Source organism: Momordica charantia (genome assembly GCF_013281855.1).
Source record: "Momordica charantia cultivar OHB3-1 chromosome 10 unlocalized genomic scaffold, Mcharantia_2.0 BLBB01000010.1, whole genome shotgun sequence".
In the NCBI taxonomy this organism is placed as follows: domain Eukaryota; kingdom Viridiplantae; phylum Streptophyta; class Magnoliopsida; order Cucurbitales; family Cucurbitaceae; genus Momordica; species Momordica charantia.
The window spans coordinates 21,898,074-21,950,189 of record NW_028275158.1 but is presented as its reverse complement, the minus strand read 5'-3'; the positions used below and the strand labels follow the sequence as shown (position 1 = coordinate 21,950,189).

At 31.2% G+C, this 52,116-nt stretch overlaps 3 protein-coding genes across 6 annotated transcripts; all 3 read right to left on the bottom strand.

Moving 5' to 3' along the window:
• Window positions 1–1,507: 1,507 nt before the first annotated feature.
• Window positions 1,508–7,215, bottom strand: SKL2 (shikimate kinase like 2). Its single transcript, XM_022289576.2, is given in 9 exon segments — window positions 1,508–1,782; window positions 2,043–2,219; window positions 2,601–2,719; window positions 2,809–2,875; window positions 5,346–5,407; window positions 5,837–6,031; window positions 6,114–6,304; window positions 6,966–7,151; window positions 7,153–7,215. Coding segments are annotated over 9 exon segments (1,143 nt in total). The 5' UTR covers window positions 7,201–7,215; the 3' UTR covers window positions 1,508–1,684.
• A 12,404-nt stretch (window positions 7,216–19,619) lies between these two features.
• Window positions 19,620–23,815, bottom strand: LOC111014755 (putative transcription factor KAN2). Of its 2 annotated transcripts, none has more exons than XM_022289566.2 (6): window positions 22,919–23,815; window positions 22,088–22,164; window positions 21,045–21,096; window positions 20,619–20,853; window positions 20,317–20,380; window positions 19,620–19,825 (listed from the first exon to the last, which is right to left on the bottom strand). In XM_022289566.2, exons 1-6 carry the CDS (start codon window positions 23,487–23,489, stop codon window positions 19,700–19,702), a joined length of 1,125 nt encoding a protein of 374 aa, XP_022145258.1. In that variant the 5' UTR covers window positions 23,490–23,815; the 3' UTR covers window positions 19,620–19,699. The 2 variants fall into 2 exon arrangements, with proteins under 2 accessions (XP_022145258.1, XP_022145257.1); XM_022289565.2 differs by having other exon boundaries at window positions 20,317–20,383; window positions 22,919–23,814.
• Window positions 23,816–34,564: 10,749 nt separating this feature from the next.
• LOC111014821 (lysine-specific demethylase JMJ13) lies at window positions 34,565–44,941 on the bottom strand. Of its 3 annotated transcripts, none has more exons than XR_002601948.2 (12): window positions 44,456–44,941; window positions 42,843–43,230; window positions 41,091–41,247; window positions 40,798–41,017; window positions 40,281–40,334; window positions 40,119–40,198; window positions 39,660–39,937; window positions 39,178–39,561; window positions 38,267–38,655; window positions 37,917–38,174; window positions 36,136–36,847; window positions 34,565–35,803 (listed from the first exon to the last, which is right to left on the bottom strand). XR_002601948.2 is itself a non-coding variant. In XM_022289648.2 (11 exons), the coding sequence occupies exons 1-11, from the start codon at window positions 44,456–44,458 to the stop codon at window positions 36,491–36,493; spliced, it is 2,568 nt and encodes an 855-aa protein (XP_022145340.1). In that variant the 5' UTR covers window positions 44,459–44,941; the 3' UTR covers window positions 35,910–36,490. The 3 variants fall into 3 exon arrangements, 1 of the variants encoding a protein (XP_022145340.1); XR_002601947.2 differs by lacking the exon at window positions 34,565–35,803 and adding an exon at window positions 35,910–35,977; XM_022289648.2 differs by lacking the exon at window positions 34,565–35,803 and having other exon boundaries at window positions 35,910–36,847.
• Window positions 44,942–52,116: the final 7,175 nt, after the last annotated feature.

Below are 52,116 nucleotides of genomic sequence, written 5' to 3'. Positions count from 1 at the left end.
AAGTTTAACTCAGTGATAATTGATATCTGTCTCTAATCAAAAGGTCATAAATTCAAATTTCTCGACCGCACTAACTAAGAAGAAATAAAGAAAAAAATTTAGTTGCTCAATATAAATGAAAGTCAGCAATGTAAAACAAATGGTCTCCAAATCTTCCAAAATTTTGTTCCATTTTAATTCTAACTCTAAAAATGTGGTTCTAGTCCATAAACTTTCAAATTTATTTTATCTTGTTTGTAAACTTCTATATATTCTCTAAAAAAAATCATAGTTATATTCGTTATTATTCTCCAACTTAAAATCTACTCACTCAATACCTATCACAACCGTATGTTAAATAATTAATGGTAAAATCATGACAAGAACAAAAATAGTTATCTTAAAAAATAAAATCAAAATACATTTGGAAAGGACTCAATAGATATAAAGGCTTATAAAAAAAAAGTTTAAATCTCATTTTTATTTATGAAATTTCATGATTTATTATAGTTTCTAAAATTTCAAAAGCTCATTTGATCTAAGTTGAGATTTGTTTAATTTTCACCATTAAACTTTCAGAAAAACTATTTTAATCCCTAAATTAAAAATTAAAAAAATCATTTGTCTTTATCTTTATTTTTTTTCCAATAATTTGTAAACAATATTTCTACTATTTGTATTAACGTCTTAATACGAGCGTGTATTGAAACTACTCTATTAACGTCTTAATACGAGCATGTATTGAAACTACTCTAGTTGAAGATGAGCATTAGGTAAGCAAATATCAAGTGGCAAAATAATAAAACAACAATTAAAATAATTATTTTTGAAATTTAAATTATTAAAATAGAACTTGCATGAGTCTCGTGATGTCGCATAGAGGGGAGTTGAGTTGGGATTGCTATCGTCGTGTGAGTCTCGTGATGTCGTTGCAAATCTGGTGTCGTCGATTGTTTCGTTACAAGTATGTTGTTGGAGATAGAAATTGCGTGCTGTTGGGTGGATCGCGGGATCTATGAGTTTGGTTCACGTCTAACTCATGCCAAGAACAAAGTACACATACCGACCTAACTCATGTCGACCTATGAGACTCGAGAGGAACATAAGAATCTTGTCTAGAGCACCTGACCGACCTATTGCAATGGTCCGCAACCATAACCACCTGTCAGAACAACCATAACCATCTTGTCTATCACGTCCCCCAATAAAAGGGAACGGAATATACTCTTATTGTTTGTTATTTTCTTGAATATTGTTCTTGTAAATTTTCGTTCTTATACACTAGGCTGTTTTATCAGTCCTTGTATTTCAGTCTCACTTTGCATCTCTCAAACGGGCAACCCTTATGCATGAATTTTTTTTTTTTTAATTATGAATTTTAAGGTCCTTTTGATACCAGCTCAATTTTTAAAAACCAAAAGTAAATTAGTTAAAATTGTTATCAAAAGGGGCTTAAGATTCATAATTTTTTTTCTTTTTGAGGAATAAAATTCATAACTTGATTCTCCCTAAAGAATAATAAAATATATATACAGAATACAAGATGGGATTTGATTACCTCCAATCTGTCAGCTAAATTACAGGTTGAACATAACCGTTAAATTTTTTTAGCAAGGTAGGATTGAGAGTGGAAATAAAATTTCTTTTCCTAGGAGTGTAACAAATGTGAGATAAGAGATTGAACCTTCAGTAGTAAAAAAAGTACTCAGGCAGTAGCGTCATCAGCTGCAGGATCCCAACCAGGAGGTTTGATGTTTGGCCAATCACCGCGACATCCCAATCGGATGTAAAGACTTTTCTTCTCTACAACAACATGGTACACCAAATTTCTAAATCCAAATCTAATACACAAATCACAAAATGCAATGTATATAAAATTCAAGAATAACCCACAAATAGCTCTGAGATAAAAACTTTTTGTAGTAAATTCGAATATCTGGTTAAAAGCATGAAATAAATTGCAAATCTTAAAGACGAGCAGCAGCCCCAAGAACGAGAAGCATGATGATCAATTATTCTTAGACCGTATCAGCAAAATGCTATTGCGTGTAAACAAAGTATACCTGGAAGGTTTTTGTCTGACAGAGTAAGTTGTTTAAGGGCACTTAACGCTGCCTGAGCCACTGCTTTGGAATGAGCATCGTCCCAACCCTGAAGTTTAACAACAACTTCGGCGTTTGAGTACGCTACTTTACTGTCTTGCATATGTCTCCTAGCTTCTTCCTTAGCTGCACTTTCATCTGCATTTAAAACCACCATGGAAATTTCCAAGTGAATATTCATTGAAATTTGCATCTTCTTCATCCTCCATCTAGGGAATAAAGGCCGTTTTTCTGTGGGGGCGGGCTTTTTAGCTATATTTGTGAGGGTTGTGGATTGAGAGGAACAACAAGGACCATTATTATAAGAGGGGTTGAGAGGTACGTTCCTGGGAGGTGGCTTAGGATCTTGTTAGATATCATGTTTCTCTTTGAGCCTCAGTGTCCAAAGTTTAAGTTTGCACGGTCAAAAATTTCAAATGGGATTTTCATTAACTTGGAAAAGAAACGCTAAAATCTAAATAGGTACGATCGTTTTGGAATTAAATGGAAGTGGAACAGCAACTATGTAAGAATGTTTACCCTTAGCCTCAGTTTGTGAAAGCCAAACAGTGAATCCTGCATAAAGATGTCTCCAAGCATCGGTTCTACCTGCAGCTCCCTGCTCACCTCCTAGTGTTGCAACAACAGCACGGACATGGCTGCATAATCAGCAGGAAAAAGAATATTCTTCCTCCATTTTTTAATAATCAACCAAATTCATGAAGATTAAGGCGAGTTTTAGACATACCTACTTAAACTTTCTAATACAGCGGTTTCTGCTTGGGCTACAGCATTAGAGCCTTCAGCAAGCATCCCTGGAATTGATTACAGTCGTTAACAAACTGCAAAATCGGGAATAAAAGTCATTTCAAGTATGTATCGCAATTTTGCTTCTCAAGTCTGAGTTAGAACTATCAAATCTGAAGGTGAAGTTGTAAATCATAGGAACTTAGATGTTAGCATAGGGGAAATGCTGGCAATTAAATTGTAATACTGTAGTAATTATAATTAACTGCTGATGGAACCTACTCTCTGAAGTACAATCTGTTGATTTTTAGTATGGTAGAAGGAAAAGATTCCCGGAAATGATAGGAAGATTACAACTTGAGATTTGTTACTATTTATGAGTCTGCCCCATATTACTAAAGTGTATCAACGTAAGCGAGTGAGAAAGAGGGAGACGGTTTGAACGGGTGCATTACGCACCTTTGGGTGGGCCTGAGAGAATATTTGTTAGTTATGCATATAGGTATATCTAAGGGAAAGAGTAGTGAGGGAGGGTATTAATTCTCTGCGGAGAACTTGGGAGAGGCAGGGAGCTCTCTAAACTCCCTTGATTGTTGATAAATAAAATTGAGGCTTAGGCCTATCAAAATTCTCAAGTTAAAATAGATGGTGAGGCCCTAAAATATTCAGATTAAGAATGAAGTTTCATTTTAAAGATAAACTTCGAGAAGGCTTACGTCCACATGAGTTAGGAATTTTGTGGAAAAAATGGTTTCAAATGGAGAATGGATGTGGGAAATCGTTTACGATCAACTACTTTATCGACTTTAATTAATGGCAAACCAAGGGAAAATCCTTTTGCAACTAGCGGAGACGGATCCTTTTTCTCCCTTTTCATTCATAAATGTGGCTGATGTTCTAAGTCAGTTCCTAACAAGGGGATGGAGACAGGGGGCTTCGAGGGCTTTAAGATTGACCAGGATAACATTCGTCTCTCTCCCTGTAAAGTTTGCTAGTGACATTATCTTCTTTTGTGCAAGGAATGAAGGGTCTTTCCGAAATCTAATTAACATGCAAGTTCTAGTTAATGTTGTCTATGAGTTAATAGAGAGAAGTGCTATGTTTTTTCAGGATCATTTGTGACGAAGATTAACTAATCTAGGATTCCCAATCCCATGATCCTATAGTCAACTCTTTCTGGACCCAATGATTGATAGAGAACATTCAATAGAGACTTTCATCTTGGAGGAAAGCTTTCGTCTCAAAAAGGGAAACACTCACCTTAGTTAAGTGTGCTTAGAAGTATCTTTTTGTATTTCCTTCCTCTTCAAAATTCTTGGATTAGTTAAGGACGGGTTAAAAATGGACATGAGAGATTTCTTATGCGAAGATTCATAGGGAAGGAGTGGATCACACTTAGGGAATTGGAACACTGTGTTGAAAACTTGTGAGGCTGAGGTTAGGAATGAAAATTTTAAGCAACAAGAATCTAGTCATTCTCTCAAAATGGTTGTGGAGGTTCCCTTCAAAACCTTAGGCTTTGTTGCATTAGATAATTGCAAGCAAAGTTTCATCCTCACAGCTAAGGTGCTGGTAGTTTCCAAGGGCACTCTCAGGTCCTTGGAAGGTGATTTCCCTCTCTCCCAAGTTTCCTCCCTTTCATTAACTTTTCTTTAGAGGATGGTAGAAGAATCCAGTTTTCGCAGGATTGTTGGATCCGTATTAGTTCCCATTAGTTGCAGTACCCTTTGATTTACACAATAGCCATCTCCAAAAATCTTCTAGTCTCGTCTATCATTTATAGGGCACTTTGGGATTGTCAGATCGAGGAGGTAGTCTCCCTTTTACCGTCAATTGATAGTTTCCACCAAAAAATATAGTGACCATTGTCTTTAGTCTCTCAAATTGTCAGGATCCTTAATCTCAAACAAGTTGCGGCTCTTTGCAGAATCAATAACATATACATTTTGCAGAGAGCCTTCTCTTTTGTCCTTGATCCAAACTGATGCTTTTGTGTAGGAGCATGGTACTAAATTGAATCATATTTTATGGGCCCTTTCACGTCTAGAGAGTAGGATCACTTTTGGCAGAGTTTTGGTTTCTTCTTCAACAATAGTGGTTTAAATAGTGGGAAAGGAGAACGAAAACATCTTTGGGGGTACTTAGTTTGATGGAAGCTATATGGGGAATCCGGGACTGATGCACTTCAACGCTTACCTCTGGACTCTTGAATCAAATTTACTTTGTGACTACCATTCATGTTTTATTACCAAAAGTTGGAGATCTAGTGTGTACATTTTTTTGCTTCCCTCTTGGCTTGGCGGCTCACATTCTTTTGTGAGGGTCTTCCATTTTTCTTTTTCAATCGATATAAAAGTAAAAGGTATATGGCACGTCTGATCTCAGAATCAACATAGGCCATATTATTGAATTGTTAGTAGACAAAGGAATCAGCCGTCTATCTCTAAAAATCCTAAATACTGAAAGGGGAAAAAGTATATAAGCCTGACAGGCGCTCATGGCATAAACCATGTTTGTTGTAAATAGTATAGTACTTACATGAATCAATGGTCTGCTTGGAAAATGTTTCCAGCAATTCTTTTGTACTCAATGGAGTATACCTGAGAATCACACAAATCAAAGTTATCAGATGAAAGTTTTACAAAATTAGCAGGAAGAATTCTAGAAAGGGCATAGATTCATCAGCTTCGATGTTAATAATTAAAAAGTGGAAATTAATTTTTGGCTTGCTTAAGATAACTGATAAAGTAGGTCCTATATTGAGATAAAATAATTGCCTTGTTAAAGTAGATACGAAAGCGGGGGAGGAAACATAACATTAGATGCAAGTGCATGCAAATGTAATTTCAAAAGAGCATTAGTCAAAGGAAGGCCACAATTCAGTTAATATCATGTATGGTACGAAGGCCACAATTCAGTTAATATACACTACCTGAAAACCATAAAATCAGTCGTTTTAAATAAACTGGAAACTGACGACAACCAATATTGTAAAATGGAAATGACCCCAAGACATAGAAACACCATACCCAAGTCCAACTGCTAGTTCATGCGCAACTTTTTGGTTAATGTCTGTTGAATCCCCTATCAAATATATGGATGTTCCTTTTAGAAGCTGTGTAGATCCTGCTGTTAGGGATTCCCAAGACTCCACAATGTCAGGCCATTTCAAGTCTGAATCATGCTTCTTTAAATTTATAACTAGTTGATCTTCATCTATATACCTGTTCAACATAAGAAATGTTATGTTTAGACATGAAAATTCATACCGGTTGTAGCAGGTTATCTACCATGACAAAGACAAACCATATTGTTTCTGAAGGTTTTATCTTCTCAAATAGTTGCTTCGTTTCCAAAAGAGTGATGATAGACCCCGTGCGTTGTACTCTAATTGTCAAAGAGGTTTCATTTGCATCCACAAAAATATCTTTTGAACTACGAATTTCTTGAGTCCCAAGTTGTAACCTCAGTTCCACTTCAGAAGAACCATCGGTGAACTGCATGAAAATTAATCCAGTAAGTTGGAAGGTGAAAGACTGGTGAGCAAAGAAAATACAACTCCAAATACTCCGTGAATAAGAGACTCGTCTTTATTGGGTTTAAGCATGAAACATAAAGAGCTAATGCTTATATATTATGTAAGAAGTCATTATCTAATGGCCACAAGACATGCTTGCAAAACAACTATTATGATTCTTTCTGCCATTTTTTATGTTATCCTAGGGGGTTAGATAATTAGAGGATAAACGAACCAATTTTTTTCAAATATAATATGCATTAAATTGATGTAAGTGGATTATTCATTGCCAATAACTATTTACATGTCTTCAACACATCATACAACAAATTTTCACCACAGCGTCCACAATGCCTCTACATACAAAACTTCGCCTCAGTAACCTCTAATTCCTCAACGTCTGTTCATCAAATATGTCGTCTATAAGGATAACGAATGGGAAAGACAATGCAAATTTCTCTTCATTTGTAAATTTTGATGATACAATCCTTCTCGCTGTTGGAAGGCAATGCAAAACGTTATTCGAGAAATACCTCTAAAACTTTTGAAGGTACCTAGTACAGACTTCGGAGTACCTCAACGACAAAGAATCCTAGATTTTCCATGCAACTAAACAGAGAGAATCGCAAAAGAAGAAGTACCTCGTAATCCAAAGTGCGTACTGGAGTGGTGCTGGAGGAGCAATTGCGAGCGAAACGAGAACTGAACCGAGAAGTTGCAGGAGAGAGGCCGGCGCTGGAAGTGAGAGCGATAGAATTGGAAGCGAATTCGACGCCATTGGTGATAGAGAAGAGGATCGGAGAAGAGAACTCGAGGTTTTTTATAGGGGTTTTGGGAGAAGAAGCACAGAGCAGTGGTGAAACTAGTCGAAGCCATTAGAGCTTCGCACGAAGGAAAGGGAAAAAAACTGGATAAGGAGATTGAAGAAGGCGGGAGCGGCCGGCAGTGGCCAGATTCCTTGAAATTTGATGTTGGGCCTAAAATGAGCCCAAAACTTAGTATTCCTAATGTGGGCTTAACGACGGATTTTAAGGCCCAATTTAATTTGTCTCAAGAAAAGGCCCAATTCTCTTTATGTTCGGCCCAACATGAAACACATAGCTGGATCACTAATGGGCCATTTAGTTTTTTTACTTATTATTTTATAATTCATCTCTTTCTGTTAAAAAAACACTTTTAGTTGAAAAATCTCATCAAAATTAAGTGTTAGATTTTTATTATGTTAGAGTTGAGGCTTTGCAGTATATTTAGTCCGTTATTTTATCCATCCACATATTAGGGACTAAATTGTTACAAATTTTAAACTAAAGGGACGAAATTGTTACATTCTAAATTTAAGAGACTAAATTGTAATAAATTTAAAAGTATAGAAACTAAATCATTATAAATTAAAGTTGAGGGACTAAATCGTTACTTTACTATTCTTAAAAAAGTACTCTATTTTTTAAATAACAAATTTAAAAAGTTGTTTGATACGAAAATGGAAACAAGGTATTGTTGCTTTCATGTTTATAAAAATAATATTAAAATTTTGAAAAATAGAAGGTTGATTTGCAATTAACTTTCCATATGTCACGTGGATGGGCTATTTTATTTTATTTTTTGTTGGTAGAAAGTTTGAAATTAACTTTATTTTTTCCAAAATTTTTAAAGCAATTTTTACCACAAATGGGCATGGCCCCATAATGCTTGGCATTTTATTGAATGTCAATGGTGGCCCATGGTCCCTTTAATGTGGATTATCTATCGCTTAAACAATTTTATTTTCTTTTTTCTTCTTTCATAAAATCTCGTTTCACAGATCTTTCTATTACCGGAAAATCCTGCTACGACTATAAAAGTTGATGGTCCAGATTAATCGAGAACATACTGTCGGACAACGACATTTGATAATAGAAGTTGTTGTATTTGTTAGATGGTAGTACGAGATGAAGTAGATGCATGAGAAATAATTTTATACCCTATATATAGTGAAATAGATTGATATAATTATTTTTCTTGTATTTGTTCTATTTTCATTAATTTTCATGTTAAACCCTAATCAGCCCCAAATTTTATGTTATATCATATGAATTTTTTGTTAAATGCAACAAAAAAAAAAACCCAAAACTAATAATTATACTATTTTTCATGTAATATTCATGGACCAAAAACCAAGATATTTAAAAGTGTAATTAAAGACCAATAAAATAATGTCAAAGTTTAGACACCAAAAAATATATCTAAATCCTATCATTGTTTAATTTTCGTACTTAATTTAATTATAGTTTAATAGTAGTAAAATTGATATCATTCTCGAAACTAAATTAGAAAACGGACTCGCAAACTAACCAATAAATCATATAAAAACATGGTAATTACATTTGTTTTAAAGGTCGAATGTTTGAGTTTCACTCCGACATTACTGAATCAATATATGCATCCACCAAATCAATTGACTAGAAATATGCTCAAGCTCAGGAGTGTATTAGCTTTTACCAAAAATGTAGAAAATTTTCCAACGCTTTTAAAAAATTTCCCGACTATTCTTCGCGTCAGTAAGACCTGAAAATCTTGCATAGTGCCACTTAAATTTATAGTTTGATAGATGAATTTAGAATTTTGATATCAAATTGGACCATTTTTTTTTATATTTCAACAAATACAATGTGGTAATTTAAATCTTCAATTTTAAAAAGGTAATAAATACCTTATCCACTATAAATTATATTCAAATTAACAAATTCGGCTCCTTAAACTAAGTATGTCAGTAATAAAAATGTAAATCTAAGTATAGCTACGTATGTACCTCCCTACCCTGTCATTTGTTAACTCAAAATAATAATAATTTAATAATTAAGTAATTAATGGATGCAATGTTAGGGGTAGGAATTATAAATAATTTTGTGTGGGGGAAAATGAAAAAGAGGTGGGACCCAAATAGATGAGGAGTGGCAGAAATCAGAGAGCAGAGCAGTGATAATATATACAATTCAGCACATGTCACATCATGCATCCTCTTTTCATACTATGCATTTCCAAAAGCTAGTCATTATGAATGAATGATTCACTGCAGACTTTGGGATAAAAAAATAACCTTTTTCTAATATGATATATTATTTTTTTATTTTCTTTTCCATTCCCATTTTATTTAAAAATTCTGTGTCAGTGTCAGAGTGTCACAGGTTCTGACAACTTACATTTTTCTTCCTCCACCCCTCATGTTTTTGGGATTTTCAAATCAGTCCTCAATGAGTTTTTTGTCTTAAAAAAATTAACTTAATAACTATTTTTATCTAGCTCGTTAATTTATTCGTTTTAATTTGCATTTCAAAGTACTTTTAATGAGTTGGAGATAGCTTTTAGAACTTAATTTTAGTTGGAATTAAAAGAAATTTGCCCAAATTAAAAAAGTGAAAATTAAAGAAGAGATTAGAAATTGAAATGAAATTACAAAAATAGCATCAATCTGCCACTGAATTGAGGATGTTCTGTAGAGAAATAAGAGACATAAAGCACAAGTCACGTCCTACTCTCTCTTTTTCTATTAAAAATTAACATTAAGAAAAAATTCATGCATTACATGTTTTAACACATTTATTACAGGGAAAAAGAAACTATCAAAATTATATTCCCTAAATTTACACAATTTTTATTAAAATTTAAAATTTAATAGCTTATATAGATTTAAAGTGATATATAAAACAAATTAGAGTTGATTTAGTAGTAATATATCCTTTTCGATGGAGGAACTTTTTGCCTACATTTTTCCTCTATTTCGTTCCACCATCTCCTCTGCATCTGCAACACGTACGCCAACTCATTTATTAGCGAGGAATTGTTTTCCTTATTTAGCTACTTTTTTCGATCTCTCAACCATCTAGCGTCGTTTTTTAATGCTGAAAAAAGTCTTACATGATTCAATAGTCCATCCACGCATAATTTTGAGAATGACACGAGCTGACTTCCTCCAGCCCAAAAAAAATTATTGAACTATAAAAAAAGTATCCTTTCAAGAAGGTCAACCAATGTAAAAAAAAATAATTATTTTTATATTTAACAAATTTCGTCGATAATGTACTCAGTATGCATTTAATTCTATTGTCGTGTTGTGTCTGGTCTAGAAATAAAATAACATGAATAGTACCAAAGGATAAAAAAAAAATAGAAGGGGAGTAGTACTAAAGTAATTACATATTTTAAACATCCCAAAATGCAGTTAAAAAAAAAAGAAAGAGAGAGAGAGAGAGAAATGAAAATAATATAAATAAATAAAAAAGAAATAAATAGCCCGCCTTGAATGCCGGGTAGAAAAGGAAATGACTGCCCGAAAGGACAGGACTAAGAAGGAATGGTCGCAATCCGGTTCGAGTGCCCGAGCTGCCCGAAAGAAATGTGGAAAGGACAAAGGGGCGACACTGATGCTAGAGTGACAGGGCGGTCAGCGAGGCGTCAATCATAAAGCAATGGATTGCAAAATGATTTCCATATTATAAAATAACAAAAATTAAAAATTAATAAAGGCCCTCGATTGTCTCGCTCTCTATTCTTTTTTGCATCGTTTGCTTTTGCGTTCTCGACGCTCATTGGCTGTGACGCTGGCCGGTGTGTCATTGACCGTGTCGCTTACACTGCTGCTCTTTTTGACATGTCACTTTCACACGTGCGAGAGATTTGAAAGCATGTGTGGGCGCTCTCTCTCTCTCTCTCTAAGGGAGAATAATATAATACCCTTTGGCCCCCGCGAGAATATCGCCTTATAATGCGTTCTTCTGTAAGAATTTAACAAAAACAAAAATAATAATAATTAAATTTTTTTTTAAATCTTTTTTTTTCCTTTCCTCATCCCATGTTTTAGTTTGTTTTTAAAAATTGTCTTTTTTATACTCTCTCTTCCCCCTAAAAATTTGTCATATATTACAATAAATAGTTATGAGACAAACAATAATCAACAAAATTCATTGTTACATTAAATAACTTATTATTTTTTTTTCTGAAGATGATAAAAGAAAAGTATCTATTGTCATCTTTAGAAGAGTCATGATCTTCCATTGACATCATACCATGGCTGATTTGTGATGATTTTGGTGTACTATTTGTAAAAGTTTGAAATAGAAAGAAGAGAGTTAAGAGTTATATATATGTATAGAAAATTCTAATTCTTTGCATAAAAACACGAGACACTATGAAAATAAACTTTTAACACATTTCTAGATTGTATTGATCCATTTTACCATAAAGTCAAAATTATGTATAGAAAAAATACAAAATAAAAAGGGGAAAACATCTTTTTATTTCTTTTGAGTTCCAAAGTAGAAAAAGCCTATTTTGGTGAAATTAAAGCCCTAGATAGATGAATATAACTCATGGAAAAGATTTCCACTTTTATTAACAAGACAACAAGTTAAAAGAGAAGGGAGTAGAAGTAGGGATTTTTCACGAAATAACTCTAATTGAATAAGTTCAATTCAATTGGTTTTGATCTATTTTTATCTGGTTTGGTACTAGTAAAAAAAAATTTCAAATTTGTTTCTTAATTTTGTTGTCAAATAAAATAGACTCGATTTAAATCTTATTTTGATCCTTTTTAAAAAAAACTACTTAAGGAAAAAGTAAATTAAACTTTTCATAAATTATTAACAAGAATTAAAAGTTGGTTTTTTAATCTTCTAAAGGTCGTGGCACGCGGTTGGGACATCTAGGTACCACCTACTTTGATTTCTCAAGTTTGATCACTACATTGATGACGGTGTAGTTCAGCCCAGACAACGAACCGTAGTCATGTAGATTCATTAAGGTAAGACACATGACATCGATTTCGGTAAATTAAAAAAAAAGAACCATGATCATCTTTTGTATATGACTTTAAATATATGTAAAATGTAGATATTTACTAATTAATTCAAAAATAGTCTCATCAACTATATAAACATGCACTGTCGTAACCAATTAATAATATTAGTTACACGACTTAAGCATGTTCCAAATATAAATTTTATTAAATTGAAAGTTTGAAGTTAAAATCAATTACGCAACATCCAAACAACCATTTTCAAATAAGAAGACTTGAAAATTATTAAAAGAAAATTAAGAAGATTACTTGAAAATAGGTTTTTCATCCAGGTTGAATTTAAAAATAAGAAAAATCAAAAATATGGATTTAATTTTAATCTTGAACAAAAAAAAAAGGACAAAGAAAAGAAGTTGCACGAAAGTTTGATACCACCGGAGGCTACGCAATCATTCTTTATTATTATTTTCATTTCATTAATAAAGCAAAAAAGAAATTAGAAATAAAAAAAATAAAAGAAATAAAAATTTGGTCCTCGAGCGGCTCAACGAGAGTTTCACAAGGACGTGGAGTTGGGTGAAATCAAGGACGGGAGGGTTCAGCAGCATCCGTCGCTTTCCCAGATCTGACGGCAGGCAGGGACTGCCGCGCCCGACAATCGAGGTGCTCTGATTCCGCCACGTGTAAAGCCGGTGGGTCCCGGAGGCAATTGTAATGATGGTTAAATAATTTGACATTCTCTTCTGCGAATGAATGTTTATGTTATTGACTGACGTGGGTGCGCTTAGTAAAAAGGCAAATTTCAAAGCTGTGAAAAGAAATTTTTACGGAAGATGACGCTACCGCCCTGCACTTGTACGACGTCGCTTTGCTGTTTTTCTTTTTTCTTTCTTCTTTTTTTTTTTTTAATTTGAATTTAATCGCAGTTCTAGTTCTAGGCTTTTTTATAATTGTCAGTTCTTGTCTGCTCTATATCCAATGTGCCGACAATTATATATTAAATTCAAGTTGTTAAACTCTTAATATTATATTTAATATGTTGGCAGAAAGTTTTAATAAGTCATTAATCTATCAAATTTAGGTTAAATAAGTTTATGAACCTCTTTTTTGAGTATTTAATAAATCACATTATACACTACAAAACTAAGTTCTTTTGAGTACTTAACTGAAAAATTAAATGGATAGGATGGTTGAACTGCTTTAGACGATTCTGTAAATCTTAAATATTCTGGCAAAATATCTCAAAACATTCAGGGACTTCTCTTAAGCAAGCAAATTACCGTCCTATCAATAATAGTGCGATAGAAGATGGATTTCACTAACAATCATACAGCCACCCGTCAACGATCTTCTTTCCTTTATCGAATCAGTGAGTAAATCTTCAATGAGTCGGTTTCAACAATAAAATTGTCGAATTCAACTAATTGCAATAATACTTCAAAGTTGAATGGTAGATCATTTAATTATGAGATACAACATTAAAAGTTTAATACCTAATAGACACATATTTAATGTCTAACTACATATTTGACACAATACTAAAAATTTAGAGACCAGACTAATAATTTTGATATAAAATTATTGATAAAATTAACGTGTTTTTCTAAGTTAAATTTATATGTCAAGAGAATAAACTTGATAGTATTTATTTAGATTAAGTTTTAAAATTAGTCCATGAATTTTGAACATTCTATCGGATGCCAAACAATGAATTATGCTTTCATTTAATATGTGTTGCTTAACACTATTAATTGCAACACATATTTTTTAGTTGTTTATCATAAAGATAATGAAAAATGAATGACAATATTTTTTAAAAAAATATTATTTTTTTTTGTGGGGTTCAATGAAGGCTGCACATTTTTTATGAAAAGTGAAAGCTGGTTGTCTTGTGCTCAGTTAAAAAAAACAAAAAATTTTTTTGTAAAAAAGTCAATATTTGAACAGATAATTTTAATGAATTTAAACCCTATTTGGTTTATGTAGATCTCTAGCTACGTAGCCTAATCTTTGTTTAATGAATGTCCCATTGATTGTTTGACACAAAGTCAATCCCTTGACGTATATGTTGTTTCTTTTAAATTTCTTTTTATTTGTTTATTGAATCAATTCCCTACAATAATTCGTAATTTTCTATTTTTTTTAATGAGGTAACTTTATTTGTCCTTCTAAGTTGAATAGATATTATGGAAACTAATACTTCGTTTGATAATATTTTCGTTTTTCATTTTTTATTTTTTTCTTTTCGTTTATAGTTTTTAAGAAATATAAGTATTTGATAACTGATTTTGCCTTTGTTTTTGTTTTTTCTTTCTCGCTTTTAAAAAATATTTTCAAAATTGTATATAAATATTGTAAACAACGTAATCAAATTTTTCTGTGATGTTTCCATTTATGTTTTTTCTTTCTAAACATTAATAAAAGCACCATTTTACCTAATATTGACTTATAAAATGTATAATAAATATTATAAAAAGTAATTATAAAATGAAAATTTTGAATATTTAGTATAAAAATTAAAATAATTTCAATTTACAATTTTATAGAATGAAAAACAATGTAGGGTTACCGAACATGTTTATGTTTCTTAATTTGTTCAATAAAAAAATAATAAGAAAAAAAAACAAACACGATTCTGTTTTTATTTATTAGAAAATAGAAAACGATAAAAACAAAAAACAAGAATATTACTAAACGGTTGCTACATTATTTACCCTTAATTGTCAGGTTGAATAATAGATTGTGATAAAGTTTTTTAAAAAAATTGTGAGATCCTTTAATTTGGGTCATAAATACAAAATATTAGAGTTAATAAATTTGCAGTTGGGCTAGAATTTATTGAGCTGACATTATTAAAAAGGTTTTCTCTTTTGGTCTGATTTTTTTTAGGAATTATCTTAGACACAAAATAAATAATTGAGATGAATGTTTTTGAGCTTATAATAAGACTTTAAATCGAAGAAGACAAATGAATAATGATGAGAAAATTATTTTCAATCTTGTTAATACTAGACAAACATATAGTCGAGCATAGTCAAAATTTATAGAGAACAAAAATGTCCAAACCAAACTAAGATTAAAAATAAATAAATTTCCCGACAGGTTTTTAATGTGACAAGATGGGTCAACAAGACATTCAAACGTAGAATGCCAAATAAATTCTATAAAATAATATCTTTCAAGGTATATCAGTTTTTTACATTAAATAACTTAAAACTTAAAAAGAGTTGTATCTTTTACCTTAGAATAAATTTTCATTGGAAAATAGTTGGGTCAAATAAATTATTATAAATCATATATTATAGTAAAAAGTTAATAGAATTAAAACAAGAACTATATCAGAACTGGTTTTTTTTCCTGAAATTTCAAAGTTCTGGATAAAATTATTTAATGGTTTATTTTGTACATTAATCCAATTTAATTTTGTGTCCAACTTAATTTTCATTTAATTAATTAGTCTTTTTGTTTTTTTTCTTTTACATTTTTTTGTCAAAATTACGGGGTTAATTTGAGATAAAATACAAATTTTCTCTTAAAATTAAAACCAAGCGTCGTTGTACAATTCTCTAGAAAAACATTCATGCAAGAATAAACGAGGTGCTCTATTAATTGAGTTATAGTCCTTGTAGTTTTAAAAAAAATTAAATTTACAATTTTTTTTCTTTTGAAATTAATTAAATTTACAATTCTTGAAGCTAAATAATTGAAAAAATGGCTAGGGCAAATAATTTTGATTGGATTTCTACTCCTTGTCATTTAATAAGCTTTAATCAATTTCTAAAAAATACAGTGAAACTTTTAGAAACATAAAAACAATCAAAACTTGGGTCAAAACATAATTCAAAAAAGAAAAAAAGTTATTGATTTTTTCTTTCAATATATTAAAAAAAAACAGGGTAAAGACAAAGTTCAAGACTATACAACTATTTATCAAAAAAAAAAAAGAAAGAAAAAAGGCTATACAACTTGTTAAAAGGCTTTACCTTTCAACTGTTGTAATCCTAATCAAATTGCTATAATTTTATTTTTTGTGGAAAAAAGAAATTATAACATTAACTTTATAAAAAAGAAGAGATTACAAAAGGTGAAAACTAAAGCAAATGCAAAACTTTTTTTCTTTTTGCATTTATTTTTTTCTTTTTGCTTTTAATGCTTAACTACTTTTCAAACCTTACGTGCAAGTTTTTAAAAAATTTAATTTTAAAAAAAAATTTGCTCAATTTTCTTTTTCTTTATTTTCATTCATTGTATAAATAAATTCTCTTAGACTTTTGTCAGTACTAAAACAATTAAAAGTAAAGCTGCAATTCTTACTTTTTGGATGTACCTTTCCTTTTCTTTTCTTTTTTCCTTTTTTTTTTTCTTAACGTCCAATTTTCTTTTTGTGAAATAAATGAGAAGCATGTTTAGTCATTGTCATGGTTTGGCAAGATTAATTAATTTAATTAGTGACTTTTGCTCAAACTATTTAGTAATTTATCACAAATTATTTCTATTTTATTAATTTCATTCCTAAGAAAGCCCTTCATGTTATTTTACACAATTTAATCTTGATATAACTAAAAATTGCATTAAAATTTTCAAAATAAAGAAACACAAACTAGAAATAGCTCACCACTAAAATTTAAGAACATTTCTACATTATTTTATTATGTCATTGTGTAAAATTATTATCAAAGATGACATAATCAATTTTCATTTACCTAACTCCCCATTTAATTAAATTATTGTATGCAAAGAGACAAAAATATATTTGGACTTCCAAAAATATTTGTCGGCATAATTAAATAAATGTAGTTTAATCATCCATCCATTTCTGGCTTTTAGTGTGGAAAATTTGAATTTAAGAGGTTTTCATTATCATATGTCCTCTTATCATATATAATTGTTGTATCTTATTATTCTTATTCTATATATTTTTTTATCTTATTATACTATTTTTATTAGGACAAAATAAGAGATGTCGACACTTAGAATATATATATATATATATATATATAATTTGATGATTTGACGAGGTTACTATTTAATTAATTTATTAATTTATATAACATACGTGTGCAAAAACACAGACATATGTACAAATAGCTAGATTTGATGTGATTTTAAGACTATTAGGGAAGATTTTTTTATTTAATGTAACTTTGGAAGTATTTTTTTTTCTTTTTCTAATTAATCATATGAGGGGATATAATTTGTTTGATATTAATTAATATGATGTGTATTAGATTATATATTGAAGATGGTTTTGGAACCTTTTACCTAAGTTTTTCCTTTATCAATTGACATTTTTTTTCCTAATTTATTTTGAGCTATAAACTAAAAAAAAAAACTAAAGAAAAAAATGTTATTATTGGATTGAATACTTAATTCACATTGATAATTGGACTAAATAATTAGGATTCAATATTATCCCCTCCCTTTTTTTCAAAATTGATAAATATCACAAGACCTTATTAGGTTTTTAAAAATCGCATAATCATTAATCGACAAGTTGGTATTGATTTTTCATCGACATGTCCACATTTTTATATGTCTAATGAGGAATGAATCGGTAAAATAAAAGAAATAACAATAAAATATTAATGTTAATAATTTTTAACTCATTTGGGGAAGAGTGAAATGCTCATTTGTTATTTTAAACATTTGTTAAGATTTTTTTTATATAAATTTTCAAATATATTCATGGATAAGCATCAATATTTTATATATATTTCCATAAAATTGAGTTCTGTCGATATTTCCATCGACATCGATATTTAAAATCATGTTAATGAAGATAGCAGATCATGCTTTGGCCTTAATACCATCCTAAGATATTATTGGAATTTTAAAATGATAATTCTTATAAATAGCTTTTTGAAGTATGTTTGTCTCTCATTCTCATGAAAAGCCATATGGGTTGTTGTTGTTGATCTTTCATCAGCAAAAGAAAGTCACATATAATTGAAAAATTAGTCTAATGATTAAAGATACAAAGAAAAAAAGTGACATCAATAGAACTTAACTAAAAAGAAATCTCATTAAAGCTAAGTTATTTTTTTACTCAAAGTCTATGTTGAAATTGAACAAACATGCCCTAATTTTTTTTTCACACCCACTTGTCTTTCTCATGTGATTTTGCACCATATACGTATTCAAAAGCTCATCTCTCGCTCAGACATCTCCATTATGTACTCACAATTACTAAGGTGTATTTTAACTCAAAGTTGTCGTATAATAAAGACACTCATTATTTACGAGAAGTCAGCGTTTAGGAATTAAACGATCTTTCTTTTCCTTCTAGAAGAAGAAAAAATGAAATATGAGTAGGGGTGAAAAATAAGCTATATTAAAAGGAAGAGAAAAAATGAAATTAAAAACTGACAACTACTTTGTTCCCACTTTGAGAGAAGCTTCCCTTTGTTGGTGAAATGGCATTCAAAAACCACAAATGAGAACCATTCTTTTTGAAAAAGTCACAAAAGTAAATATGGCATTTTAAGCCCTTTTATCCATTCCCATATTTAAAGTGCAATCACTAAAGTAATCATTTTGATAAAGACCCTCAATCTCTCTTTTACCCAACTACCCCTTTGGAACAAACTTTGGCATCACTTGAGAGAAAAAAGCCAACTCCATCCCTCTCTTAACCTTATCAAGCATTTTCAGATCTCCAGCCCTGTCGTGGGACGATATAACAACGACTGCTTCGTCTCGGTTCTCTAAATCGACCTATTTTTGTAATTATGACATTTCTACCATCTCTTTGAATGAAGCGCTTTTATTTAACCTCCTTTTGAGGTATGTTTCTCACGTACTTTTGAATGAATTATGTGTTATATCTTCTCAAAAATAAAGACTTCCCCTCTCTCTAACTCTATTAATTAGCTTTTGGAAAACTTTGGCATCATTTGTGAGAGAGTTTCCAATTAATCTCTCTTCCTCGTGTGCCCTATTGTCCTTGGAGGGGTAACTTTGGCATAAGGGAGAAAAATTACTATCAATATTTCAAACCTATGTATCAAACGGTTATTAGAGATAGACGAACGATTATTAGAGGGCAGATATATTTTAGACCTATATCAAACCGTTATTAGAAGGCATATAGATTTTGAACCAATAATGAATTCTATACTATTCGATGTATATAAAGAGAATTTAAAAATTTTATTTCAAACCTCTATCAAACGATTATTGCGGGCGGTAGATAGATTTTTTAACTTTACCTTATATCCAACGATTATTAGCGGGTAGTCACATTCTCTCTCTAGTTACATTGTGGATTTGGACCTTAGAGAGAGAGAGAAATATAGCTAGTTATATCCCTTGATGGGAAAAAAAACATGCTTTTTCCCACCCTTTTTCTTCTTTTGGTTGCTTTCTGTCTTTCTTGTCTCCCTTTGTCTTTTTCTTTTCTTCTCTCTCTCTCTCTCTCTTCTTTTGCTTTTCCTTTTCTTCCCCTTTGTTTTTCACTCTCTTTTTCCCCCCTCTGGGTTTTCCCTTCTCAGAACAAAATTTTGATCAAAATTTATGACCCAGGAGAAACAAGGAAAAAAAAAACAATTAATTTCTCCTCTTTCTCACATCAAATTTGTAAATTTACACTTTTTGAAAAATTAAATCTCAGATTGATCTTCCTAATGTGAATTCCAAATTGGGTTTTTCTGGGCTTGTTCCTGCTGAAAGATTTGTCAAAGAGCTTCCATCTGATGTTCTTTCATGGCTTGAACACTTGGCTTCCAAATAACTCTATATTAATGGAGAAATTTCAAAATTAGAATATTAAAAAAAATTTCTAAGATTTTGTGTGTTTCAAGTTTGAAGAACTGTGCATTTGGGAATCAAAGGACATTTGACTCAGGGAATAATTGAGTACTATTATCATTGAAAATATGAAGGAAGAAGAAAAAAAGGAATTAAAGCCTTTGCTTTTGTACAAATTCCAAAAGATTGCAAAAATGTGCAAAATTCAAGTACATTTTGCAACTCCCAAAAACATCATCAGAAATCGCTTTGAAAACCGGACCCGTTTGATAATTATTTTGGTAATTTTGTTTATTTTTGATAATGAACAAGATGGGTTGTGAAAAGTTTTGATTTTTATGGTATAAAATCTCTCTTTTGCAAAAAAATTTGATTAAATTTCATAGAGCCAAAGGGTTCCAAAAGTGGGTATCAAAGTGAGAGGCTAAAATTCATTTTTGGGAACCTAAAAAGGTTGAGAATATAAAAGGAAGTACCTGATCAAGCTGAGAGGGTTGATTTTCAGAGGAATCATTTGTTATGCCTTGGAACAAAGCTTCTCTGCTACAAAAAATTAAATAAAAAACAGATAAAAAGGAATAAGTTCTTCATTCAGCATAGGAATATATGAATCTTTGAAAAAACTTGCTTTGAAACTAAGGAAAGATCTCTTGGCACTAAAGTTCCAAGAAAAAATTGTCTCTGACTGGTCCTCTTGGTCGTTAGATAAAAAATTGTCAGCCACGTTGTTCCAGCCCATCAAATTAATAGTAATTTATCGAAGGAGCTTGTGTTTTACCTCGAAGAATTGCTCCATAGGGCATGAAAGTCCCTATGAGAACGATGATGATGATCTTGTCCTCCTCCGACGACGGGTTGCCGGAAGCCATGGTGAAAGGAGGGCGAGAGCTGCGGTCCATGATCAGTCGTTGGAGCATCGAGCCTCATTCTCGACGACTTCTCGTTTTCGTACGTTAAATCTTCATTTGTTGTATCCCCGGATGACCCATTTTGATCATAAACATCTGAATTCCCTGCATTTATAACCATAACCTAAACTCATACTCTTAAACTTTTCAATTCAGACCAACAAAAAAAGGGCAAATCATGCAAATTCTTAAAAGTATAAGGACTTATAATTAAAAAAAAGACTTTTAAAATTAATAGGGATGAAATAAAGTTAAAATCATGTTATTAGTGAAGGTGGGAAGAGTTATTTTTTTACCAGAAGAAGCTGCAGCAGCTGCTCTATCAGTAGTTTTTACAGTTCGATACATCTGCAAAAAAGAGAGATTAATTAAGTAATTATTATAAACAGCCATTCTGTTTAGTGGTTAATTAACTTGGGAGAGAAAATTTTTAAATGAGAATTTTTTTTTTTTGGTTTTTTGGGAGAAGTTAATTTAAAACATGAATTTACTATACTACTTTTACTTGCATGAAGACAATAAGAGATTTTTTTTCAACCCAAAAATATATATAATTATATCTTCTGAACAATGTATCATTGAGAAATGATAGTGTTTTCGTACTTTTTGGAACTTCATTTTCAATATATTTTTTCCTCTCTCGTGATCAGTGAAACCGATTCCCTCTCTATCTCTCTCCTCGAGATCCGAGAATCCCATTCTAATTCAAAAATTTCTAATACTCTTATAGTACCTATTCCTTCCATACACATTATAAATTTTTCTTCTAAGTCCTGCATTATTCTCAAATAATACCGACAAAGCAGACAATAACTGAGAGTAGTATCCATACGGGAAATTTCCCCGTTGTAATTCTCCCTCTCTAGCCACGAGTGGTTCAATCTTCCAAGCAAAAAGCTGATTATTAGGTTACAGAAAATGGCAGAAAAAGCCCATATCAGATCTAAAGTCACCCAAAAAAAAAAGGTAAAAAAGATAAAAAGAAGGCAGTAATTATGCTCCAGAGCCCTTATCTCTGCAAGAAATTTAAACCCCTTGAAGTTTGAAAACTTTTATTAATTAAAATCTCAAGAACCCTTCAATTTAAATGCTTCTAGGTTTTAATTTTCAAAGTACAATAATTCAAAACTTGTTTATAATCCTACCAGCTGCTACCTACCCACAGCTGCTTCCAATTTAAAAACAACTCTATTTTTTTTAATTGAAGAAAAATTAAACACTCCAAGAACATTTGAATCTAACTTGATTTGTAACTTTTTCAGTTTCCCTGTTGGTTTTCTTTTAATAAAAAAAGGGTTTTTTTTTATGATTTTTAGAGAGAGATTTAATATATTCAAACCTGTAAATGGGACTTGACATGAGCCAAGGTGAGATCTTTGACATCCATAAGCTCAAGAACTGATTTTGGTGTTGCTCCTAATAAAAACACACATAAAAAAAAAAGAATTAAATTTTTTTCAGAAATAAAATAGTTGAATTTCATATTGTTTAGGAGAAAGAAGGATCATTTTCTTTTGGGAAATTCTGTCTCTCTCTCCCCTTTTTTACCTGTTGGTAAAAGATGGAAGTCAGAGCAATGAACAAAGAAAAAAGAGGGTAAAAGTTTGGAAAATCCCAAAAAAAAAAAAAAAATTTGAAAAAAGAAAAACAAAACAATTTTTTTTACATGTTCAAGACATTGTGTAGTACAATAATAAACAAAGAAAAAGAAGAGCAGAAAAAGACAGAGAAAAAAAAGGTGAAATTGCAAAAGAAAATCAAAAGCTTTTTTTTAATGGAGATTTTTGCCACTACTACTTTCATCCATCAATCCTCGAGAAAAACTTGAAAAAAAAAATCTGGGTTTCTTCAATCTCATCTCCCCCAACCCTAAGCAAGAGAGAGAAATGAAAATTTGGAAACTTTTTAGAGAGAGAGAGGGGGCAATGGAGAAAAAAAAATCAGGGTTTTCTCAGTCTCATCTCCTCCAAAGAGAGAGTAATCAAAATTACAAAAACTTTTGAGAAAAAATAGAGCTAAATCGGAGGATATTTCAACCATTAAAACATTAGTAACATTTTTTTGGGGTCGAAAATTGGAATTCCCATCGACCATAAAAAAAACCTAAACCAGAGAGATGGGGGGAGAGAAAGTGAGAAAGAGATGTGTGTATGAGTTGTAGCTTTCTTACTTTCATGGCCACCCAAAAGCTCAACAGCATGAACAAAGCGAGCATGGAGCGTGGTCGTCCACCGCATTCTCGGCGCTCGGATGCTTCGTTTGGCCGGGAACCTTGCCAGAAACCTCGATCGCAAGCCGTTATAATTAAACTGACCACCGCCGCCACCGCCACCGCCTCCTCCTCCGCCGAATATCGGGTAAGAAGAGGAGGGAGAGGAAGAAGAAGGAGGGTTCTGATACACAGGAATTCCCCTAATGGGTCTCAAGAATCCAAGCCCTTGATGGTGAAGGTCGTGAAGACGGCGGTGAAAGAGACCGCCACCGCCACTGCCCCCGCCATTCGCGGCGGTGGCAGTGCGGAGGTGGGGGAGGCAATTGGAATTAGGGTTAGAGGAGTTAAATTGAGGAAGTAGTGGAGGAGAAGGCTTATTGGTCCAAAACACCAAATCAAGAGGGTTTTGTGGGTGAGGAGGTGTGGAGGAGGGAGTGGTTAGTCTTTTCCAGCCGCCATTGGAGGTGGAAGAATTATTTGGAGGGCTAATTTGGAGAGACAAATCTGGCTGAGAAGGAAACAATTCCATCTTCTTTTTCTTCTTCTTCTTCTTGTTGATTTTGTATCTGAATTTTTTTGGAGATTTGAGATATATTCTTGGATTTGGATTGTAGCTACTCCAACAGCTGATGATGAAAAGATTTGAGGGTTTACAATAATTTTTTGGGAGTGAGAGGAAGTTTGGAAGATTGGGTTTTCAATTTCAACCCAATATTCAGATGAGAGAGAGAGAGAATGAGATTTCTGGTTGTCTTTTGAGATGGGGTTTGATCAAATTTATGAGAGTAGTTGCAGAGATTTGAGAGAGAGAGAGAGAGAAATGACAAGGTATATGAAGTGAATAGTTGTTTCTTTTGTGTGAAGTATATGTGAGAAAATGACACTTGAGAGAGAGAGAGAGAGAGGTTTGCTTTTTGTGGAGTAGGGAACTAAGGTGAGAAACAAGAACGGACGGAAAATACTTGATTCCTCAATAGTAAAGAGCAATCTTGTTTTTTTTTCTTTTAAAGATACTAGATAATTCATTAAGAAGTATGTGAAGAACTGACATAAAAAGGGAAGCTATATGAAAGTACTTCAATTAAGTGATATGGTAAAAATATCGTAGTTATAAAAGGGGAGGTCTTGGAGGACCAATTAGATGTTGAAACCTTGTCCTGAGCACCGTTAAAGGTTTGACAACTAATAGTAAGAAATGAAAAAACATATACTTTAGAAATTTAGAAAAATAAATAAATAATGAATTGTCAAATTTTCAATGGTGGTGAAGACAAGATTGGGTCGTCACAGTGTACTATAAAAAGAGGATTGGGAAAGAAAATAAAAAAAAAAGGGAAATAAATTTAGTGACTTGATTCCTTTTTACTTCACCTTTTACTTTTTTTTTTTTTCATTTTTATCACTTAAATTTTTTTCTTTGTAAGAAGAAAAAGGGGAAAAGAATTTTTCTTTTCTTTTAGGCTTTAAAGTTTAATATATGTGTGGATTTGTCCCTTAACAACTCATTCTCCTACCTTTCTAGCTTCCTCACACTCACAAAATTCTCTTTTTTTGAACTGAAACCAATGCTTTGGCTTTGCTTTTTCCCCTCATTTTCATCATTCCTCCCTTTTTTTTCCCCTTTTTTTCTATCATTAAAAACAAATTCAGGTCTTAAACTTTCAAAGGTTAAGACTGACTTTCTCTATTTATGTTTAGATTTTTCTTTTTCCAAAACCCCAAATTGTTAAGTTCCATTCTTTTTTACCTGAAACTTGCAATTTTTTTTAATTAATTGAAAATTTTGGCACATTAACCTTTTCGTGTTGTAATTACAAAACTACCCATGGCTTTTTATTTTGATGTTGAAAATTAGAAATCTCTTAGTTTTTTTAACAATAGAATAAAATTAAGGCCGAGCTTTAAACCTTCGACTTAAAAGAAAGTTACAATGTGGTCTCGACAGTTTTGAGCTACACTTAATTGACAAAATTATTCTTAGTTTATATATGTGGATAAAGATTCATTAATGAAATTGGAGAAGTAGGTAAAAAACAAACGACGAGATAAAGCTATATAAAGCCACTCAAGTTCAGCACTAGATGATATACTATAATTACAAAAGAAAGTGAATTTGAATGATCAAGACGAATCACGGATGATAATGTCAATATCCAAAATTCGTCTTGTGGTCCTAGATGAGTCGTCAAAGAGTCTGGTTCTTACGCTCTAGCCAAATATTCTAAAGATTGAACCAATAGCAATTATACCGTACAACTTTTCGACCGTTGGTTGTTATCTATTAAGTAACAGCATATATAAAACTATATATTAAAAGAGTATGTTCACAATTAGGATCTTCGTGTGATAACATTTTTATTTTTGAAAATCGAGCTTATAAATACTATTTTGTGTGTTTTTATTAATTTTTAAAATCTAAACAAAGTTTCGAAAAAAGTTCTAAAAAACTTTTTTTTTTCTTTCTAAAATTTGACTAAAGATTTAAGTGTATATCTAGGAAATATGAAATTAAAACATATACCAAAGAAATTGTGAAAGAGTTGAAGAATAATTTTTCAAAATGAAAATGTTATCAAATTAATCATCATGAGGTGATTTATCGGTCTAAATGGGCTAGGATTAATTGAAGGAGAATGAATTCAAACCCATGATGGCCACCTACTTAACCAAATGTTGTAGGGTTTGAAAAACTGTCGAGGTAAAGAAACTGCTATCAAATTTGGCATGAAAGGTTTTATAGGTTCGTAGGTTTAATATTGTAGTCGAGCCTATATTTTATTTTTTAGTGTAGCATATGGTTCGAACTCACGATCTTTCAGTCAGATATAGGTATCTTAACTGATTGAACTATGTTCAGGGTGGCAGTCGAACCTATATATTTAGTATATACGTTATTAGGTTTATCAAATTATGAGCGTGCTAATTTGCTAATCTTAGCAATGATGAGAAGTTTATTAAATCTTTTAGTACACCTACATTTTTCAAATAGCTAGGCCACCCTAAATAAAACTATAAAAACAATATGGTAACCTAAAAGTATTGATTGCTCTAATAAATAAAATTTTGAAAAATCTCAATCCAATTTTCCTTTTTTTTTTTTGGAAGGCAATCCCAATCCAATTTCCCCCCATTTGCTTTAGGGTTAGATCTAAAAATGCAAAATTTTGGCAATTAAACCAGCTGAGTTGCTTCACTTGATACATCAAAACTAGGAAAAAAAAATCCCATTTCATGTAAAACCCTAATTTTAAGAAAAGGGGTAAAAAAAGAAAAAAAAAAGAACAACCTAGGGTTTTGCTTATTACCAAATCAAGTAAAAGTTAGTTTTCCCCTTTCTTTATATATTTGAACTCATGATTGATTTCCTTAGAGGTTAAAAATGGTAGAGTTTATTGTTTAATTTGGAAATATAGACTCTATTATTCTACAACATGCATAAGTTTTTATTATTAACTTGTTGATTAAAGACATTAGTTATATTGAAGTGGAGAAAATTGTCATTTATGTTCACAAGCTAATTTTGCATCTCAAATATTGTTACCATGAATGGCATTACAATATTAGAATTGGTGTAGTAGTTAGAAACTAAATCTTGTTTTGTCCACCAGAGTATAACACAACTAATTAATATATATATAACTTCGAAGTTCGAATTCTCACCCTACATGCTATTGAACTCAAAATTAAGAAAGATTCAGCGATCCATCCATATCTTGTTATGTTATAGTTGTATTAATTTACACAAATAAATGATTTCACAAGATATTAATACTTACCTTAAGGTTGGAGGTTCAAATCCTCATATTACTAATTCATGAATGTTTTTTTTTAATTAAGGATATGTGAGAAACATTAAAAAAAAATGTAAAAGCACTCCAACTGAGTGAAATGATACAAATATGGTAATTACAAAAGAGGTGGGATTTTGATCACCATGTTGAAGCTGAAATTTTGATATCTTCTCAAAAATAGATGATCGATCTAGCGGAGTTAGAAAAGCTATGATTGATTGCTCCACATGATGTTCTAAATTTTTTCTATATTTTTCATTTTTCTAAATTTTATTTTTAATTGAACAAGTAAGTGGGAGAATACGAAATTTCGGCTTTAGAAATGTAAATAATGTTTTGATCTAGTTAAGATATAAGTTATTTATTTTTTTATTATTTTTTATAATATTTTAAATAAATTATATTCTAGATTTGCCATTCTCCAGAATTAACCCATCAAACCCATTTGCTTAGATATCTGATCCAAGAAAATTGCATATTTTTTAGTGCAAGTGAGAAAATTTATTTAATTATGTGATTAAATTATGAAAATTGATGCAAAAATATTGATGAAATGATTGGTGGTCTTTTCTTCAACCAAGAAAATATTTTGATGGTGAAAAGTTGGGGACATTTTACCATTGATTTAGCTTTCACAAGCAATTAGGGCTTGAAAAAATTGCCCCTTGTAAAAATTATTTCATTTAAAAAGAAGCATAAACTTTTTTCTTTTTTGTCCATTCTTTCTTTTCTTCATAATAATTAAATTGAGGGACCCACATCCCTCTCCTTGATTGGAGAAAATAAATCTAAAAACAAAGACAAAAAGAAAAGATTAAAATCTCAAACATTTTTTCACCAACTTCTTAACCATAAACCATTAAGTTTTTGCCAAGTTGAACGGTTCAATTAATTAAGATATTTATCTCTAAATAAAATATCCGAAGTTCGAATCTTTATCCTCACATGATGTTATATTCTAAAAGCAAAAAAACAAAAAAACTTGATCCTAATAAAAATAATGTGTATATATATATATATATATATTGTCTAATTTTAAATAATGGGTCCTTATTTATATCAAATCAATCCTCATTTGCTTTCGTCTAATCTTTTAATCTATTAGTATGTTTTCTTTATTTCTAAAAACAACCTTTTTAATCATGTAACCAAATGTAACCAAATATCGTGACAAATTTGAATAGTATTTTTAATTATTTTTTTTTTGAACAAAGTATTTTTAATTAGTTATTTTGCTATTCCAAAGATCATATTAAAAATATTACTCTTATTTTTTCTTATTACAAAGTATTTTTTTTCAAAACACTCTCTAACAGCCGCGATGAATATTTTACATCAACTTTTTTTTAGATATTTAATCTAGACTTAGTATTTATAATTTCACACATATTTGTATATCAAAGGTGTTTTTGGTCAAAAGCTAATTTTCAAAATGTAAATTAAAAAAAAAAAAGGCTAAATAGAGGCAACGGGTATTATAGGGTGGTTGTACCCTATGTAGGATATAGCATTAGAGGTCACCCTAAACTTTGACCCTTTTAATTTTCCTTTGTTAGTTGTATTTTTTTAATAATATTATATAATTAATGCATCTCTCACCACACAATAAGGTAATAGTGTTCTTAGTTTTTTTTGGCATAAAGTTGTTCAATAAATTGATGTCCAATAATTAGAATGGGAGAATTACTTATCATAGAATAATTGATATAACATATGCTTAGTGAGTCGATTTATTTATCAGATCTATCATTGTATGTCAAATATTCAAGTCTTCTGTCGTTTGCACGCTCTCTATATGTTCTTTCTATTTACATGCGATATGTGTGAGAGAGAAATTAAAGCGTCTTTTTATTTTTATTTTCAAGAATTTTTTTTTATGGTGCATTAGAAATCACTCTTTACCAACTCCTCAAGAACAATCATTTCAATTATTATTCTAAAGAAATGAATGATTCAATAAAAAAAATTAAGATAGTTTTTGATATATTCTTAGTCATGTATAAAAGAAAAAAACTAAATTTGATTAATTAGTTGCTCAACTTTAGGGTTTCTAACGGCTTTTGCTCCTCAATTTGTGTGAAATGTGTTTTTTGAGATTACCAATATTTAATAGAGAGCTTAAAAATAATGTTTTTAATAAACTTCAAGGAACAACAAAAATGGTATTTAGGCATTACATTTACTTTAAAAGCAAAATAATAATAATAATAATAATAATAATAATAATACAATAAAATTAAATACTATTTTGATCAATCTACCTTGAATTTTTATTCATTTTAGTCTCTTTATTTTGAAAATGTCAATTCTTGTTTCTTTTACTTACAATTTTTATTTGTCTCTATACTTTCAAAATAATATTTATTTTTGTCTCTGTATTTCTAAAACGTGGCAACTTCATTTTCATTTCATTTATTTCTATTAAAATTTTAGCATGACATTTCACCCACTAAATTTAAAATGTAACATAAATTTGAACTAAGAGATTTTCATTGTGTACAAAATTTGTGTTGAAATTTTACAAATAAGGACCGAAATGGTCACTCTCGATCTATATTAGTAAAGAAAGCTTCATTATTGCTTCTATCTGCTCTAAGTTAAAAGTACATGGACTAAATACGGACGTTTTAAAAGGTACAATAATTAAAATGAACAAAAGTTGAAAATACAAGGTCGAAAATGAACATTTTAAAAGTATATATAAAAACCAAAGTGAAATACAAAAAGTAGAACCAGTACAATAATTAAAATGAACAAAAGTTTAAAATACAAGGTCGAAAATGGACATTTTAAAAGTATATATAAAGACCAAAATGAAATAAAAAAGTAGAACCAAAATAGTATTTAAACTTAAATTGAAAAAAAAAACTAGGGATTAAACTTTATTTTGAAGTGCAAAACAAAGAATGTCTTAGCCCTCTATTTAATTTTGAAGTAAAATTATGCTTTAAAATTCATGAAAAGTTTCTTTTGTATTAAAACAAAATGTTATTTCATGGAGTTGTCACATCCATAAAATAACTTAGTAGGTAGAATTTTTTAATCCCCACTAATGGTAAATACTTTTTTTTTTTTTGGAAAAAGAAACCACTTCATTAAGGTATGGTAAAAGGCAATAGTAAAAGAAATATTTATAAAGCTAAACAAATCTAAAAAAATAGAAAATAATAATATTAAAAAAAAAGGAATGATGCTATGTCAAAGCAAATAGTAATGTCCTTTTACATTAGGGATATTATTGATTTTTAAATATCATTTGATGATTAATTAAAATTTGGGTGTTTTCTTAAGTTAGGGTTTCTAGAGAGTCATGGAAGCACTAAAAAACCATAAATAATTAAAAAAAACAATGTTTTCTTTTTGGGAACCAAAACTAATAAAAGTTTATTGGAATGTGTTTTATTTTGGTTCATTTTCTGACAAAAACATAAAAGATTATGAAATAAAAAAAATCTCGGGAGCGATCAATGCGGAAAATAAAAATAATTAAATTGAATTTATGACTGACATATTTATTAATCATATTAATTATTAAGACAAATCAACCTTCCAAGTGTTTATTATTATTAAATAATTGTATCAAATGTCAACCATCCCTCGAAATTCTACATTAGGGTTTCTAAATTTGTGTATGTATATAGAACAAGATTCAATGCATTTAATTCTTTTCTTTCGAAAAAAAAATCTTGAATTTTCTTAGATTTGAATAGTTTATATTTATTTTTATATAATTTTTAAGAAAAATCTTTTCTGATGATTTATTTTTTGTAATTTTAAAATTTTTGTAATGCTATATTCTAAAAGGAAACCTATGTAATTTATTTTCTTATTTCATATTAATAGTATTGAATCAGATCAATATATTAACACCTACATATATTTATCCACAATAAATTATATATTAAAACCTACAAAAATTCGAGAATATTACTTTAATCTATGAAATTTAATTTTAAAACTAGTGGATAATTTAATGAGCTCTAAGAAATTTAAAGTTGTTATACATATTTTGATAAGTAATTAATGTGTGAAAAGATGGTCTCCCCACCTATTCTAAACTTTATTTGTCATTTTTTATTGACAAGACTACCAAATGATTCTATAAAGATTTGAAGTTAGAAAATTTAATATGAAAGTACCTCTTTTAAGACTTTTGTTTTGTTTTTTTTTTATTTTTCCTTTTGTAATCTGTGAGAGATTCGAACTACTGACATTTTTTGTTATATGTTTTAGTTAGTTGACCTATACTCAAGTTGATGTACATATGAACACTTGAACTAATACACCAAACACATTAACCCGTAAGATTAATGATGTAAAACTCATGTTTGTTTTTTGTTTTTCTTTAAGATACGAGTCAATTCATTAGGAAGTATGTGAGGAACATATAAAGGGGATATATTAAAGTACTTCTGTTAAGCGATATGGTAGAAATATCATAATAACAAAAAGGGAGGTTTTGGAGGACCAATTGGAGGCTGAAATTTTGATATTCTCCCAAAGATGAGTGATGACGAATCACGATCAGAGAATATTCGGTTGTTTCACTCCAACCAAATGTGCCATATGAGCGAGTTCACTACAGAATACCAAAAGGTAGTGCAGCTGGATTTTGCTGAAGAAAAAAGAGCCTCTGATATGAGAGAATTCTGGAGTAAAGAAGCACAATTGAAAGCATAAATTCGTTGAATAAAATAAAACTATTTGTTTGAAAAAAAATATTAATAGTCTTGAAAGAATCATGTTTCTAATTCTCAAATTTACCAAAAGTATTACGAAATACTTTTACTTTATAAGTGGGTCGATTTTGTTGAAATATAAGTGTGGAGTGTTCATGGTTAAGTTGAGTTGGGTTCACGTATTTTTTAGACCAACTCATTTCTTCAGATTATAAATTTATTCAATCCAAATCATTTTTATTAAATAATAAATCCAACCCAATCAAACCATCAAATATTAGAGTTGGTAGGTTCGAGTTATTTGGATCACTTATTCAAAGTATTGTATATCAAAACAAATAAGTAATAATATCTTAAACATGTATGTAGATATTGACTAACGTTGAATCAAGATCCTTACGTCGATGTTTATTTTTATTTTTATTTGAGTACAAGTTTTATTTATATGTGAAAAAATACACTAAAAAAATTTAAAAAGTTGGTTTGAAAGCCATTGTAAAATAAATAATCCATAAAAATTATTGAATGAAATAAAATTAAAATAAATATAACTATATATAACTTTTATAATGAATAAAACAAAAAGTTTTAAAATTAATAATAAGTTCGAGTGTGTTAGATTGGACTAGAACATACTTTAGGTAAACTCTTAAACCAAACCGAACCCATAGAATTTTCATTTATTTGAACTCGACTCAACCCAAACAAGTTTATAATATATAATCCAACGTGAATAGTATAATTTGGATTGAGTTGATCGATTTTTTTGAACACTCCTATAGGTGAGGATTAAAACAATGGACTTGTAAGGAAGAAGTTGTGTTAAGTTAAATGAGTCGATTTTTTTTTTACCGTAAACTGTTGGGAGATTCAAATTCATAATCGATTCCTTCTGATATCAACTCATTTTTTATCAGTTGAGTAATAATATGTGTTTGATTTCTGACCAAAAAAATAAACAATAATAATTTTGATGCACAAGAGAGTGGGAAGAGAGAAGGGAACAGAAACAAAATAACATTAATTAATTAACTAAAAAGACAAGAAAATTATATTTTAAAAAAAGGGGGCTGTGAAGAGTACAAGAAATTCAAACATTAATTTTTTAAACATTGATTTGGTCTGTATTTTGTTGGGAGGAGTGTGTGGAGAGAAGTCAAGGGAGAATCTCACATTAATACCTTATTTTCATGATCTGTCATTATATGCTAATTATTTAATTTGTTTGTCAAATTTTACATTCATACCTTGTTTTATGGGATTTGGTCACATCTCAACAAAATACCCAAGTCCCATATATACCTACCTAGCTAGTATTGAGAATCGAAATCGACCACGAAAATTTGTAATAAATTATCTTTATTATACCTTCTTAACTTATCGTATCGTTATAAGAGCTATGTTTTATTTTTTAAAAATATTCTAATGATTTGATTAGTGCTTTTTCGATCAAGTAAATTAAGAAATGAAATAGAATTGTAATAAATTATCTTTATTATACCTTCTTAACTTATCGTATCGTTATAAGAGCTATGTTTTATTTTTTAAAAATATTCTAATGATTTGATTAGTGCTTTTTCGATCAAGTGAATTAAGAAATGAAATAGAATAAGAAATATGAAATTATTTAATAGTCCCCTCATTTGTTTTATGCGAAATTATAAAAAATATTTAGAATAAAATAGTTATAATGTATACCTATATATTTCAACATAGAGTGGAGCCTAAACTTTCAATGTTAGGTAAATAATATTGCATTTACTAGTTAAGTTATCTTCATATTAATTGTTAGCTAATAAATAGTATTATTTGATCATGTTAACTCTAATATGAACTAATGAAATCTATCACTACAATTTGTTGTTACAAAAATTATAAAGATTTCCAAAAATGTGAAATTATTTATAGTCCTTTTTGTTTCAATTAGTTGGGAAAAAAATAAATATATAAATTATTTTAAGGTTAAGCGGGTAAAGACATGAAGACTTGAAGCTTCATCTTTAACGAGGTAAATAATGTTTTTTCTAGTTAAGTAAGGTTGATGTTAACTAGTAGGATAAAATATACTTTTAGTCTAGGAATTGGTAGGGTTAATTTTTTAAATTTAGAAACCAAATAAAAATTTACTCTCAAAACCTAGGATATTATTAATCATGAAGAACTATAGAATTGAATATGAACGGATGAGATCTATCACTTCAATAGCAAAATTTGTTAAAAAAAAATGTATAAAGACTTCGTGAATGATTCATAGTCTCATTCTACTGTTTATATTTTTTTTATGCGATTATTATTATTATTGAATGACAAAAAGATCAAGAAAAGGAAACGACGAATGGAAGATTGGACGATAATGTGAGAAATGTAATTCTAATTTATTAATTAATTAATGAATTAGTGGAAGATAGTCGCTTTATATTGGTGAGAATATTTAATGCACGTGATGCAGTTAATTTTATGAATTATATATATGTATATATGTATATGTGTATATATATATGTATATATCAAAGGAATGCCACGTTTCTTGACTTTTAGAGCAGCCAATGAACAAAGACCAATTTTTTTACAAAAAAGAAAAAATTTGTTAAAGTGATATTGAACCTTGTTCCCAATTTCTTTTGTTTTATTAATAAACCAATTTGTTTGTTATTTCAATATTTGGTAATTTTTGGGATTGATTCATGCATAAGCATTAGGGGTCAACATAAAATTGTCCTGTGTACAGTTTAATTGTCTTTTGCGCGAATTCAACACTACATCAGTATATCTCACAATGCAACGTTGGATTCAAATCATTTTAAGTTGGCATATTGTTGGTTTTTTTCCTTTTTTCTCCTTATAAATTTAGTAATGTAACTTTAACCTAAATATAACTCAACTTATTAAGACATTAACATTCGTTTAAAAGATTCAAGTCTCACTATTTTTTATATTACATCACAAGATAGTTCTTAATACTACCAATCGTTTCAATTCTATATAGCCCATATACTTTTATAAATTCCAATTATATTCTTAAATTTTGAATTAGGATTCTATTTAGTCTTGGTCGTTTATACAAAGCAATAATTAAATGATGACTTAAACTTTTCTATTCGATCAACATCGACTAATTGATAGTAGAAGAAAATTATTAATCCGAACAAGCTTAGTGGATAAGCTATCTATTACCATCTAAACAATATATGATTCAATTAGACGAAAGGGAAGAGAGAAGAGAGAGGGAGAATCGAATCAATATTAGAGCTTTTGCTGTAATGGGCTTCGTGTAACATCGGGCTTGGAGACGTAAGATTCAACACGGCCCAACTTTTTTTTTTTCCCTTTTCTGCTCGAATCTTAGCCAGAAAAAGGAAGTCATAGAAAGCTGGGAAAATGTTAATAGTAGAAGTGCACTGAATTATTTGATAATCTTTCCACATGATAATACCTCATGTCTCGGTGAAGAAAAAATAAATGTCGATATTTAAAAGAAAAGAAAAGAACTTTAAAAGACATCATTGTGTTTTCCGACCGGGCTGATAGGATGATCAGAACTATAACAATTCTTTTTTTCTTTTCTTTTCTTTTTTTTTTTTAAATAAATTTTGGCGTTTCATCCAATCAAAGCTATTTGGCGAAGTGATAGATTGCCACCATTTTAAGCAAAAAAAGGTGAGAAACCAACAAAAAGATGAAACATTATGAATCTTTTGCAAAGACTTGTGGTGCAAAAGCTAACCTCAAATTACGTATTCAATAAACCTATGAGAGAAAAAAAAAAAGAAAAAAGAATAAATTAACGAGTGAAAGATACACGCAAGATCTCTTTGAAAAGAAACCATTACCCATTGTCTCTTTCCTTTTCCTTTTTCAAATAAAATCAACTTCCTCAAATCGCATCTAAGCACCCTTGGTTTTTCAGAGCTTGATAATAAGTTTCATAAGAGTCTCATAAGGATAGTTTATGTGTCGTTCAATGCCCATTTCATTTTTAGTTCTCTATTTTCAAAAATTCTTGTTGTTTTGTACAATTTTATTAGTAAGTAGATCTTGAAAATGTTTATCATATAACCTAATTAAACAAACTCAAACTAAATATAGACTGAACACAATCCTACCCACCATTGAAGAAGAAAGCTATTTTAAGAAGAAAAAAAAGGTTCTTTTCTCATTCTAAAAATTCTAGTCCTAAACCTTCCCACCATTCAAACTCAAATATTCTCTTTTTATCTTAAGAAAAAAGGGGTCCCACCCAACCGCCCTCCACAAAGAATATAATTATATAATCATCCATTCATATATCCCTTTTATACCTGGAACTGGGAGTAAGGAGGAGGAGCTTTTGCCTTTGCCTCCACAAGATAATCAGACCCAAAAATTGTCTCTCTCTGCACGATCGGCATTGGTTAATAATATTCTTCACCTTCCTTTACCAAAACAGATGATGGAGTAAAAGAGAAATAACCTACTACTGTGATGTGTCTAGATTCTAAGTGACAGACAAAGAAGGAACTTCTTTGGCATTTTATTCGAGTAGTCCAAGGTACCATGTACCTCGTTCGCTACAGAAAGAATAAAGAACGTGAAAATTAAAATGGAAGCAGCGATAGCTATGTATCTTTTTTTTAATGAAGTACGTGGGAATTCCCACTTACCTCACAAAAATGGAAGTGAGAAAAGAAAATAAAAGACTAGACATCAAATTGACTAGATCATCTACCTGTGCTGCTGCAGCAAGGTTGTCCCGGGAAGGCGGAGAAATGGCCCGGTACCGACGTGGGATACGTCAAGAATCGAATCATCACAACCCATGCGTGCACACGGCCCCTATTTTTTGAGGCCTGCACAAAGAATGTTAAAATGTTGCATCCTAGGTTAAAAGTTTTGTTGTGTCACTGCTCCCAGAAGACTAATCATCAATCATCTATGGCTTTCCTTCGTGTGTTGTTAGAACCCCCCTTCCATTAGTGAAAAATAAGATTAGCAAAGTCAGGCTCTGTCATATGCTGCTGTACACAGAGCGAGGCAAGGCAAAGGCCACCACAACAGCCCAGATTCAGGCCCATTCTGATCCATTAAACTTGCTCTGGGCCTCTGATTTTGAGGCGCTTCGGCCCAGTCTCTACGGAGGGTGGTACCCTTTTGGGCTTTCCCATCTCATGCTGAAACCTTTCTCTTCTCCGGTGGTCGAGTTCATAGGCACGTTGTCTGTTAATTAGCTTCTCGTTGTTGAATCTCTTCAACTTAATAGAGATGGGAAGGGTACTCCCCCCTCTGTTAGACCTGTCAATGGCATCGCTTTCTGCAGAGTGCTTGTGAGCAGTAGAAGGGTTAAATTTATGACGTGATTTGTCAGTTCCATGGCAATCGGATGGCGTTCGTCGCCCGCAATTCACATTAGTTTGGAGTCTCTTGAATTGTTTCCCGCCATCCTGCCATGATGAACATATACCAAATTTAAGAAAGAACAGAAAGTACAGTACAAATAGTTAAATAAAAGTTTTCACAAGTAGACTTGGGGTCAGTTTTGGATGCATTTAGAAAAAGGGAAAGTTTTCAAGTGAGGCACTTTATTTCTAACTTCTAAGTACTTTTAGAAAGAAAACTACACAAACATTTTATATAAAACATTTATTTCTAAGTACTTTTAGGAGGAAATTAAATAAATATTTCATCTAAAAGCATTTAAGTACAAACTATTGTTTTTATCGAAAATTTTAAGAAATCTTTTAAACCGTTCTTTAAAATTTTAACCAAACAAGGTCAATGTTCAAAAAACCAATTTTAGCCATCTATAAGCACTTTAAATGGCATACTAAAAATCCTCCTAAAAACAGTGGAAGAGTTTTCCTGCTAGACAAAAATAATGTTTTACTATTTTAAAGTACTTTCTAACTGTTTTCTGAGAAATTAGCGATGGTGAATGATGTTCAATAATAATGTCTTTTTGTACACAAAAGGCTAAAATTCAAACTTATAAAAAAAAATTATTAAAGAAAAAAAGAAAACAAAAAAATGTTTAAGAAAAGAAATAGAAAATGAATCTTTCCAACTACCCATTAAAAAAGAAGAAAGAAGAAAGAAAACAGTGCCAACAGCACAACTTTTTTTAAAAAAATCATCATTTAATAAGTTTTCAAGAAATACAAGCAAACAAATCCCAATTGCCCCAAAAACTCAAGGACGGGCTAGTTGATAACAATTTCATTTTTTGTTTTTTTGAAGGAAATTAGGTTTGTTTTTGTAAAATTTCATTGGCAAGTTTCTCACCTCTTGAGAACATGTTTGAAGTCTTATCTAAGTTTTAAAAACAAAAATAAGTTTGGAAAATTTAACCTAGATTTTGAAAATGATTAAAAAACCATATGACAAAATAAAAGAACACACAGTGAATAGTAATGTTTCTAAATTTAATTTTTAAAAATAGAAAACTAAAACAAAATTGTTATCCTCAACTTTCAGAGGGTAAATCAATCTTGACTAGATTATGGCAAACAGTACCTGGCAAGCAAGATGCTTTAAAGATGTGGCATCACTCCCAAATTTTTTATCTGGCTTCAGAGGGCGGCGCTTGACCCTAAAAATTTCTGCATCAGAATCGTCACTTTCTTGATGTAGAGACGTTGGTTCAAATGCACGTACATTGGCAGGAGATGTACTTGAGCAATTGTTATGCGATGGTTCAAGCACACAGTTAGAAATTTCAGAAGACTGTTCAGGATCATGATTCCTGAAATCAATACTTGAATTCCTTTGTACCTGTTTGGGAAAATAGTACCAATAATTAGTCTTTAATATTCATAATATGACTATTCTGATCAAGAATTCACTGTGAAGTAATCAGATCTTACACGGCTGGTGGTGGACAATGTTTCATTACAGTCTACAACTGAACAAAGTGTTGATGCTTCATAAGAGAGGGAAGGATCTGATGGTTCAGGTCTATGATTTTCAGTGACACAACTCAGTGAAGGCTGGCTGTTGGAAACGCGCTCAGTTTCAGAGTTCAACTGCAGTTCTATCTTGCAATAAGGAGTATATCCATCCACATCAGCTACTTTAAACAAGTTTAACAGAGGATAAGAATACAGCTCTTCAACATTATAAGCTTGCCCCTGAATCTCATCCAATATTCCACATTCCTGCTCAAATTTCTGAGCTGCGGATTCCATTTCTAAAATATCCCCACACAAGAAGAGTGTACGGTTGCTACCACGAGAGAAGTCCAGCAACTCGATATCTGTTTCAGAAAATCAAGTCATCAGAAACGGGCAAACTTAAACCATGAAACATGTTCTTAACATTTTACTTGGAAAATGAATTAATAATTAGTACTTTAACAAAGATTTTTAGTGTGAGTTAATAATTTCAAAATTCAACATGATATTGGCACAAAAAATATATTAAATTCGACATTGATTCTAACATTTAAATTTTTGTATAATAAGACTAATTATTCAAAACATCTTTAAAAATTCATAGAGATGATATAAGTAAATTAAAATGAAAGATTTCACGTAGTATAAGATTTTTAACGTTCATTTCCAAAATATACCTCTAAATGTTAATATTTTGCAATATTTTCTTTGTCATTTCTACGAAATCAAAGTGCTGATATAACCACCACATGCTCCATGAATTTTGAGCTTCAGAAATATATATTTTAAAAAACAGAAAAGAACAATCATAATTAGAGGGGAATCGGGCTTACTGAATACTCATCAAAGTAATTAGAATAATTCAACGAGAAAGATGAGAATACCATGACGAAGACACACTGGATGTCCATAACTACTGCTAATATAAGATATATAGCAGTCACGTTTGCATAAGCTGCAAATGATGGTTCCATCGCAATTTGGTGAAATACTGGTGCATCCTCTTGACCTCATCAAACACCATCGAGCACGATGCTGGAAGCGAATCATACTTACAAAAGATGTCTTAATAGAATGATGAGAGGCTAACTCTGCAGATGCACAATTTGGTTCTGAACTTGCGTAGAGAAGCATTGCTTCTTTACATAGAAGTTCTTCATAAGGAATTAGAGGCATCCTGTTCAGGAGTGCATACCGCTGGCTGGCAACAGCTCCCAAGGGGAACCAATCACCCATTGCAAAGTTGACTGCCTCACCACAATTGAAGCCTGTGCATTTCGAGGGAAGGGGAAAATGAAACGACAGATATTCAGCCATTATAATAAATGACAATGACTCGGAAAAACCATAGTCTAGAATGTCCTACCATGACTAAATCCAGCATGATATGCTCTGGGGAAGGTAATTACAAATTCCCCAGGTTTCTGGACAGCTCTGTATACAGGCACGTCATGATCCAACAAAATATTTGGTGGAAACAACGTTGTTTTCCCCAGAAGAACATCAAAAGCTCCATCCTCTCCGCCGGTCGATAAGATATCATGGGTGTATACATGTTCTCTAACCACATTTTCAAACTGCAAAGCTGCTTGACCAGGAATGCCATACCAAGTTTTAGATGCCCCACAATGATGATAATTAATACTGCCACATGTAAATAATTAACTTAGTGAAGGACTATCACGAACTACTAGGCATCGCCTAGTAACTCAAAACTATCAAATCAACATAAACCCAGTGGACCCCAAAATAAATTGACAAAAACCAAATAACATAAACCAAATATCTATCTGATTTCCTAAAATGATAATAGAAGTACTCGTACCTGTATAGATAATGATCTTCCACATGCCAAGCAAACATACTAAACAGCATTCCAATATAAAGCATGGGGTCCGTTACTCCCTGTTATAAGTGCCAAAAAATCCATTAACTCATGAAGTGCTTGCATCTGATAAATACATGATACATAAAGCAACCACCCTACCGGTATTGGGGTTTCCAGAAGGCGCAATATGGACTTGGGTAGCCGTGAAAGATTCTGGAACAAAATACAATATACAAGAATAAGCTCACATACATGTTAGGAAACAAACAAAACATCTTAAAATGTCACTTTTAGGAACTATGAAATTCTTTGTTAATTAATTTAGTTTATTCGTTAAAAAAAGTTTCGGGAAGTTCCACAGGTTGAGGCTTTAAAAGTGCTATAGAATAATAATAGAAAGACTTGGAAGTGAGAGTTAGCAACAAAAATTTGATGGCAAAATTAATAAATGTTTATTATCGTTTCATGGTATATCAACTTCTTAATAGATATGAATATGTCACAAACATCCTAACTAATCAGTTCCTATCTCCAGCTTCAGCGATGGCCTACAAAATTATGTGTTGGTTAAAAGCATAACAAACGTATGATTTCATCTCTAAAATGTAAGCATTTTTCACACTCCAGCAGTTTGATTTTCCTTTGCCATTAAGCACACATAAAGAAAGAGAAAAACCTTCAAATTCCATTTACTTGTCCCAAGCTCATCAGATGGTGAAGATGAAAAGGCACTACCATCAACATCGCAAGCATATTCAACACTTTCTGTCTTTCCACAAGCAATTTCACGCCAAAATTCCTTTTCGAGATATGTGGCAGGTAGACATCCAGAACTACTATATCTACGAGCATATATCTTGTTCGCAATTTTTTCAAAATCCCGAAATGTATAATTCCTAGAATGACAGGTTACCTATTCAGTACCAGTGTTAAAATAAAAATTTCATGTGTATTACAAAGAATGCTCACCTGCCGCTCATGTAAAAGGTAACTTGGTCATCATTATTCCATTCAGCAAATCGGAAAGGTTGTACTCTTGTTGTAAACTTGAACCCCGGTTTCTCCTTCATTAATACAGCCCCAGCAGGAACAGAAGCAGTCAGTGGGGAAACAATCTTGCATATGCCTGAAAGATCCAGTTTAGTTACCAACAGCAAAAATCAGCCGCATTTCCATCAACATATAGAACAGCGAAGATGATATTGTGCTGGGAAGGAAAGTCAAAAAGAAAACAATTTCTAGAACATGCAAACAGGTGGTACCAGAGAGGTTCTTTTTACTTCCTGATTTATTAACAAGAGTTATCAACAGAGAGCATTAGTCAAGCAGTAAAAACAAGCTAATTTGGTATAATACAAGAATGTGCCCATTGGTAGAAGACCTTCTACAAAGAAAAGTTAAATCACATAGACAACCTAAAATTCTACAACTAACGTTGTAGGATTAGGGTTTAGGGTTTGGTGATCACCAATCTAAGAAAGTTATATCCTATTAATTTCCCAACTTCAGAGGCTGTGGGGATTTAAGTGTGCATAAACTAGCCTAAACTTTCACATAACAACAAAGTAAACCAACTTTCCATTTACAATAGCATCTAGAGAAAACTTGGTAAATCATTGGAACCTTTTCTTTCTGGCGTAACTACTGTGAAACATAACAAAATCTTACGGTCGCGTAATAGAAGGGCTCTGTTGGCTTTACCTTTTTTTAAAAGTATGTATGTGCATGGTTCAAGTTTTCGCCCTATTCACCAAGGACTATTTTGGTTGCTTTTGGCCGGGAGAGGTAATTTTTTGAGGAGAAACTATGCGCTTTTCAACAAAAATGGTCGGAAGAACGGAGCAACAAAACCAAAGATGTCAACAAAAAAAATTAATGTGACATCCCTGTTTTAAAAGGTGCTCCAACGTCCAAGAGGTTATTTTTACTTTCTTCTATTATCCTTTCAAAGAATAAGGATGGATTCGCTTGGATGCCAACAAAAAATCTCACTAACAAAACTCTCAACACTTAAATTTATCACTATATAATGCATTGCAATACTACTTTTGCATACATATGTAACCTTTTTTCATTCAAATACTCTTATATCATGGGCTTTTTGTTCCACCTCATATTTAAGCTCAGAAGTCATAACTCAAAGACATAGATCCTGTTCAAGTAAGGTCGTATAAGCTCTATCTTTAATGCACATTGCAATTTGTAATGGATTGTCTGACATAACAAGGGGAGATAATGTTGGCATAAATAAGCTTCTTCTCATATATTTTTTATTACTTTTATCCATTCCAAATCACAAAAATTCCATAGCTCTTCCAATATCCAACCGCGTACTGACAATATGTAGTCATTGCAACATCAATTCTAAGACAGAATAGAATTTCTTTTTCTATTGTAAAGTTCAAAAAATATCTCGATTGTGTAGCATCAATTATACATACAAATCTCACCCAGCTATACCAAAGAATAGATTAGCGATTAAAATTTAAAATATGCTTTTTGGTGTCTAACACAAATGTTATATTCCATTCCTCCAATAAAAGTAGTAGAAGAGACATCATTTCATCAAACAAAACAAGAGAACACCATACTTTTACCATGAACATATTTGCATGCATAAAAAAGTCGAGACTTAAAAAAGTCAAAGCAACTTATGAACAAAAATCAAATATGACTCTGGAAAAGCATTTATAATCCAATAGGAAGCCGCAAGTATCTCACCATATTTTGAGGCTTCAGGAGCAATCTTTTGCAAATAGACCAAAGGATCCTCAAACTCCTCCTTTGACGGAGAATATACAGGGCACTCTGGAATCTTCTCGGTCCACTCTAAATCATTGTATTCGAACTTGTCTACTCTCCTTTTTGAAAAGACATCCCTCTCATCTGACATGCCACTCGAACAAGAAAAAGTTTCTGCGTTACCACCAAGTAATCTCACACCACATGGAGCTGAGGCCCTTAAAGCATCACCTCCACTTCTATTCATCATATCCTTGACAGCTATACTTTTGTTGGCAGTTTCAGAATTTGTTAGCCGAAGCCTCTTGCGCTTCAAAAAACCTAACCCATTTCTTTCCTCTTTCAAAGAACAAATTCTTCCCTCCACCTGTCAAAATCCCAACCTAACACACTCAGTTATCATAATATGTAGGAAAATAAAAATTCAAATGAATGAATAACAGTAAGGTTCAACACTCTTAGAATTGCGAATATAAGATGATTAGGCACATTCGGCATGAAGTTCTTCAAGTTTGGCAACGAAACAATAGGGTAGCGAATAGAGATAAGCACTCCACAATCCATCGAGAACTTGAAATTGAATGAAAATTGTATTAATTTAAATTGAAGTCGTTTGGTCATTCAGCCAAGCAATTACAGAGCAAAGGAACTCTTAGAAACATCGTCAAATATAAAAGCCCCCGAGCATCAAATTACCACATGAAAGCGACGGTAATGCGTCTGACCATATTCTAATGCATGCAAACTGGATAGCTACCAGTCTGATTATAGATCATAAACCCAATACGACCGACCTACTCCTACGAGGTTTATCTCCAACATAGGATATCACAGACCCACCAGATAGTAATGAGTTAACGAAATTATGAAAGTCAAAGAATCAAGGTCGGTAACACTATTCATATTCCTCAACAGATTTTCAACAGAATTTCACGACCGAGCCGTATATACCAATAATCTTTAAAATATATATATATATATATATATATATATATATATATATATATATATCATGATCCTAAAAGGTCAAATAAGCCGGAAATTTTCAATATCCGCCATAGTTGCATGAATAACGCGTCGCCGGTTTTTTTGAAGGAGAAATTAAAACTGAGACAATAAATGCAAACTCTCTAGAGATAAACAAGTCAAGGAATCCTCCTCGGCGAAGGTTCTATTGATACAGTAACCGACGATTTCAGGATAAATAATAACGATGAGGAAAATGAAGATTTAAACCAATCACAAAACAGGAAATAAAATTTTCTAGATAAAACAACGAAAATAAGTCAACGGAAATGGTTTGACAGCAAATTCTTGGCATGAATCCAACGAGGAATTCTTCAATCATACAATTTCGACGACCAGAAATCAACTCTTTGACCTCGTAAATAAAAGAGGAAAGAGGAAAACAAATAACAAAAAATATTTTTCAAAAAATTGCAAAAATGATGCAAAACTGAAACAATGTACTAGATCTGAAAAATAAAACAGAAGAAGAAAAATTCGTCAAAGCTTAAAAAATAATAAAAAAATTTAAAAAATCATTCGTACAAAAGAATAATAAATCAGAGAAACAAAACCGAAATGCGTACCATCTCATCCCGGAGCTGCTTCTTATTCTTACACGCCTCCGTCTTCGTTACTTCACCAAACACCAGCAGAAAAACAGTCAAAAGAAATCCAAAATCCAGAAACCGAAACCCTAGATCACAATCCTAGCGGGAGCAGTCAAGCGCGACGGCGGAAGGAGGCGCAGGCGGACCACATTCTCGAAAGAGACGAAGAAAAACAAGAAGCAGAGTCAGATTCAGAGATCCAGAGGTTCCGGAACCGAATCGAAGGAAAACGACGAAAACACGCAAGCGGCAATAAAGAGAGATTCCTCTAGGGTGCAGGCGGCGGAGGGCGGAGACGGCGAGCACTTTTCCGGCGAGAGAAACAAAAAGGGAGAGAGAGATTCACCGGCGAAAGAGAAACTGGAGGGAGAGAACAGTAGAAAATGAAAGAGAGGAAAAGGGAGCGAAAGGCATAGAAAACCAAAAAAGTGGCAGGAGAGGATAATTTATACTTTTATACCTCCAGAATATTAACGCTTTAATGAGTAAAACTAACCCCCACAATGAATTTTTATTTGTTTATTTATTTTGTTATTATTATTATATTTATTATTTTAAAAATCTTGAGGAGAGAGAAAGAGGAGAGAGGGAGAGAAGTGTGAAGGAAAGTGGTTGTTGTTAGGTGGTTCAACGAAACGCCCGAAAAGCCGAAACGCGTTTTTCTCCGCCCGAGTTTCTGTTGCCCACCGTATTCTGCCTTTTTACGTTTTTACCCCTCCTCGACCATGCCACGTAATAGTTTCTATTTGGATGCTGCTTTTTAAAGTTTGGTAATTAATAATTAATGAAAACTTATATTTTAGATATCGGGTGTATTTTCTATATATCTTTTTTTATTGGTTAAATTATAAGCCTAGTTATTCATTTGAGGCTTTTTTTTAGAATTATGTTGTTGATGTGGGTTTTTTGACAACCGAAGGATTTACCACGTATAATCCAAAGTTATGTTAGTACTTAGTTCGAGCTGATATCGAGTCGCATTTAGTTAGGTTGTATAGAAATTGGACCTTGGCTTTTGTAGGGGAGCTTTACAAAATGTTACCCAAACATTATGGTTCTTCATACTTGTATTCAACCGATTTTACGTCGATGGTATCTGTGTTTTCAGGTCAATATCTGGTTGGACTTCCACTGACTTAGTTAAAGGTAATTTTATCTCCCCGTCTCGTCCTCAACATTTCCAAGCTAAGGCCTAAACATGTGTTTCTCGACAAGAATACCACGTGGCAAGCCAAGATTAAAACCCTAACAATGACTAATAAATTGTTGAATTTTAAAAAATGTCTAATGGTTTCTTTTAATAGGTTCTTAGGATCTTTTATCTTATACATCATGATATTTTTTTTTATGTTCGATAGATTTATGAACTTTTTGATAGATGACTCATTATTTAGAGCAATACAAGTTGTTCTTCCCTATTGCAAATTATAATTTTGAGTACATAACTCCATTATATTTCGATCAAAATCGTTTTTCTTTACAAAAAAAAATTTGTTTTTGAAGGTCAAAGGTTAAATGTCTCGAATAAATTCAATGAGTAACTAATAAATCTAGTTATAAATGTCAACTTGAGCTTAGTTCAACTAGTTAAGCATTTAATAGACATTAACTTTTGTGATTTTCAACGTTTTAAAACACTTTTAACATTTTATCCAGAGAAAAAAAAGATGCTAATAAAAAAACTTTTTATTAATTACAATATTAAGACACCAAATTTCTGACGCTTCGTTAATTGCTAAATGTTTAGACGTTTTTTTAGGCACGACAGACAGATAAATGACATGTCATTTACTATATATGTTGTTTTCGAGTATAGTTGAGACATAAAATGATGTTTTTAAAACAATTTATGAGATTTAGAGCATTGTAAAACCTTTAAAAACTCCAGTCTACAATGAAGGTACAAAAAAGTATGTACTAGCCCATTATTCGATTTTAAAATGCAAACGGGTTGGTTTTGGTCAATTTGGACATTAAGTTGACAAACTTATTAAATAAAATGTAAAATCAAGATATGATAAAATTAAAAAAAAAATTAACTGATATATAGTTGACTTAAACTAACAAAATCAACCATTGAACTAACTTAACTAGACAAATATGTGAAAATAAATCACATCTACCTTTATTCGCAATGCTTCAATTTCATAGTTTATAAACCTTAATTGGCCATATTTATTGTTCATATATTTCAAAATTTAAAATTTATCAATCAAACAAGTTATCTACCTTAAAAAGGTTTTCAAAATTTGCTTTGGTACTATGTAACAAAAAAACCACTTCAAAAAAAATTTAAAAAAATCAACAATCATATGTTATATATAATAAAAACTAATTCGTGAATTGATATAATGCTCTTATAATTTTTAATATTAATGCATATTTCACTTTAGAAAAGATATAGGTGTCTTGATTATTGAAATGATGTAAATTTGAACAAATAATTTATAATATAAATTAAATTATAGCAATAAAATTAATATTTTTAGATATATATAAAAAAAAACCAACACACGAACGTGGGGAAGTAAATGAAAATTATAGTGGGAAAATAACTGACCCCTTTTTATGCGGCGGAAGGGGAGGGTATAATGGTCAATTCAAAGGACGGTACAATCGAAGAGTTTGGGTCAGACGAAAGAAAGAGAAGAAAAGGAGTTATTCTTTTCCTCAGTATGAATGCGCCATTTAAATACGAAAACGTGGATCAATCCACACCGTCCAATCCCTTCCGATCTGAACGGCTCAGATTCAGTCCAACGACCGGGAAATAAAATCCCACGTGAGTGTTTACGATGTTTGAAGTGGCCCACCCGTAGAGTATCCGTTTCCACCCACCTTCGGCTTCGGTCAGTTCGTTATGCCCCTTTTAAAGACGGAAAAGTCTCATTTCGCCACCTTTTATCCCGCACTTTCTTCGCAAATTCCGGGGGTACTTCGGACTTTTCACATCGGATGCGCCATCCGCAAAGTTCGTGAACTTCTCTGGACGCTGGGCGCGTGGGCGAGTGAGAGTTCGTAACGTGGCGTAGCAGCTGAACTAATGAGGACACGTGGCGAAAAGATGAGGCGTGATTGGAGATTGATTTTGAATTACCGTGGGCGGTGGGTGCCAGAAGAAATTAGCTGGCAGTTACAGTACCGTTGGGGCGCCCCCCGGATGAACTTTATCCGTCGGGAATGACGATGTCGTGCTGTGAGGACAACTGGCTGTACCGGTCATCGGTGACTCTCTCTCTTTCTTTAATTCCTATTGGTTGGCTTGACCGTTTGGCATTCGTTACTTGGAGGTTGGCCTAATGATTATTATTATTATTATTATTATTTCTTTTTTTGTTATTATTTTCTTTTCTTTTATTTTTTCTAATTTCAGTCAGCGAAAACGAAGCATTTGAAGAATTCCAACGTTTCCTTTGAGATTCTGTTTTTGGTCTTCGGCCGTCCTGAATTCGGCTCGGCTCGGCTGAGCCAATTTCGTCGTTTGACTTTCCACTAATGAGTAAATAAATATATTAAATCATTTTTTATTGAAAGAGAAAACTGATTCCCAAAAATCATTTCGTTGTATACGATTGGTGGAATTCACAATTATTCTACATTTAATTGGATATTTTTAAATTCATAATTAAATGATGTGAGTGTTTATTGAAGTTAGAGAATTGTATGGTAAATATAGAAAATGGTAACAACATTTATCCCTTGTCATTTGATGAGACTATTGAATTTACAGATGAGTGACCTTTTTTTCCTGAATTATGCATCATTGATTATATGGTCCCTCTTCATTTACATTCATGTTAAAATTACATAATAAATCAAATTAAATTCTTGCCGAAAGGATTCATTAGTCAAAAGAAACTTTCCTTTTCAGGAGTGCTACATTTTGTTGAGTATGACCATATAGCATGAATATGATAAATAAGTTAGACACCTCTATTCAAATGGCAATATTTAAGCTAGCCTGACAACAATTTATTCCGGTACTGATAATTTTTCTAAAAGTTAAAAGTTTGAAATCTCTATCCCCACTATATATTGTATAAAAGAAAATAAATAACGATATTTAAAATCAGCAAAGGTACCTTGTTGGTTGGAACTTGAAAATGAGTTGTCACATCTCAAATATATACAAAGGCATACATGAAATTAATTTTATCCAACCAACACGGTGGACTTTAAAAATATAATCCTACCATTGAAAAATTATATATATTTATTTTAAAGTGATAGATTTATATATCATTTTGGTTATTGTACTTTAACTTTGGTTCATTTTATCAACATGAGTATATTTCAGTGGTAATTGACATTTTTCCTTATCTCGAGGTTGGAAGTTCGATCGCCCATATCTTCAGATTGTTGTACTAAAAAACATTTTATCATTTTGGTCCATATACTCTTAAAATGAACATTTTGACATTGTACTTTCAATTTTTGTTTATGTTAGTAATGTATTTTTAAAATGTCTATTTTAGTCATTGTGCTTTTTAAAAGCGAACATTTTGATCCTTAGATTTTAACACAAAATATATACCTAATGAAAAATCCTCTAGTAAAAATATGTAACTATATTTTAAGAAATCGTGTCCAAGTATAACATGATTTTGAAATTTTGATAAAAAAATAAATAAAACGACCCAACAAATTTAATTTTAAAAGGAAAAGAACCAAAACATAGTTTGACAAATCGAGTAAAGTGAACAAAAAAAAACCAAATAAACGTGAGATTAAAATAATATTTGAAACTTAAAATTTTAAATTTGTACAAATTTATAAATAGATTTTGGAATTATTGTATGTGTGTGAGAGAGACGAAGTTGGTCGTCGTTGAGAAAATGGACCCATCGCGTGAACGAATTAACTAAAGAGAGACAAGAGAAGGAAAAAGAAAAGGTAACCCCCACGCAGCGAGTACGATATGTTACGCTACTCGCGGAGTTATGAGAAACACGTGTGATGAGTGGTAGTTTGGAGCGAAGAGAGGGCGAGTTTAGAGTAAGGAAAACGGAGAGAGCGTGGGGGTTGGAAGTGGCAACTGCGAAAGCCAGAAGGATTCTGGAAAGCTGTGGAATTGACGAAAATGCCAAGGGAAGGGTACGAAATCACATGAAGGCCCTTGAAAACATTTCGGGGGCAAAGCGGATATATCGGGGGAGTCTCGAAAAAATGATGTCCCTTTTATTTTATTTTTCTAATTTTATTTAATTTGTCTTTTTTTTTCTGTGGGACCCGCACGGTTGTTGCTTTTGCTTGAAATTTCGAAAACTATGATGATCTGCCGGCTTCCTCCACCGTCCGATCCTCTGCCCCCTCCCCTTCTAAACTTTCAGTCAGATTTCTAATTATTCAAATGTATAAATATAATCATTCTGGTTTTTAATATTTTAAAAAGGAAAAAATTTTCATATTACATTTATTTACGGTATGACTTTATCTTTACAAATAATATTTATGATTTACATTATTATTTCGCTAATTGATAAAGACATCTTTGGTATGCCATCCAAATTCTATTTCTTCTTTTTAGTGGATTTAGTGACCTTATATTTTCGCAGATGTGTCTCTGAAAATTGTTTCAGCAGTGAAAATTCTAAAAGCAATATTTATATGTTATCAATGTTTTTCAAATTCTAAATTTGAAATATTAGAAGGCGTAATTACGTTAAAGAAAAATAAAAATTTTAATAAATATATTATATTATGTTATAAACTCTTTTTTTTTGTCAAAGCTAAAAAATGTAAAATATAATGTATTCTAAAATATATAATTATACAAAATTTATAACAAATATAGTTTAGATTCATCTAAATATTTAGTTGGTAATTACCACTAGTTTATAAATACGATTTGACGAGAGGAATGGTCGGCGAAAGCTTTGGATGCGCTAGCTGCGGAATGCTTGTTAATATGTTAATAAGTCACATTTTTAGCTTGCTACAACCTGATCTCATGGACTGCATTCTTGTTTCTTCTATAGACGCAAGGTCGTTGTTGACAACTCTGATTAGATATTCACAATAAAAATTAAAATATTAAAAAAAAATTGTTTCCAAAATTGAGTAAAATATTGGAAACAACAAAAATCAACTTTTTTGTTTTTTTAACTATAAATAAAAGCATTGTTTTTATCATTATCGACTTACAAAATACATATTAAAATTTTTTTAAAATAAATAAAATGAGAAAATTTTGAATAATTAGCTTTAAAAAGTAATTGTCACGTATAAATCTATCGCACGTTATAATTTAAAATGGTAGAGAGCAAGAAACAAAAAAAAGACTATAAATATATTTTTATTTATTAAAAAAAAGTTATCAAATATAATTTTATTTTTCTTTATTAAAAAAGAAGAAGCGAAAAATAAGAAACGAACAAACCTAACCTTTATTGTTTTACTTAACTTATGTGGCTATAAGGCATACTAATATGAATGTATTTATACAAATGTTAGAAGTCATGTGGTGTATTTATTAGAAGTGAAAAAAATGAAAAAAAAAGTATGATCAAGCTCATCAACTAATCCTCTTTTTGTAGCTAATCCGAGCACATGAATAATGCAATTATTTATCATTCCAAATGTTGAGGTGGTTGGATCCACATCAGGTATTAATTACTGTTGAGCTAAACTCAGGTTGGTAAAATAAATTTATCTATTAAATTTTGAAGTTTGCGTTAATGAAAATTAATAGAATGATGATTATGAAAGAGCATAATTGCTTCTTTTTTTTTTGACATAAAAAGAGCACAATTGTTTATACTTAATATGTATACATAGTAATTTTTCGTACCTTTTATCTATTATAATTCAATAATTTTTTTTAAGTAGAGCACGTAGAGGTTGGGATCGAACTCACAATCTCTTGGTTAAAAATATATGTTAATTACCGCTGAGTTATGCTTGTTTTGGCATAATTCAATAATTTATTGAATATGATACAAATTGAAATATTATTCAATAATTGACCGAACATGATTCAATAACTATTTAATATTGCAATTGTAACAATCAAAATATATGTTAATTGTGTCAAATTTTTTTTTTAATATGTGTTATTTATGCCCAATTGAGTAAATCTTAACAGATAAGACAGGCTATAATTACTATTAGTGACCATATAAATATTGTTTTTGTAAAATAAATAATTGAAATCAACGTATCATATGTTAAATCAAGCACTAGTAGAACATAGTAATAAGTCTTCTAGAAATATTCACAAATAATATCAGAAGTGGTTAAGTTGTAGGCAAATAAAGAAAAGGTTTATTTGAGATTTTCTACCAAAATTGCATTTTTAACCAAAGTTAGCAAAAGAAAAAAACACACACAATGATAGAATGATTGTGATAAGTTCTTAAAAAAAATAATTAAATATTAGTTTGAGAAGTGAATGAAATATCGATTGACAACGGAGCAACTCATGACATCGAACGAAGTATATTTAGAGTCTACCCATATATTGTAGTCACGTAGGCCGATCAGGTGGTACGTTTAGAGCATCTTTTAAAATTTGCTGACAAAAAAACAAAATTACATTTAATCATAAGAATATCGTGTCCATTTAATTGAATTGAAAATATGACGTAATTTCTCTTTTCTATTTCTAAATCTATATGTTGTATTTATATCGTGAATCT

Coding starts and splice junctions, on each gene's coding strand:
- LOC111014821 (XM_022289648.2), bottom strand. Junction 40,199..40,280: donor TTCTGGAAACCCCAATACCG/GTAGGGTGGTTG, acceptor CACTTATAACAG/GGAGTAACGGACCCCATGCT. Junction 39,562..39,659: donor TCATGCTGGATTTAGTCATG/GTAGGACATTCT, acceptor CGAAATGCACAG/GCTTCAATTGTGGTGAGGCA.
- LOC111014755 (XM_022289565.2), bottom strand. CDS start 23,489: ATGGAATTGTTTCCTTCTCAGCCAGATTTGTCTCTCCAAATTAGCCCT. Junction 20,384..20,618: donor CTATGGAGCAATTCTTCGAG/GTAAAACACAAG, acceptor AATTTTTTGTAG/CAGAGAAGCTTTGTTCCAAG. Junction 19,826..20,316: donor AACCCTCTCAGCTTGATCAG/GTACTTCCTTTT, acceptor CCATTAATATAG/AGTTATTTGGAAGCCAAGTG.